Genomic DNA, 61,860 nt, shown 5'->3' with positions numbered 1-61,860 from the left:
ACTTGGTGCGAAGTATTCAAATTCTATTTCATCGCCTTACTGGCCGCCAGAGGCGGTGCTTAACACTGTCTTCCATCTTACGCGCGCAGGGTCGATGTATTAATAACCACAAAGTCACCCGTGACCTCGGATGACCATACGGGTATAAGTTCAGTGTCATCGAGATCAGTTCTTTTTCATCTTCTACCAATGCGCACCGAGCATCAGCTAAGGCTGAAGTTTAACTGAAGCTGCGTCGCGGGAGCCTTGTGACCAAATGGTGAGTTGCGATCAAAAGCCCTCAAGGCTGTGTAGGCTCTCTCCTCCTGGAGGAGAGGCGTTGTCGTTTCTCTGACGGCGGTCTGTCGAGGCGGACGGAGAACACTACGAGTCTTTCGGTCTTCACCAGGCGCCTTCACCCTTGTGACTTCAATCGGGTGAGATCGAATACAATTGTTGTCCTATGGCATATCCCACAGGAGCAGGCTCTCGTTCCTGCTAACTGTGTGCTGCAGGGCACGTCCGCTCGGTGCTGCTTCTGGCGACCGGCTCTCTGTAGCGGTGGGACCACGCGTGTGTGTTGACTTTGGTAGCATTGCCGCCGTGCATAGCTGGCAGGTGTGTCCACTCAGTCTGGCAGGGCCTCACATGCTTCAAATCCGACAGCTGCCTCCATGTTCCACAGGACCTCGGCCCAAGTAGCGGGCGCTCTCCACTCAGGCTGCTGGTGGGCGATTACAAGCGCTAACGCGAGGCGGCGTCCGCTCGTTGCTGACTGGATGACACACTGCTACGCGACCCCGGCTTCCAGTGAGCAGAAGGCGTCCCGCTCCAGAGCTCCGGGGGCGCTGAGAGCTATAAGTCGATACCTGATGCATACTGCGCCATGTGTACCTCCATGACCAGCGCGCCGCTGTTACAGCTAACAGGCGTCTCCTCGTGCCAGCAGCTGGTGCTGAGCAGACCAGGCGGTGAGTGTGTCCTCACTCACTAGAGCATGCTGGGTTCTGACCCGTGCTCATGGGATCAGCGTCTACAAGCAGCGTGAGCTCTCGCTCGAGCTTACTGGGAGGGACGCAGTGAAGTACAGTGGTCATACTAGTGGAGGGTCCTCGAAGAACCTGCCCTCTCACTCGACTGTTTCCCTGGGACCTGCTCCCCCGGAGCACAGGCTTTTCGCCCAGGCTACTTTCAAGTGGGATGCTTGTAATTACAGCTACTGTACTAGTCGAGCGTGTCCTCCTTCCTCTCCTCTGAGAGGCTGTTCCTCTAGACCGCTTTCTAAACTGTCTCCCACGGAACCCGTTTCCACAGTAACAGAGTGCTCTCGCTGAAGTTTACTGATAGGACACCAGTAATCACAGCTTCACTGTATTGAAGAGGTGTCCCTCGCTCTAAAACGGACTGTCTCTGTCTCCTGCTTTTCGACAGGACCTGGGCCTACAGACCTGGGCAGGTGCTGCACCACTGCGGCCTAGCTGCTACAGCTACCGTACTAGTGAGGGAGACAGCGTCGCGCTCTACCCTCGCTCGGACTGTCTCCGTCCTGCTCCTCAGCATCTGGGCCACAGTAGCTGAGTGCTACTGCCTGCGACCCCAGCAGCTACAGCTACTGTCACGAGTGAGGCAGCAGTTCGCTCTCCCCTCACTAGGCGGACTATCTCTGTCCTGCTCCAGGACCTGCGCTGCAGTAGCGGTCGTGGCTCGCTCTGGCGCTGCTGCTAGGACTAACAGACAGGTCAGGTCAGCTCCAGGCCAGCCGACCAGTTGCAAGCGCGACTAGGGCTGGGACGCAAGGCTCCCCGCGGTGCTGTCGGGCGAGGCTAGCTTATGAGTAGGTCTGCTGACCCGCAGAACTGGCTCAGATAATCGCCACTGCTAGTGCAGGGAGACTGAAGCATCAGATCACCAGCGGCTGATCCATTCCCAGGGAGGACATCCAGTGGTAGCCCAGGGGGCAGTCCGGCCCCATCGGGTTCCGTCATCCGCCAGGGGCACAGGAACTGCTGGATATACAGCAGCGGAACCCGCGCCGCTAGTGCATTCCTCAGGGGCATTCCCGGCCTGCCACCTTTCAGTCTCCTCTCAGAGACTATCTGAGGGGTTACCATCTCGACAGATCACGAACCCAGGCGTCCATGCAGGACATTATGGCCAAGGTGGCCTTCGTCCCATGCCATCCATTGAGCTAACTTCCATCCATCGGTTTTCCCCAAAGGGGACTCCGAGGCCGTTTGTTGACCGGTGCCCTCGAGCCCAGTGGTTCTGAGCCACCATTTTACCGTGCTTACTACACCCGGCAACTCCCCTCATATGTCATGCTTGACTACAGCCTCAGTGATGCTTCGCTGCAGGCATGTGCACTCGTCCAAGAGAACCTGGGCGCCTAATGCTCTCAGGGTTTAGACCAGCTGTTTGGCGGCGCAGGCACCTTGTCGGAGGCATGTGGGAACAACCTCCCTACTGTCCCAGTGAAATCAGGACCTGCTCTACAGGCGCAGCAGCGCCGCGGTGCAGCCCCGGTTAGACCAGGCAGCAGTTATCTGGTCTTAGCAGGACCGTGTCCACCCGCAGACTCGGGGCACTTAACGCCTTGACTTTCTCAGGCTGAGCACAGCAGACATCCTTCGTGTGGTCTCCAGGAGATCGGCTCATGTCTGTCGACTTAAGGAGAGCCTTTTGTCAGGTTCCTAAGATGCTTCGAGCCGGTTGCTCTGTTATGCTTTCCAAAGCCGTTATTCCCAGGCTTCTTCCATGGACTTCCGGAGTTTCTACAAGGGCATTACTGCCGCCCTGCAATCACCGGGCATGAAACTGCCATCCTGGTGCGATCTGGCTGTGCGCCATACCCATTTAGGGCCACACAGTGCATTACTTGCACTCTCTCACGCGCCGGTTGGGCCTTGATGAACAAACAACTGTCTGAGCCATTCTCAGAGCATAACCTTTATTGGTGTAGCTCTAGATGCAGCCACTAAGCGGGCCTGGCCGTCACTCAAGCAGGTAGGTACTCTCTGAGGGGGCAGGCAGTGGTCTTTTATCCCTTTTTTCCTTGCCTATGGGGCAAATGCTTGGGCTGCTGTCGCGGCGCCCTTCGCATAGAGGGCCTAACAGCCTTTGCCAGGGGGCCACAGGCACAGATGGGGTCACAGTGGTGCCCTCGGCTCTATCCGTGGGGTGAGAGCATACCCGTCAGAGGTATCCCCAGGAAGGGGTCCGCCCACCGGAGGTGCATACAGCAGACTCCGCCTCTCTCGAGGTGGGGCGCAGTCTGGCGGTACAGGACTTCCAGAGGACAGTCTATTGCGACACTTGGGTCTGGAGCCACAGGCCATGCACCTAGGCTCAAACAGTTCCTGTCATACTTGGGAGGGAATAGGTACTTGCTGGGCGAGACGCCTCAACCACGTGTTGGCTTGAACCTCCAGGGGCCTCTGGGGCGGCAGGCTGCTGAAGCTCCCGTGCCCTTCTGATTTTCTTACTCGGTAACCCTTCACCTGACCAATTGTCGGGCGGGGTGGCGACCAGGAGAACGGAACCAGGCGTTCCCCACATTTCCGCTGATCTTGCCAACTACTCGGGGTCTTCAACAGAACCGAATTTTGCTGAGTGGCCCCCTTGCGTCCAGCCAGGACTTGGTTCCCTGGCTGCACAGACTTCGCTGTGAGGCGCCACGGTGCCACCGCTGACATGCGGGGCCCCTAGCACAACTAGATGGTGGGACCTGCCATCCCGATCAGGCGCGCCCAACAAAGGGCAGGCGCGGGAAGCAAGCAGCTGAACAGAATCGGTCAAGGACTATTCTAGATGCCAGTGCCATCCGTCTACGAGGGCGTGGGCCGAAGCCACTTCCAGGCCGACCGGCGGCGGAGGGACCCAGCACGGTGCCCTCGTGCCTGGTACTCACGCCTCCGTCATCCCTTCTGGTTAAGGCATGTCTGCCTCTATCCTGAGGGCCTACACCAGCTGCCATTTCAGGGCAGCATGCTACGCCGACAATGATCACGGAACAGCCACAAGCTGGTGTCCCTTCTTCATAAGGAGGGCCTCAGTGACTATCCCTGAGGCCCGAGGGCTCCTCCAGGGGACTTGCCGGGGTACTGGACACCCTATGCTCGCCTCCTTGGCAGAGGCAGGCTGTGGTTGCTGTCAAGAAGAAAGACCTTTCATCCTTGCCATAACTGCGGCAGAGCAAGTAGGGCAAGCTACCGCCCTGTCGGTCAATGAGCCTTGTCTGAGGGGAACTCAGAGGCTCGGGTGTCTACTGCGGCCTAAAGCGGTGGCTTCCCCAAAGGTGCTGGCACGCTCGGGTCTCAACCAGCCTGTCCAGCCTGCAGCTTGACCACCATAACTAGTCAGTTAGGGTGGATCTAGAAAGGAGCTATGCCACTGCAGAACAGTGCCTGTTCCACTAGATAGTGGAGGCCATTGCCTGTGCATAGGTGGTGAGCGTCAGTGCTCTGCCATCAGAGCAGGGTGTTGTTCTACCAGCGGCGTTCCCATCACGCAGGCGACCCGAGGTATGCCCGTAGAATATAGGTGCATATGTGCAACAGCCTCAGGGGCATCGTTGCGGCACATTCACCAGAACGCTACAGAGTGAAACAGGAACACCCTCCATGCATTGCAGGTGGTCCAAATCCTCTGCTTGAGTCATATGGGAGTAGTTTCCTTGGGATTCCTCGTGACTCTGTTGATATAAGTCATCCAGTGCTAAGCACCGCCTCTGGCGGTCAGGAAGGATGAAATAGAGAAGTTACGATGTGTAACTATGGTTCTATGAATCCTGGATGACCGCCAGGATAAATCACTTTCGAATCTGCGTGAGTTCGCGAAGATTCCGTAGAACTGATCTCGGGATGACACGGAACTTATACCGGTGGGCGGGTCATCCGAGGTCAGGGTGACTTTGTTGTTATTAATACTTCGACCTGCTATGCATGAGGCGGAAGATATCCAGTGCTAAGCACCGCCTCTGGCGGTCATCCAGGATTCATAGAACCATAGTTACATACGTAACTTGCGTTTTATGAGATAGGATTTTAGAGTTTTCTTAAGCTGTAAGCCATAATCAGCAATATTAAAAGAATAAAAGGCTTGCAATATTTCAGTTGATTTATAATGAATCCAGAATGCATGACATTTTTGTTTTTTTAATTGCATTACAGAAAATAAAGAACTTTATCACAATATTCTAATTTTCTGAGACAGTCCTGTATATATAAATACATACATTTATTTATATATAAATATATATTTATATATATAAATGTATACATATCTAAATATATATTCATATATATATAAATATATATTTATATATAGATATAAATATATAGATTTATAAATATATAAATATAAATATATAATCATATATAAAGCCTCACCTGGCACCACAGGGTGGCTCTGCCAGCCTCGGCTACCTCTTGCACAGCGCGGCCTGGCTCCGCCTCCTCACCCAGAGGGATCAACACCCGGGACCCATGCTGCTTATGTCTGATGAAAGGGTGGGAGGAGGGGGGGATGTATAAATAGAGAGCCTCTCACATGGGAACACAGAGGATAGAAGACACGGCATCAAAGCATCGAAGTTATCTGTGATCAACTTAGAAGAGCGGCTCCAGTCTCTGGCTGTCACGCAGCGGTTCAGTGGTGTGTTGGAGTCCCGTGAAGCTGCTCCATGGACTCATGTCATGTCCACGGAGCGGCAGCCTCAGCTCCACGGCAGGTGGTCTTCACAGATGTTGGACCCAAACATATTGTTAAAAAGACAGAAGTGGGTTTCCGGGCCGGCGGTCACCTGAGGCGCAGCCGGGCCGCCGGCTGGCCCAGCTGCTGTGCGACGCGCTCCTTCACTTCCTGGAAGGGCAAGTCCACGGGGACGGACAGGGCCACGCTGAAGGTGTAGTGGACCTTCAGCACCACAGAGCCGGCCTCTGGACCCGGAGCCACACCGTCATGCTGAGGACAAGGAAACACCAGATGACAACTTCTAACCAACATGTGAATCTCGTCCAATCAGATCAGTCAGAGGGCTTTTACCTGCTCGTTGGAGTCATTGGCGTGGTTGGGGTCGTTGGCGTCGTTGGCGTCGTTGGGGTCGTTGGCGTGGTTGCCGTGGTTGCCGTCGTTGGCGTCGTTGGCGTCGTTGGGGTCGTTGGCGTGGTTGCCGTGGTTGCCGTGGTTGCCGTCGTTGGCGTGGTTCCTGCGAGGCTGTGAGGCGAGCAGCGGTGCGACGGTGGTGTCGATATAGGATGGAGGTGGAGTGTCTGAGGTAACACAGAACAGGTAGAGTGATGTCATGAGTCTCCTGATGACATCAGGGAAACATGGTCCATCGACTACGTTTAAGCTCCATAAGAACCATAAGGACTAGTAGGACCAGGAGGACCATAAGAACCACAAGGACCATTAGGACTAGTAGGACCAGGAGGACCAGGAGGACCATAAGAACCACAAGGACCATTAGGACTAGTAGGACCAGGAGGACCAGGAGGCCTGATCCATGTTTACCTCGAGGAGGAGCTGCCGAGCTGGGCTGGGCCTGTGGGCGAGAGGGGGGCTTGAGTCCAGGGGGGAGAGGGATCCCACTGGGGACTCTCTGTGGAACAAGACCAGTCAGGAGGGTCAGTGAGACCACATCTCTTTCTTCAAGAAGAACAACAAGCAAGTGAGTTATGCAAAGTCATCTTTAAACGTCATCTTTCACTCGTTAGATCTCAAACTGATCCCAGTTGAGGTTCCTTCATCCCGAGGAGTGTTTCTACAGGGACGTAGTGCAGTTCAGTACCTTCTCCTTTCTGCCTTTGGGCATCTTGACGTCAGCGGGGTCCAGCAGGGACATCGGCACGAGTCCTTTCTGGAAACAAAGACTTAAAGTCAGAAATTAAAACATGAAACCCACCAAGTGAAATGCTCCTGATTGGGTCTGATGAGTTGGAGCTGTTGTCTTTGCTTTGGTGGATCTGGAGATGATCTCTCAGGACATTCAAACCCCAACACATCTGCATGGTACTGATCCAGAAGGTTCCCCCTCTGCTGGTCTCATGGCTTCTCTCTCTCCTCACCTGTCCATCATGGATGACGGTTGCCAGGCCGTCCCTGTCCTCCTCTCCAAACAGAAACACCATGGCCCCTCCAGGAATGGTGAGTTGCCCGGGGCCCCTGGCCATGTACGGGATCCGCATGCGCATGCCGGGGTCCCTGGTCAGAGACATGTAAACATTACTACTGAAGGGTGTGGTTGGACGGCGGTGCATCCGAGTGGTGGTACTCACTGAGCTCCCTCCACCTTGGGCTCGTAGAAACCGGGTTTCTGTGGGGAGACAACGTGAGCGTGAGCGAAGAGAGCGACCGCCTACAAGGACATCCGCCACGCCGGCTGTGGTCCTGCTCACCTGCAGCCTCAGAGGTTCAAAGCCTCCGAAGTCATCATTGGGAATCACCGAGGAGATCACCTGCCACGAGACCAGGAGGACGTCACATCACTGCAGCATTGTGGGACATGTTATCCCCCACTGCTATCAGAGGGATGGAGCCACTGGTGGAGCTCTAGCATGGTACCGTGGTACAGCATTCATCACAGGGACACGCCCTCCTACCTTTGCTTTGCCCAGGAAGTCCCTCTGCTGCAGCTGGTCCACGTCCTGTTTCCTGGGACGGAACACGATGTCCTCGGGCACCAGCAGAGGAGCCAGGACCTCCTCCTCCTATTTTAAACAAAGGCACTTCTTGAGGTGTGGATGGACTGGTGTACACACAGTGAGGTATCATTCTAGAGTCAGAGGTGGTGGTCCAATGGTTAGAGAGATGGTTGACCCTCATTACCACCAACCCCAACTGCTCCAGGGGACCAGGGCGGACTGGAGGTGGATCTAATAAGTCTCTTAGAGGAGACCATATTACCCACTAGAGGCTTGTGGTACCATATTTTACTAGAGGCTTGGTACCATGTTGCACCCCACTAGAGAGAGCTTGTGGTACCATGTTACCCACTAGAGGGCTTGTGGTACCATGTTACCCCACTAGAGAGCTTGTAGTACCATATTCCCCACTAGAGGCATGATACATCATTGCCCCCTGGTACCATGTTGCCCCACTAGAGGCTTGGCGGTACATGTTGCCTGGGAGGCTTGTAGTGCCACATTGCCCCACTTTCACTAGAGAGGCTTGTGGTGCCATATTACCCCACTAGAGAGCTTGTGGTACCATGTTGCTGCCATGTTGCCCACTAGGAAGCTTGTGGTGCCATATTACTAGAGGCTTGTGGTGCCATGTTGCCACTGGGGCTTGTGGTACTTTGACTAGAGGCTTGTGGTTTCCATGTTTACCCACTGGGAGCTTGCAGTGCCATGTTGCCCCCCACTGGGAGCTTGTGGTGCCGCCCCACCTAGGCTTGTGGTACCTTGTTACCCCCACTAGAGCTTGCTGGTGCCATATTGCCCACTGGAGGCTTGTGTACCATGTTGCCCACTAGAGGCCGGTACCATATTTCACTGGGGTGGAGACATGTTACCCCACTAGAGCTTGTAGTACCATGTTACCCCACTAGAGGCTTGTGGTACCATATTGCCACTAGAGGCTTGTAGTACCATGTTGCCCACTAGGGCTTGTGGTACCATGTTGCCCACTAGAGCTTGTGGTACCATGTTACTAGAGGCTTGTGGTACCATGTTGCCCACTAGAGAGGTTGCCCACTAGAGGCTTGTAGTACCATGTTGCCCACTAGAGGCTTGTAGTGCCATGTTGCCCCCACTAGGCTTGTGGTACCATGTTACCCCACTAGAGCTTGTGGTACCATGTTACCCCACTAGAGGCTTGTGGTACCATGTTGCCCACTAGAGCTTGTGGTACCATGTTGCCCCACTAGAGGCTTGAAACATGAGTACCATGTTGCCCACTAGAGGCTTGTGGTTGCACCATGTTGCCCCACTGGGGAGGCTTGTGGTACCATGTATTACCCACTGGAGGCTTGCAATACCATGTTACCCCACTAAGAGAGGGCTTGTGGTACCATGATTGCCCCACTAGAGAGCTTGTCAGAACCATGTTACCTCCACTTTAGAGCTTGTGTTGTGTTGCCGCACTGGGGCTTGTAATTTCCGTTACCCACTGGGGCTTGTGGTACCACGTTGCCCACTAGAGGCTTGGCCAGTGCCCATATTGCACCACTAGAGGAGTACCATGTTGCCCCCACTAGAGGCTTGTGGTACCATGTTGCCCACTAGGGAGCTTGTGTGGTACCATGTTGTTGCCCCACTAGAGGGCTTGTGCCATGTTGCACTGAAGGCATCAGTACCATGTTTACCCCACTAGAAGCTTGTGCCATGCACTAGAGGCTTGTGGTGTTTACTTACTAGAACTTGTGGTACCATATTGTTGCCCACTAGAGGAAGCTTGTGGTACCATGTTGCCCCACTAGAGGCTTGGCAGTACCATGTTGCCCCACTAGAGGCTTGTAGTACCATGTTGCCCACTACAGAGGCTTGTGGTACCATGTTGCCCCACTACAGAGCTTGTGGTGCCATGTTGCCCCACTAGAGGCTTGTGGTACCATGTTTGCCCCACTAGAGGAGCTTGTGGTACTTATGTTACCTCCCACTATAGAGGCTTGTGGTGCCATATTGCAGAGGCTTGGCTGGTGCCATGTTGCACCACTGGGGAGCATGTAGTGCCATGTTGCCCCACTGGGGCTTGTGGTGCCATGTTACTGTTACCCCACTAGAGAGGCTTGTAGGTATATCGTTACCCCACTAGAGGCTTGTGGTACCATGTAGCTTGTGGTACTCGCTGGGGGCTTGTAGTGCCACGTTGCCCCCACTAGAGAGCTTGTGGTACCCATGTTACCCCACTGGGGCTTGTGGTACCATATTGCCCCACTAGAGAGCTTGTGGTACATGTTACCCCACTGAGGGCTTGTGGTACCAGGTACCCCCACTGGAGGCTTGTGAGTACCGTATTGCCCCACTGGGGCTAGTGCCATGTTGCCCCACTAGAGGCTTGTAGTACCATGTTGCCCACTAGAGGCTTGACCCCACTAAGAGGGCTTGTGTGGTACCATGTTGCCCACTGGGAAGCTTGTGGTACCATGTTACCCCACTGGAGAGCTTGTGGTACCATTGCCCCACTAGAGGCTTGTGGTACCATGTCCCACTAGAGGGAGACTTGTGGTACCATGTTGCCCCACTGTTGCCCCACTAGAGGGCTTGTGGTACCATGTTGCCCACTAGAGGCTTGTGGTACCATGTTACCCACTGCAGAGGCTTGTGAGTACCATGTTGCCCCACTGAAATGTTACCCCCACTAGAGCTTGTGAGCCTGCATTGCCCCACTGGGAAGCTTGTGGTACCATGTTGCCCCTTCTAGAGAATTTGGTAGTACCATGTTACTAGAGGCTTGTGGTACCGTGTTGCAGCACTAGAGTGTGGTACCATGTGCTTGTGGTACCATGTTACCCCACTAGTGAGCTTGTGGTACCACATGCCCCACTAGAGTGCTTGTGGTACCATGTTGCCCCACTATGAGGAGCTTGTAGTACCATGTTACCCACTGGAGGCTTGTTTTATATTGCCCCACTAGAGAAGCTTGTGGTACCATGTTGCCCCACTGGGTGGTGTGGTACCGTATGTTACCCCACTAGAGGCCTGTGGTACCATGTTGCCCCACTAGAGGCTTGTAGTGCCATGTTGCCCACTAGAAGGGCTTGTGGTACCGTATTTGCCCCACTGGAGTGCTTGGTACCATGTTGCCCCACTAGAGAGCTTGTGGTACCATGTTGCCACTAGAGGCTTGCACCCCCACTAGAGGGATCTGTGGCTAGAGGCTTGTGGTACCATGTTGCCCCACTAAGAGAGCTTGTAGTACCATATTACCCCACTAGAGAGCTTGTAGTACCATGTTGCCCACTAGAGCTTGTAGTACCGCTTGTAGTACCATGTGTTACTAGAGCTTGTAGTACCATGTTGCCCCCACTAGAGGCTTGTGGTACCATGTTGCCCCACTAGAGAGCTTGTAGTACCATGTTACCCCCCACTAGAGGGGCTTGCAGCAGTACCATTACCCACTAGGTGCTTGTGGTGCTTGTTACCCACTAGAGGCTTGTGGTACCATGTTGCCCACTAGAGGGCTTGTGGTACCATGTTACCCCACTAGAGAGCTTGTAGTACCATGTTGCCCCACTAGAGCTTGTGGTACCATGTTGCCCCACTAGAGGCTTGTGGTACCATGTTGCCCCACTAGAGGCTTGTGGTGCCATGTTGCCCACTAGAGGGCTTGTAGTACCATGTTGCCCACTGACTAGAGGTTGTGGTGCCATGTTACCCCACTGGTACCATGTTGCCCACTAGAGGATCTGACATGGTAACACAGACACTCTGGTGAGAAGGCAAGGCAGCCTCTACCACCTCAGGCAGCTGAAATTTAAATTTCCCAGAGGATCACTCTGGAGCTGTGAGGCGTCCTGACAGGAGCATCACAGCCTGGTTTGGCAACTGCTCTCAGGACAGGAAGGCTCTGCAGAAGTAGTGGTTCGGCTGGCGCGAACTACACTCCCACCCTGGGACTTGTACACCAGGAGGTGCAGAACCAGGCCGGCAGGATCATGAAGGATCCTCACCAACAACAGACTGTTTCAGCTGCTGCGGTCAGGCAGGCGCCTCCGTAGTCCTGCAAGAACAGAGACTGAGACGGGTTTCTTTCCTCGACCATCAGGATTGTGAACTCCAGCCTCACCAGGACCCCCATCCTCTTAGGCACACACACAATTTGCCTGCACATTCCTGCTGAGCATTGCCACTTTCATTTCACTGCACACCACTGTGTGTGTATGTGACAAATAAAACATCTTGAATCTTGAATCTTGAATCTAGAGCTTGTAGTGCCATATTGCCCACTAGAGCTTGTGGTACCATATTACTTACTAGAAGGAAGCTTGTAGTACCATGTTACTCCACTAGAGGCTTAGTACCATGTTACCCCACTAGAGCTTGTAGAACCATGTTGCCCACTAGAGGCTTGTAGTACCACATTGCCCCCCACTAGAGGCTTGTGGTACCATGTTACCCCACTAGAGGCTTGTGGTACCATGTTACCCACTGGGGCTTGTGAGTACCATGTTACACTAGAGAGAACTTGTGGTACCATGTTGCCCCACTGGGGCTTGTGGTACCAAGTTGCCCCACTAGAGGCTTGTGGTACCATGTTGCCCACTAGAGCCTGTGGTACCATGTTGCCCACTAGAGGCTTGTGGTGCCATAGCCCACTAGAGCTTGGTATGTTGCCCCACTAGAGGGCTTGTGGTACCATGTTGCCCCACTAGAGGCTTGTAGTGCCATGTTGCCCCACTAGAGGCTTGTGGTACCATGTTGCCCCACTAGAGGCTTGTAGCCACATTGCCCCACTGGAGGCTTGTGGTACCATGTTGCCCCACTAGAGGTGGTGCCATGTGCCACTGGGAGCTTGGCAGTACCATGTTGCCCCACTAGAGCTTGTGAGTACCATGTTGCCCACTGGGGCTTGTGGTGCCATGTTGCCCACTAAGAGGCTTGTGGTACCACGTTGTTGCCCACTGGGCATGGTACCACGTTACCTAGAGGCTTGTGGTACCTACGTTGCCCCACTAGAGGCTTGTGGTACCACGTTGCCACTAGAGACATGGTATGTTGCCCCCACTAGAGGCTTGTGGTACCCAGGGCTTGTGGTACCATGTTGCCCACTAGAGGCTTGTGGTACCACGTTACCCCCACTAGGAAGCTTGTGGTACCCGTTGCCCCATAGAGGCTTGGTACCACGTTGCCCCACTAGAGGCTTGTGGTACCGTTGCCCACTAGAGCTTGTAGTACCACGTGTGGTACCATGTTGCCCCACTAGAGGGCTTGTAGTACCATGTTACCCCACTAGAGCTTGTAGTGCCATATTGCCCACTAGAGGCTTGTAGTACCATGTTACCCCACTAGAGGCTTGGTGCCATGTTACCCCACTAGAGACAGTACCATGCTGCCCACTAGAGAGGCTTGTGGTACCATATTACCCACTAGAGGGGCTTGTGGTACCATGTTGCCCACTAGGAGGCTTGTAGCTTGTGGTACCATATTGCCCCACTAGAGGCAGCATGGTGCCATATTGCCCACTAGAGGGCTTGTGGTACCATGTTACCCCACTAGAACTGGTACCATTACCCACTAGAGGCTTAGTGCCATGTTGCACCCCACTAGAGGCTTGTGGTACCATATTACCCCACTAGAGGCTTGTGGTACCATGTTGCCCCACTAGAGGCTTGTGGTGCCATATTGCCCCACTAGAGGGCTTGTAGTACCATGTTGCCCCACTAGAGGGCTTGTGGTACCATATTTACCCCATTAGAGCTTGTAGTACCATGTTACCCCACTAGAGGCTTGTAGTACCATATTACCCCATTAGAGCTTGTGGTACCATATTGCCCTACCCCACTGAAGAGGCTTGTGGTACCATGTTACCCCACTAGAGCTTGGTGCCATATTACCCGAGCTTGTGGTACCATGTTGCCCCACTAGAGGCTTGTAGTGCCATATTACCCCACTAGAGGCTTGTAGTGCCATGTTGCCCCACTAGAGAGCTTGTGGTACCATATTACCCCATTAGAGGCTTGTAGTACCATGTTGCCCCACTAGAGGCTTGTGGTACCATGTTGCCCCACTAGAGGCTTGTGGTACCATGTTGCCCCACTAGAGGCTTGTTGTGCGATGTTGCCCACTAGAGGCTTGTGGTACCATGTTACCCCACTAGAGAGCTTGTAGTACCATGTTACCCCACTAGAGAGCTTGTAGTACCACATTGCCCCACTAGAGAGCTTGTAGTACCACATTGCCCCACTACATGAGGAGTTCAGGGTCCGTCACTCACCAGGACGCTGTCCAGAGCCACCTCTATGGTTCCCCCCCGGCCTCCTCCTCTCTCCTGGGAGGCCGACAGCAGGACCTCCCTGGCCTGCTCCCACTGGCCCATCCGACAGTACACCGCGGCCGCATTGTACAGCACCTGGGGGGGGCACCACCGTCATGTAGCACCTGTAGTAGACGCTGCTATAGGCTGAGAGGCTGCTGGGGGATGCTTAGGATACACTGGGCCTGTGCTGCTCTCTCCTGCTGGGGCTTAGGATACACTGAGCTCCTCTCCTCTCTCCTTGTGGGCCTTAGGATACACTGGGCTCCTCTCTCCTCTCTCCATGTTCTTGAGACGTTTAGGATACACTGGGCTCTCTCCTCTCTTGTAGTACACTGGGCTACAGGATACTCCTCTCTCTCTCCTTATGGCGCCTTAGGATACACACTGTGGATCCTCCTCCTCTCTCCTTATGGTTTAGGCGTCTTGGAGCTCCTCTCTCCTCTCCTTATCTGACGCTTATTGTACACTGAGCACCTCTCTCTCTCTCCATGTGGCACCTTAGGATGGGCAGCTCCTCTCTCCTCACTGGGGGATGCTTACACCTGAGCTCCTCCTCCTCTCTCCTTATGGACGCTTGGATACACTGCTCCCTCTCCTCTCTCTCTTATAGCGCTTAGGATACACTGAGCCCTCTCCTCTCTCCTTATTGACGTTTAGGATACACTGAGCTCCTCTCTCCCTCTCCTCTCTCCTTATGGGCCTTAGGATACACTGAGCTCCTCTCCTCTCTCCTTATGGACGCTTAGGATACACTGAGCTCCTCTCTCTCTCTCCCTTATGGACGCTTAGGATACACTGAGCTCCTCTCCTCTCTCCTTATGGGCTTAGGATACACTGAGCTCCTCTCTCCTCTCTCCTTATGGACGCTTAGGATACACTGAGCTCCTCTCTCCTCTCTCCTTATGGACGCTTAGGATACACTGGGCTCCTCTCTCCTCTCTCCTTATGGACGCTTAGGATACACTGAGCTCCTCTCTCCTCTCTCCTTATGGACGCTTAGGATACACTGAGCTCCTCTCTCCTCTCCTCTCTCCTTATGGACGTTTAGGATACACTGAGCTCCTCTCTCCTCTCTCCTTATGGACGCTTAGGATACACTGAGCTCCTCTCTCCTCTCCTCTCTCCTTATGGATGCTTAGGATACACTGAGCTCCTCTCTCCTCTCCTTATGGACGTTTAGGATACACTGAGCTCCTCTCTCCTCTCTCCTTATGGACGTTTAGGATACACTGAGCTCCTCGCTCCTCTCCTTATGGACGCTAAGGATACACTGAGCTCCTCTCTCCTCTCTCCTTATGGACGTTTAGGATACACTGAACACCTCTCTCTCCTCTCTCCTTATGGACGTTTAGGATACACTGAGCTCCTCTCTCCTCTCTCCTTATGGACGCTTAGGATACACTGAGCTCCTCTCCTCTCTCCTTATGGACGTTTAGGATACACTGAGCTCCTCTCCTCTCTCCTTATGGACGTTTAGGATACACTGAGCTTCTCTCTCCTTAAGGACGCTTAGGATACACTGAGCTCCTCTCCTCTCTCCTTATGGGCGCTTAGGATACACTGAGCTCCTCTCCTCTCTCTCCTTATGGACGCTTAGGATACACTGAGCCCTCTCTCCTCTCTCCTTATGGGCGCTTAGGAGACACTGAGCTCCTCTCCTCCTCTCTCCTTATGGACGTTTAGGATACACTGAGCTCCTCTCTCCTCTCTCTCCTTAAGGACGCTTAGGATACACTGAGCTCCTCTCTCCTCTCTCCTTATGGACGTTTAGGATACACTGAGCTCCTCTCTCCTCTCTCCTTATGGACGTTTAGGATACACTGAGCTCCTCTCTCCTCTCTCTCCTTATGGACGTTTAGGATACACTGAGCTCCTCTCTCCTCTCTCCTTAAGGACGCTTAGGATACACTGAGCTCCTCTCCTCTCTCCTTATGGACGTTTAGGATACACTGAGCTCCTCTCTCCTCTCTCCTTAAGGACGTTTAGGATACACTGAGCTCCTCTCCTCTCTCCTTATGGACGTTTAGGATACACTGAGCTCCTCTCTCCTCTCTCCTTATGGACGTTTAGGATACACTGAGCTCCTCTCTCCTCTCTCCTTATGGACGTTTAGGATACACTGAGCTCCTCTCTCCTCTCTCCTTATGGACGTTTAGGATACACTGAGCTCCTCTCTCCTCTCTCCTTATGGACGCTTAGGATTCACTGAGCTCCTCTCTCCTCTCTCCTTATGGATGCTGAGGATACACTGAGCTCCTCTCTCCTTAAGGACGTTTAGGATACACTGAGCTCCTCTCTCCTCTCTCCTTATGGACACTAGGATACACTGAGCTCCTCTCTCCTTATGGACGCTTAGGATACACTGAGCTCCTCTCTCTTCTCTCCTTATGGACGCTTAGGATACACTGAGCTCCTCTCCTCTCTCCTTATGGACGCTTAGGATACACTGAGCTCCTCTCTCCTTATGGATGCTTAGGATACACTGAGCTCCTCTCCTCTCTCCTTATGGACGTTTAGGATACACTGAGCTCCTCTCTCCTCTCTCCTTATGGACGTTTAGGATACACTGAGCTCCTCTCTCCTCTCTCCTTATGGATGTTTAGGATACACTGAGCTCCTCTCTCCTCTCTCCTTATGGACGTTTAGGATACACTGAGCTCCTCTCTCTTCTCCTCTCTGACGCTTAGGATACACTGAGCTCCTCTCTCCTCTCTCCTTATGGACGTTTAGGATACACTGAGCTCCTCTCTCCTCTCCTCTCGTTGTCTGTTTCCTGTGACGTGAGCCTTGAGACCTGGAGTAGTGCGTTAGCTGCGCGGCGGTGGCCTGGCTGCATGATCTCATCCTCTTCTTCAACAATGAGGCTTTGTGAGCTTCCAGGTGTCTGTGGCGTTGGAACTGAACAATGGAGGCGATGACGAAGCCCCGTTTGCTCCGGCTGCATTCCTCAGTGCCCACAGGCATTATGGGATGTCTGTGTGGGAGGCTGCATGTCATACCTGCCAGCTGTGGAGTTTGAACCTCAGGCCCAGCTGCCTGTAGTCGATGACCGTGTTGCCTCTCATGTGCTTCTGAGCCCAGATGCAGTCGGACAGAGCGTCCTCCAGCCTGGAGACAGAGACGGGGGAGAAGGGTAGCGCGTTGGTACGGTCAGACCTTTCCTTTGTCACACAGTAATTGGGTCTCCACTGGTTGCCTGGCAACCTCACGGTGATTCAAAGTCTCCAGGAAGTTTCTGTGCCGAGCAAAACAATACTCTGACTCATAAGCAGCCGTAAAACCCCCGACGGTCATCTCCTTGAATCACATCCTGGTGCCGGAGCTCTGGAGGAGCAACAAGACTTCCTGTTAGAACGGAGTGGCATCACACACCCTGTGAGCTCAGTGGAAGGTGCGGCACCGGGCAGGACGACGGCTCTTCTTCCCAACATTCCCTTGATTCACTCGTGTTCACGATACTTTCTTTGGCTTCTTGGAGCCTGTAAGTCGGTCTATCGGACCCAGTGCTGCCCCCTACCTGCCGACCTGCATCATCACCGCTGCTCTCTGGAAGAAGCCGACAGCGAGGCGTTGGTCCTTAGAGATGGTGAGGTCTAAAGCCTGGACACGTTGCACACAAGAGGCGACAGAGGTGATAATAATGTGATGTGCAGGAGACAGATGATACATCAAAGAGCTTCAGCACGTTGTTCTTATGAAGACAATTATTAAACATTAAAAACATCATAACACATCGGCCTGGATCAGACCCCAGGATGAGGGTCCCTTTAAAGGAGGGGCGTCACACTCCTCTTCACCGGGGGCCACATCAGCATCATGGCCGCCACTTAAAGGGCCGGTGTACCTGAAGCGCTGTATAAACTATACTCCCCAACATCGGGTTAAATAACTCTCTTTGCATTTGATTATTGTTCATTCAAGTGTAGAGATGTTGTACACAAGGACACTTCTCTAATGTTATAACACACATTCATTTAATTCGAAACCTTCAAAATAAAAGCACGGGACATCAAGGCGCGTCGTTATATGCGGCCCCTGACTTCTTGAAAGACCCATGATCGCCTTTATGTCCCGTGCTTTGCCCCCTGACGGGGGCCCTCCTCGGGCTCCACACTGACCTCCAGGGCCCGGTCCAGCTGACCCAGCACCAGGTGGGCCGAGGCGGCGTTGAACAGCGTGCGGGACGTGGGCTCGCTGATCTGCTGCAGCTTGGCCAGAGCGGCCGGCCAGGCCCGCGAGTCCACGGCCTGCACCGCCTCGTGCCACAGCTGCAGGAACTCAGTGTACAGCATCCTGCAGGGGGAGGGGCTTCAGACCACAAGAAAGAACATCAACAGGGACACTCAGAACAACGTCAACAGAACGTCAACAGAACAACGTCAACAGAACGTCAACAGAACAACGTCAACAGAACGTCAACAGAACAATGTCAACAGAACAATGTCAACAGAACAACGTCAACAGAACAACGTCAACAGAACAACGTCAACAGAACAATGTCAACAGAACAACGTCAACAGAACAACGTAAACAGAACAATGTCAACAGAACAACGTCAACAGAACAACGTCAACAGAACAATGTCAACAGGACAACGTCAACAGAACAACATCAACAGAACAACGTAAACAGAACAACGTCAACAGAACAACATCAACAGAACAACGTCAACAGAACAATGTCAACAGAACAATGTCAACAGGACAACGTCAACAGAACAATGTCAACAGAACAACGTAAACAGAACAACGTCAACAGAACAACGTCAACAGAACAATGTCAACAGAACAACGTAAACAGAACAACGTCAACAGAACAATGTCAACAGAACAACGTCAACAGAACAATGTCAACAGAACAACGTCAACAGAACAACGTCAACAGAACAATATCAACAGAACAACGTCAACAGAACGTCAACAGAACAACGTAAACAGAACAACGTCAACAGAACAATGTCAACAGAACAACGTCAACAGAACAATGTCAACAGAACAACGTCAACAGAACAATGTCAACAGAACAATATCAACAGAACAACGTCAACAGAACAATGTCAACAGAACAACGTAAACAGAACAACGTAAACAGAACAACGTCAACAGAACAATGTCAACAGAACAACGTCAACAGAACAACGTAAACAGAACAATGTCAACAGAACAATGTCAACAGAAGAACGTCAACAGAATAATGTCAACAGAACAACATAAATAGTCCTGTCTGTGTAAACAATGTCTCATGTGTCACATAGAGCATCTCTTTGTGTGTGTGTAGTGTGTGTGTGTGTAGTGTGTGTGTGTGTGTAGTGTGTGTGTGTGTGTGTGTGTGTGTGTAGTGTGTGTGTGTAGTGTGTGTGTGGCTCTGATGGAGATCTGCTCTGGGCTGCCAGCGTCTCGTCTCTTCTCGTCTCGTCGCTAACGGCTCGTCGCTAACGGCTCAACACGGACAGACGTCCCTCACACATCATGTATGGAGGAATGACTGTAACATGTGAAGTTGTCAATAAAGTTATTGAAATAAACCGCATGTTCCACTGCTTTAAGGTGAATAGTGCTTCGATATCCTGGTTGTTATGAGTGTGTAAAGTTTATTAGATATAATCCGGCGGACAGACGTTCTGTGGAGAAACACACAGCCTGTCGCCATCAGGACATCACACTAGAACACTAAAGGACGTGAAATCAGGCTGCTCACTTCACTGGATGCTTCCTTGTTCCTTCCTTCCTATCTGCTCCTGCTCCGTCTATCAGAGACAGCTGAGGCCTCAGGCGGCGTACCTCCTGCTCCTGATGTCCGTGTTCCTCCTGCTCCTCCTGCTCCTCCTGCTGCTCCTCCTGCTCCTGCTGCTGCTGCTCCTCTCTGTGCAGGTGGAGGTGAGCGTGAGGCGCCGGCCTCCTTCAGGCTCCACCCTGCTGCTACCAGGAAGTGCTCCATCCAGCCAGAGCTGTGGAATGCAGCTGCCTCCTCCCGATGACCTCACCGTGTCAGACCGGTTCTACACCTGTTGGACCTGGAGCTCATCTCACCTGACGCTGTGTGAGCGACTGGAAGGGAACTTCTACCTGACGACAGCTCAGCCAATAGGACGCTGCGGCTCGGCGACATGTTAACTGTCTTGAAATACATGTAGATATATAAATGAACACAGGAGGGAGAACTGGAGATCAAAGACCCCCCCACACACACACACATACACACACTCACACACACACACACATACACACACACACACACACACACACACACATACACACACACACACAACACACACACACACACACACATACACACACTCACACACACACTCACACACACACACAAACACACAACACACACACACACACACTGTGAAAATATAGAATATCTGACCACCTTTATTTGAGTCAGGGACTGTATTGCAGGAGTATCTTATGATCTTTGTAGAACACATTGAGGCTAACTCAGTGACAGCAGGAAGCTGCAGTGACATCACAGAACTGAGAGGTTCAGATGAGTGACCTTTGACCTCCTTTAACAAGGACGGTGGTAGAGAAGGAAGTGGAGCGTCCCATGGAGGTTCCTGTAGTCCCATAACACCATGAAGTCAACGTGAAGCGTGTTTTAATGTCTGTAAGGACTTCTGGGTCGACCTGCTGCTCAGCCACTGGGGCAGCAGGGCCGTCGGCTCCATCCCCGGCTCTGCCACGTGTCCATGGGCAAGTCCCCCTGAACCCCAGATGTGTCCTGCAGCTCTACGGGGAGTCCTGGTGTCCTTCAGTGGAGGACCAGGAGAACCAGGAGAACCAGGAGAGGAATGTGAGAGGTGGAAGAGAAGAAAAAACTCTGTTATTCATGAGAATATGTGTTACTGCACTGATACTAGTAGTAGCAGTCCTCGTTTATTATTATTATTTATATATATATATATATATATAAATATGAAGATGTCCCCGTTTTTTATTTATTTATTTATATATATAATGTATATATATACATTATATATATTATAATATATATACATTATATATACATTGGGGATGAATAAAGTATATATCTATCTATTATATTATATAATATATATATATATGAAGATGTCCTCTTTTTTATTTATTTTTATATATGTTATATTATATATACATTATATATATATTTATTTATGAAGATGTCCTCGTTTTTTATTTATTATTTATATATATTATATTATATATATACATATGTATATATATATATAAATATATGTATATATTTATAGAAGCAGTCGTCCTCTTCTCTTTCTGTAATATTTTAACTCTCAGAATCATAGACCGTCACAAAGAATCCTTGATGTTACGAGATGTTCGTGAACGCAGCACGAGTCATAACAGAAGTGTCATGTGACAGACACATGCCAAATGCGCATGCGCGGTGGTGAATCTGCTGAGAAGTCCCAGAGCAGCGCGTTAAACTTTGAATATGAGAACCTCCATTCCTCTCCTCGCGCTAATCACCCTGCTCGGTGCGCATGCGCTGCACGGCCTCCAGGTGACGTCGCGTGTAAGTATGTTTAATAACGTTTTATTTTACGAAAGAATTGAGTGTAACATGCAGGTTTATGAAGTCCTCGTCCACGTGGGTCCACAGCCAGGACCGCGTCACGGACTGGACCCGCAGCTCCGGGAGGAGGTCTTCACCCAGACCCTAGACCACTTCAACTTCCACAGCTTTGGGAACGGGACCTTCAACCAGCGGTACCTGATCTCAGGTAAACCTGGTCTACTAGGACCCAGAGGACCGAGACCTGATCTCAGGTAAACCTGGTCTACTAGGACCCAGAGGACTCAGACCTGATCTCAGGTAAACCTGGTCTACTAGGACCCAGAGGACTCAGACCTGATCTCAGGTAAACCTGGTCTACTAGGACCCAGAGGACCGAGACCTGATCTCAGGTAAACCTGGTCTACTAGGACCCAGAGGACCGAGACCTGATCTCAGGTAAACCTGGTCTACTAGGACCCAGAGGACTGAGACCTGATCTCAGGTAAACCTGGTCTACTTGGACCCAGAGGACTCAGACCTGATCTCAGGTAAACCTGGTCTACTAGGACCCAGAGGACCAAGACCTGATCTCAGGTAAACCTGGTCTACTAGGACCCAGAGGACTGAGACCTGATCTCAGGTAAACCTGGTCTACTAGGACCCAGAGGACCGAGACCTGATCTCAGGTAAACCTGGTCTACTAGGACCCAGAGGACTGAGACCTGATCTCAGGTAAACCTGGTCTACTTGGACCCAGAGGACTCAGACCTGATCTCAGGTAAACCTGGTCTACTAGGACCCAGAGGACCAAGACCTGATCTCAGGTAAACCTGGTCTACTAGGACCCAGAGGACTGAGACCTGATCTCAGGTAAACCTGGTCTACTAGGACCAGGAGGACTGTATGAGGGCCCCTCATGGTCTTGTGTTCCCCAGACCGGTTCTGGACCCGTGGTTCTGGTCCGGTCTTCTTCTACACGGGCAACGAGGGCGACGTCTGGAGCTTTGCCTCCAACTGCGGCTTCATCACCGAGCTGGCCGCCGAGATGGGAGCGCTGCTGGTCTACGGGGAGCACGTGAGAACAAACACACACACACACACACACACACACACATATATATGTAGAACACACACACACATATATATCTATTTCAATATATAGAGAGATAATTGTGTGTATATATATATATTTATGATAAATGATATATTTTTATATATAATGAATAAATATTTATAGTATTAATAGATATATATATATATCTATTTAAATAAATATATATTTATATAGATATATCCATTTAAATATATATATATAAATAATTGTGTATCTATATATATATATATATTTTAATGGTTTATTTAATAAGGGACAGTGCACATTGATAAGAACATTGCAGTAAATGTGCCAGAGTTAGCCAAGAGGCTATTTTCATCTGTAGTCCCATATATATATATATAGTGGGGCAAAAAAGTATTTAGTCAGCCACCAATTGTGTCTCCCACTTAAAAAGATGAGTTTCCTGTAATGTTCATCACAGGTAAACCTCGACTATGAGAGACAAAATGAGGGAAAAAAATCCAGAAAATCACATAGTCTGACGGAGGTCAAACGTTTCCTGTCAGTCTTCTCAATGCTGGCCCATTGCTCCATGCAGAGCTGCTCTAGAGATGTTTGGGGCTGTCGCTAGGCAACACGGACTGTCAGCGCCTCCACAGGTTGTCTCTGGGTTGAGATCTGGAGGCTGGCTCGGCCTCCAGGAGCTGCTTCTTCTGAAGCCCCTCCCCCGCTACCCACGGTTCCTCTCCAAGGCCGAGCTGATGGGAGGAGGTTCACTCAGAGCCTCAGGACACACGGCCCATGCATCCTGTCCTCTCCGGACCACTGGTCCTGGTCCCCTGCAGAACAACCGCCCAGAGCAGGATGTCCCCCACACTGGAGCTCTGGTGCTCTTTGGATGCAGCTCGGCATCCTTTCTCCTCCACCACCACCAGTTTAGTTACCAACAAGTTCTATGATGGTTTCATCTGACCATGAGACCCTCTCCCAGTCCTCTTCTGGAGCATCCACATGCTCTCTAGCAGACTTCAGACGGGCCTGGACCCTCAGGCTCCAACAGGGGGACCCTCTGGCTCAACAGGGGACCCTCTGGCTCCAACAGGGGACCCTCTGGCTCCAACAGGGGGACCCTCAGTCTCCAACAGGGGGACCCTCAGTCTCCAACAGGGGGACCCTCAGTCTCCAACAGGGGGACCCTCAGGCTCCAACAGGGGGACCCTCAGGCTCCAACAGGGGGACCCTCTGGCTCCAACAGGGGGACCCTCTGGCTCCAACAGGGGGACCCTCTGGCTCCAACAGGGGGACCCTCAGGCTCCAACAGGGGGACCCTCAGGCTCCAACAGGGGGACCCTCAGGCTCCAACAGGGGGACCCTCTGGCCCAACAGGGGGACCCTCAGGCTCCAACAGGGGGACCCTCAGGCTCCAACAGGGGGACCCTCAGGCTCCAACAGGGGGACCCTCTGGCTCCAACAGGGGGATCCTCTGGCTCCAACAGGGGGACCCTCTGGCTCCAACAGGGGGACCCTCAGTCTCCAACAGGGGGACCCTCAGTCTCCAACAGGGGGACCCTCAGGCTCAACAGGGGGACCCTCTGGCTCCAACAGGGGGACCCTCAGGCTCCAACAGGGGGACCCTCAGGCTCCAACAGGGGGACCCTCTGGCTCCAACAGGGGGACCCTCTGGCTCCAACAGGGTGACCCTCAGGCTCCAGCAGGGGGACCCTCAGGCTCCAACAGGGGGACCCTCAGGCTCCAACAGGGGGACCCTCTGGCCCAACAGGGGGATCCTCTGGCTCCAACAGGGGGACCCTCTGGCTCCAACAGGGGGACCCTCAGTCTCCAACAGGGGGACCCTCTGGCTCCAACAGGGGGACCCTCTGGCTCCAACAGGGTGACCCTCTGGCTCCAACAGGGGGACCCTCTGGCCCAACAGGGGGACCCTCTGGCTCCAACAGGGGACCCTCTGGCTCCAACAGGGGACCCTCTGGCCAACAGGGTGACCCTCTGGCTCCAACAGGGGGACCCTCTGGCTCCAACAGGGGGACCCTCTGGCTCCAACAGGGGGACCCTCTGGCTCCAACAGGGGGACCCTCTGGCTCCAACAGGGGGACCCTCTGGCTCCAACAGGGGGACCCTCTGGCTCCAACAGGGGGACCCTCTGGCTCCAACAGGGACCCTCTGGCTCCAACAGGGGACCCTCACTGTGGAGCAGGCGCTGGCCGACTACGCCGTGATGATCAGGGAGCTGAGGCTGGAGGCCCCCGGGAGCCCCGTGGTCGTGTTCGGAGGAAGGTACACGCCTCCTCCTCCTCCTGCTCCTCCTCCTCCTCCTGTAGCTATGGGGGGATGCTGTCGGCCTACATGCCTCCTCCTCCTGTAGCTATGGGGGGATGCTGTCAGCCTACACGCCTCCTCCTGCTCCTCCTGTAGCAGGGGATGCTGTCAGCCTACACGCCTCCTCCTGCTCCTCCTCCTCCTCCTGTAGCTATGGGGTGATGCTGTCAGCCTACATGCCTCCTCCTCCTGTAGCTATGGGGGGATGCTGTCAGCCTACACGCCTCCTCCTGCTCCTCCTCCTGTAGCTATGGGGGGATGCTGTCAGCCTACATGTCTCCTCCTCCTCCTCCTGTAGCTATGGGGGGATGCTGTCAGCCTACATGCCTCCTCCTCCTCCTCCTGTAGCTATGGGGGGATGCGCCTCTGGCCCCTCCTCCTGTAGCTATGGGGGATGCTGTCCCAACAGTACCCTCCTGCTCCTCCTCCTGTAGCTATGGGGATGCTGGCCACATCCTGCGCCTCCTCCTGCTCCTCCTCCTCCTCCTGTAGCTATGGGGTGATGCTGTCAGCCTACATGCCTCCTCCTCCTGTAGCTATGGGGGAACTTCAACTCTACATGCCTCCTCCTCCTCCTCCTCCTGTAGCTATGGCGGGATGCTGTCAGCCTCCATGTCTCCTCCTCCTCCTGTAGCTATGGGGGGATGCTGTCAGCCTCCATGTCTCCTCCTCCTCCTCCTGTAGCTATGGGGGGATGCTGTCAGCCTACATGCCTCCTCCTCCTCCTCCTCCTGTAGCTATGGGGGGATGCTGTCAGCCTACATGCCTCCTCCTCCTCCTCCTCCTGTAGCTATGGGGGGATGCTGTCAGCCTACATGTCTCCTCCTCCTCCTCCTCCTCCTGTAGCTATGGGGGGATGCTGTCAGCCTACATGCCTCCTGCTCCTCCTCCTCCTCCTGTAGCTATGGGGTGATGCTGTCAGCCTACATGTCTCCTCCTCCTCCTCCTCCTCCTGTAGCTATGGGGGGATGCTGTCAGCCTACATGTCTCCTCCTCCTCCTCCTCCTCCTGTAGCTATGGCGGGATGCTGGCGGCCTACATGAGGATGAAGTACCCCAACATGGTGGCAGGAGCTCTGGCGGCCAGCGCCCCCATGCTGTCCACCGCCGGGCTGGGAGACCCCGCGCAGTTCTTCAGAGACGTCACCGCTGTGAGTGAGTGAGTGAGAGAGAGAGAGAGAGAGTTTTGACCTTGTGTGTGTGTTGACCTTTGACCTTTTGTTTCTCCTTCATAAGGACTTTGAGGGCGTGTCCTCTGACTGCAGAGACGCTGTGAGAGGAGCCTTCCATCAGCTGGCTGAACTCGCCCAACAGCAAGGTACTGGTGATGTCATGATACACATGAGGTCCTGGTGATGTCATGATACACATGAGGTCCTGGTGATGTCATGATACACATGAGGTCCTGGTGATGTCATGATACACATGAGGTACTGGTGATGTCATGATACACATGAGGTCCTGGTGATGTCATGATACACATGATGTACTGGTGATGTCATGATACACATGAGGTACTGGTGATGTCATGATTCACATGAGGTACTGGTGATGTCATGATACACATGAGGTACTGGTGATGTAATGATACACATGAGGTACTGGTGATGTCATGATACACATGAGGTACTGGTGATGTCATGATACACATGAGGTCCTGGTGATGTCATGATACACATGAGGTCCTGGTGATGTCATGATACACATGAGGTCCTGGTGATGTCATGATACACATGAGGTACTGGTGATGTCATGATACACATGAGGTACTGGTGATGTCATGATACACATGAGGTCCTGGTGATGTCATGATACACATGAGGTACTGGTGATGTCATGATACACATGAGGTACTGGTGATGTCATGATACACATGAGGTACTGGTGATGTCATGATACACATGAGGTACTGGTGATGTCATGATACACATGAGGTACTGGTGATGTCATGATACACATGAGGTACTGGTGATGTCATGATACACATGAGGTACTGGTGATGTCATGATACACATGAGGTACTGGTGATGTCATGATACACATGAGGTACTGGTGATGTCATGATACACATGAGGTCCTGGTGATGTCATGATACACATGAGGTCCTGGTGATGTCATGATACACATGAGGTACTGGTGATGTCATGATACATGAGGTACTGGTGATGTCATGATGCACATGAGGTCCTGGTGATGTCATGATACACATGAGGTACTGGTGATGTCATGATGCACATGAGGTCCTGGTGATGTCATGATACACATGAGGTACTGGTGATGTCATGATACACATGAGCTACTGGTGATGTCATGATACACATGAGGTCCTGGTGATGTCATGATACACATGAGGTCCTGGTGATGTCATGATACACATGAGATAATGTATGATGTCATGATACACATGAGGTCCTGGTGATGTCATGATACACATGAGGTACTGGTGATGTCATGATACACATGAGGTACTGGTGATGTCATGATACACATGAGGTCCTGGTGATGTCATGATACACATGAGGTCCTGGTGATGTCATGATACACATGAGGTACTGGTGATGTCATGATGCACATGAGGTACTGGTGATGTCATGATGCACATGAGGTCCTGGTGATGTCATGATACACATGAGGTACTGGTGATGTCATGATACACATGAGGTACTGGTGATGTCATGATGCACATGAGGTACTGGTGATGTCATGATACACATGAGGTACTGGTGATGTCATGATACACATGAGGTACTGGTGATGTCATGATGCACATGAGGTACTGGTGATGTCATGATGCACATGAGGTACTGGTGATGTCATGATGCACATGAGGTCCTGGTGATGTCATGATACACATGAGGTACTGGTGATGTCATGATACACATGAGGTACTGGTGATGTCATGATACACATGAGCTACTGGTGATGTCATGATACACATGAGGTACTGGTGATGTCATGATACACATGAGGTACTGGTGATGTCATGATGCACATGAGGTACTGGTGATGTCATGATGCACATGAGGTACTGGTGATGTCATGATACACATGAGGTACTGGTGATATCATGATACACATGAGGTACTGGTGATGTCATGATACACATGAGGTACTGGTGATGTCATGATTCACATGAGGTACTGGTGATGTCATGATACACATGAGGTACTGGTGATGTCATGATACACATGAGGTACTGGTGATGTCATGATACACATGAGGTACTGGTGATGTCATGATACACATGAGGTACTGGTGATGTCATGATACACATGAGGTCCTGGTGATGTCATGATACACATGATGTACTGGTGATGTCATGATACACATGAGGTCCTGGTGATGTCATGATACACATGAGGTACTGGTGATGTCATGATACACATGAGGTCCTGGTGATGTCATGATTCACATGAGGTACTGGTGATGTCATGATACACATGAGGTCCTGGTGATGTCATGATACACATGAGGTCCTGGTGATGTCATGATACACATGAGATAATGTATGATGTCATAATACACATGAGGTACTGGATGATGTCATAATAATACTGGAGAAAAGAGGGACTCACTCATTTTTTTTATACTAAAGATTTTTTAAAATATGTATATACATTTTTATATATTTATTTATAATATATATATATCGATTCATCATATATATATAGTTATATATACTTATATATATACATATATATTAATATGTATTTTAAAATATATTTTGTTTTATATATTTTAATATTAATATATAGTTATATAAATATATATATATTAATATATAGTTATAAATATATGTATATGGGTGAAGTATGTAAGTGAATCAGGACTGCCATCACCACCCTTGCCCTCCAGACTACGCCCTCATCCAGTCGTCCTTCTCGCTGTGCCAGCCTCCGTCTTCCTCTCAGGACGTGCGGCAGCTCAACGGGCTGCTGAGGAACGCCTTCACCCTGATGGCCATGATGGACTACCCCTACAGCACGGCCTTCATGGGCGCCATGCCCGCCAACCCCGTCAAGGTCCTCTTCTATCTTTATCACTCATCACCAGGGGCGGACCGGGGGAATAAAGTGGCCCGGGAGTTCCTGTCCGACCGGCCCACTCGATCCACGGCGTTGCATCACACGTATCAGTGGCCTACTAGGAAATATATACCCACACCCAGAACATTATTTTGGACGATTACAAAGAAATTACATCATATATGTTGTTTTTAATAACATTTGGCTCCACCAATTTCAAAGTCGGTGACTTTCCAAATACATCAGAAGATTTTTAAATATTTTGAGGCACCTTCCTCCAGACATCTCTTCTTTTTCTCCCGGAGCTTTTCAGCTCCACCTTTAAAGGATTTACGTGTTGGTGCCATGCTGTCGCATCACACTCAAAAACGGCTTTGTCTGCGATCGCGTGGCGCCTGGTACCGGGCTGCAAGGAAAGAATGAAAATATTATATCAAGGCCGGAAATGTGTTTTATTTTGAAAAACGACCGGATACATCCGTCTGTTTGTCTGAGCTTCTTCCTCCTGACACATGTCAAGAGGCTACGTGAGAACTTTACCACAAACATGAAACTTAAACTTTACCACAAGCATGAAACTTAAATGTACTTTTCAACTCTGAGTTCTGGATTAAGTCAAAGTCAAAAGTCAAAGTCAGTTTTATTTGTCAATTTTCCATATGTGCAAACATACAGAAGATCGAAATTGCGTTTCTCTTCTGTCCAACATAAAGTGAATTGTGCAACATATAGACAACATAGAGTGCAAAAATAGTAAAAAACTTGTGAACATATAGACAACATAAAGTGCATAGACAACATAAAGTGCAAAAATAGTAAGAAACATGTAAACATATAGACAACATAAATTGTGCTAGCAGCATTCAGACATGTGAGTCTGAGAGAGGACGGAGTGGGAGAGAGTTCAGCTTCCTGACAGCCTGGTGGATGAAGCTGTTGGACAGCCTGGCGGTGTGAGCCGGAGGCTCGTATCTCCTCCCAGAGGGCAGGAGGCTGAAGAGACCGTGTGAGGGTGGCAGGGGTCACTCACAATCGAGGTCGCTGCGGGTGAGGCGGTGTTGTATATGTCCTGCAGGGATGGGAGGGGGTGAGGCACCCATGATCCTTCCAGCTGCCTTCACTATGCGCTGCAGGGCGTTCCTGCTGTGGTCTGTGCAGCTTCCGCCCCACACAGTGATGCAGTTGGTCAGGATGCTCTCCATGGTGCCGTAGAAGGTGCACATGATGGATGGGGGCTCCTGCTTTCCTCAGTTTCCGGAGGAAGTAGGCGCCTCTGTGCTTTCTTTGCCAGCGATGTAGTGTTGGCTGTCCACGAGAGGTCCTCACTGATTTCCACCCCCAGGAATTTGGTGCTGCTGACCTGCTCAATGTCCGCACCGTTGATGGTCAGTGGTGGGTGATGGGTGTGGCCTTTCCGGAAGTCAACAACGATCTCTTTGGTCTTGCTGTTGTTGAGCAGGAGGTTGTTGGCTCCGCACCACGTGGTCAGAAGGTTGACCTCCTCCTGTAGAGGGTCTCGTCATCCTTGGTGATGAGACCTATCAATGTTGTGTCGTCTGCAAACTTGACCATGTGATTGGTGCTGTAGCTGGTTTTGCAGTCGTGAGTCAGCAAGGTGAAGAGCAGGGGACTGAGCACACAGCCCTGAGGGGCCCCTGTGCTGAGTGTGATGCTGCTCGAGGTGTTGTTGCCAACACGTACTGCTTGTGGCCTCTCACTCAGGAAGTCCAGCAGCCAGTTACACAGCGAGGTGTTGAGCCCCAGCTGGTCAAGTTTGCAGATTAGTTGTTGTGGGATGATTGTGTTGAATGCTGAGCTAAAGTCTATGAACAGCATTCTTACATAGGAGTCTTTTTGTCCAGGTGGGTGAGGGCTGGGTGGAGAGCAGAGCAGATTGCATCCTCCGTGGACCGTTTGGCGGTATGCAAACTGGAAAGGGTCCAGAGTGGGGAGAATGGATTTGATATGCGACATGACTAGTCGTCAAAGCACTTCATGATTATGGGGGTCAGTGCCACTGGTCGATAGTCGTTGAAGCAGGACGGAGTGGATTTCTTTGGCACAGGTATGATGGTGGTTACCTTGAAGCATGATGGAACAACAGCTTGTCTCAGAGAAGTATTAAAGACATCCGTGAAGACGTCCTTAAGCTCCTCTGCGCAGTCCTTCAGCACACGACCAGGGATGTTGTCTGGACCTGTTGCCTTGTGGGTGTTGATGGACGAGAGTCCTCTTCACGCTGGCAGCAGACAGGCACAGAACCTGATCATGGGGAGGCGGGAGTCTTGTGTGGACGAGTGCTGTTCTGTGCTTCAAACCGGGCAAAGAAGCTGTTGAGGTTGTTTAGCAGAGAGATGTTGCTGTCGCAGTTCTGTGGCGTGGGTTTATAGTCTGTGATGGTCTGAATGCCCCGCCACAGGCTGCGTGTGTCTCTGCTGTCTTTAAAGTGCCAGGTTATCTTTTTTGCTTTCCTGATGCCGTGGGACAGGTTGGCTCTCGCTGTTTTCAGGTCCGTTTCGTCCCCAGCTCTGAAGACCCTATTTCTAGTCCTCAGCAGGCGATGGACTTCCCTGTTAGCCACGGCTTCTGGTTAGCCAGTGGTGATGGTCTTTACATGGGTCACATCATCAATGCACTTGCTAATGTAAGAAGTAACAGTGTCTGTGTACTCCCAATGTCTGTGTGGTCGTTGTATGTGGCTGCCTGTTTAAACATTCCCCAGTCTGTTGAGTCAAAGCAGTCTTGGAGCGAGGAGGCCCCTCTGGCCACACGTGCCTGCTTCAGAACCGGTCTGGAGGCTTTCCTCTGGGTCTGTATGCTGGCATTAGCATGACGGTGATGTGGTCAGAGAGACCTATGTGGGGAGGGGAGGCCTTATGCGCTCCTTTGTGGGTTGTGTAGACCAGATCCAAAATGTTGTCTCCTCTTGTAGGGAAATCAACATGCTGGTGTAGTTTGGGAAGGACAGTCTTAAGGTTTGCATGGTTGAAATCTCCAGCAAAGATGGTGAAGCCGTCTGGGTGAGCCGTCTGTTGTTCGCTGATGGCCTGATACAGTTCACAAAGTGCCGCATTTCTATCACTGTTGTTGGAGGTCGGGGGGATGTAAACAGCGACTAGCAGAATCGCCGTGAATTCCCTCGGCAGATAAAAAGGGCGGCATCTTATGATCATAAACTCCGCCTGTGGTGAGCAGTGTCTACATACCACGGCAGCGTCCGGCACCATGCGTCCCGGATGTAAACACATACCCGCCGCCGCGAGTTTTCCCTCCATCAGCGAGGCTCTGTCCATTCGGTAGCATGTTAGCTCCTCAGTCTCACAGCAGAGTCGGGGATGTTGTCGTTTAGCCATGTTTCCGTGAAGATAAGCACACAGCAGTTCCTCACGTCTCGCTGCTCCGTCTGCAGCAGTCTAATGTGGTCCATTTATTGTCCAAGGATCGCACATTAGCCATGATAATGGATGGTATGGCTGGACGAGTTGGCTAGCCGCTAGCCTAGCTCGGGTTCCTCCGCGCTTGCCCTCTTCTGCTTCCTCTCAGCGCTTGGCGCACTCCTTTCTGGGGAGGAGTGGCGGTCGAGTCAGTGTGGTCGGTGGTCGTAGGCGGTGAAGTAATCCGTGCTCATGAGTGTTTCCGCTTGTTCAGCGTCCAGAGTGCCGTGTAGTTTGGTCCTGCCGATGGTTAACAGAACCTGGCGACTATATTTGGGTTCCGACGTAGACAGACGAGGCGAAGACGAACAATTTTTGGACGAACTTAAAATCAAGGCAGAATATCCTGAAAGCTCTGAAACCTGACAGCAACATCCAGACCATGACGAGTGTGAACACAGGAGTGTTGCATGCTGGGTGTTGGAAACCATGAGTGTGAGTACACTTCATGAGCAGGAGTATAAAAGTCAGTCTGATTTATTGTCTTTAGGTATTAGAGGAATTTAACGTGTTGTGTAAAGCATAGAATTGAGCCGGGCGGCGCAAGTCAGAGGGAGGGTTGATGAGCAGGTGGGCCGGCCCAACGCTGTGGCCAGTCCGCCCTGCTCATCACCCGAGAGGCGCTGTGTGACCTGTGACCTGTGGACCTGTGTGACCTGTGACCTGTGTGACCTGTGTGACCTGTGTGACCTGTGACCTGTGTGACCTGTGTGACACGTGGGACCTGTGGGACTGTGTGACCTTTGACCTGTGGGCCTGTGTGGCCTGTGTGACCTTTGACCTGTGGACCTGTGTGGCCTGTGTGACCTTTGACCTGTGGGCCTGTGTGACCTGTGGGCCTGTGTGGCCTGTGGACCTGTGTGGCCTGTGTGGCCTGTGACCTGTGGGCCTGTTGCAGGTGGCCTGTGACGCCATGCTGAGTGGACCGGACCTGCTCTCCAGCCTCCGGAGCGCCGCAGGTGAAGGACCTCCTGCCGAGAGGCTGCGTCCGTCTCTTCGTCTCTTCGTCCTCCTCGGCGTGGCGGTCCTGACCTCTGACCTCCTTCCAGGCATCGTGTACAACTCCTCTGGGCTGCTGACCTGCTTCGACCTCTACGGCCTGTTCGTGGAGTGTGCCGACCCCACGGGATGCGGCCCGGGTCCGGACGGCGTGGCCTGGGACTACCAGGTGCCGTGGCGGCGTGAGCAGGTGGTGCCGTGTGCAGCTGTCTCACCTGTCTCACCTGTCTCCGCTCTGCAGGCGTGCACCGAGGTCGCTCTGTGCTACGAGAGCAACAACGTGACGGACATGTTCCCCCCCATGAGCTTCACCCCGGAGGACCGCCGCCGCTACTGCGCCCGGCGCTGGGGGGTGGTCCCCCGGCCCGCCTGGCTCGGGACCCAGTTCTGGGGCGACGGTGAGCCAATGAGAGGTCCCGGGGTCTCCGGTGGTCCAGAGGCTCCGCCCACAATGACTCTAACGCTCCCCTTGTGCTCAGAACTCTCCTCAGCCAGCAACATCATCTTCTCCAATGGAGACCTGGACCCATGGGCCAACGGAGGGGTGAGTCACCTGTCCATCACCTCACCTGTCATCACCTCACCTGTCCATCACCTCTCACCTGTCCATCACCTCTCACCTGTCCATCACCTCTCCTGTCCATCACCTCACCTGTCCATCACCTCTCCTGTCCATCACCTCACCTGTCCATCACCTCACCTGTCCATCACCTCACCTGTCCATCACCTCTCACCTGTCCATCACCTCACCTGTCCACCTCTCACCTGTCCATCACCTCTCACCTGTCCATCACCTCTCACCTGTCCGTCACCTCTCACCTGTCCATCACCTCTCACCTGTCCGTCACCTCACCTGTCCATCACCTCTCACCTGTCCGTCACCTCTCACCTGTCCATCACCTCACCTGTCCATCACCTCACCTGTCCATCACCTCTCACCTGTCCATCACCTCTCACCTGTCCATCACCTCTCACCTGTCCGTCACCTCACCTGTCCATCACCTCTCACCTGTCCGTCACCTCTCACCTGTCCTCTCACCTGTCCATCACCTCACCTGTCCATCACCTCCTGTCCATCACCTCTCCTGTCCATCACCTCACCTGTCCATCACCTCTCACCTGTCCATCACCTCACCTGTCCATCACCTCACCTGTCCATCACCTCTCACCTGTCCATCACCTCTCACCTGTCCATCACCTCTCACCTGTCCATCACCTCACCTGTCCATCACCTCACCTGTCCATCACCTCACCTGTCCATCACCTCACCTGTCCATCACCTCTCACCTGTCACCTCACCTGTCCATCACCTCTCACCTGTCCATCACCTCTCACCTGTCCGTCACCTCACCTGTCCATCACCTCTCACCTGTCCGTCACCTCACCTGTCCATCACCTCTCACCTGTCCATCACCTCTCACCTGTCCATCACCTCTCACCTGTCCATCACCTCTCACCTGTCCATCACCTCACCTGTCCATCACCTCACCTGTCCATCACCTCTCACCTGTCCATCACCTCTCACCTGTCCATCACCTCACCTGTCCATCACCTCTCACCTGTCCATCACCTCACCTGTCCATCACCTCACCTGTCCACCTCTCACCTGTCCATCACCTCACCTGTCCATCACCTCACCTGTCCATCACCTCACCTGTCCGTCACCTCACCTGTCCATCACCTCTCACCTGTCCGTCACCTCTCACCTGTCCGTCACCTCTCACCTGTCCGTCACCTCACCTGTCCGTCACCTCTCACCTGTCCGTCACCTCTCACCTGTCCACCTCTCACCTGTCCGTCACCTCACCTGTCCGTCACCTCTCACCTGTCCGTCACCTCTCACCTGTCCGTCACCTCACCTGTCCATCACCTCTCACCTGTCCGTCACCTCACCTGTCCGTCACCTCTCACCTGTCAAATCACATCCACCTCACCTGTCCATCACCTCTCACCTGTCCATCACCTCTCACCTGTCCATCACCTCACCTGTCCATCACCTCTCACCTGTCCGTCACCTCACCTGTCCATCACCTCTCACCTGTCCATCACCTCTCACCTGTCCATCACCTCACCTGTCCATCACCTCACCTGTCCGTCACCTCACCTGTCCATCACCTCTCACCTGTCCATCACCTCTCACCTGTCCATCACCTCTCACCTGTCCATCACCTCTCACCTGTCCATCACCTCACCTGTCCATCACCTCACCTGTCCATCACCTCACCTGTCCATCACCTCTCACCTGTCCATCACCTCACCTGTCCATCACCTCTCACCTGTCCGTCACCTCACCTGTCCGTCACCTCTCACCTGTCCGTCACCTCTCACCTGTCCGTCACCTCTCACCTGTCCGTCACCTCTCACCTGTCCGTCACCTCACCTGTCCGTCACCTCACCTGTCCGTCACCTCTCACGTCCATCACCTCTCACCTCTCCATCACCTCACCTGTCCGTCACCTCTCACCTGTCCATCACCTCTCACCTGTCCATCACCTCTCACCTGTCCGTCACCTCACCTGTCCGTCACCTCACCTGTCCGTCACCTCACCTGTCCGTCACCTCACCTGTCCGTCACCTCTCACCTGTCCATCACCTCTCACCTGTCCGTCACCTCTCACCTGTCCATCACCTCACCTGTCCGTCACCTCTCTGCAGGTGAGGAGGTCTCTGAGCTCCTCTCTGGTGGCCCTCAACATCTCTGGAGGAGCTCATCACCTGGACCTGAGGTGAGCTGCAGGTGGGCTGCAGCCTCTTAATGTGTCTGTGTTGTCTCTATTGTCTGTTGTCTCTATTGTCTGCAGAGGATCCAATGAAGCTGATCCAGAGTCAGTCATCAGAGCCCGGAGGACAGAAGCAGAGCTCATCGCCCAGTGGGTGAAGACGGAGAGGACCAGACTACAGGGGGCCCTGTAGGGGGTCTGGACCTGGACCAGACTACAGGGGGCCCTGTAGAGGGTCTGGACCTGGACCAGACTACAGGGGGCCCTGTAGGGGACCTGGACCAGACTACAGGGGGCCCTGTAGGGGGTCTGGACCTGGACCAGACTACAGGGGGCCCTGTAGAGGGTCTGGACCTGGACCAGACTACAGGGGGCCCTGTAGGGGACCTGGACCAGACTACAGGGGGCCCTGTAGGGGGTCTGGACCTGGACCAGACTACAGGGGGCCCTGTATGGGTCTGGACCTGGACCAGACTACAGGGGGCCCTGTATGGGTCTGGACCTGGACCAGACTACAGGGGACCCTGTAGGGGGTCTGGACCAGACTACAGGGGGCGCTGTAGGGGGTCTGGACCTGGACCAGACTACAGGGGGCCCTGTATGGGTCTGGACCTGGACCAGACTACAGGTGGTGCTGTAGAGGGTCTGGACCAGACTACAGGGGACCCTGTAGGGGGTCTGGACCAGACTACAGGGGGCCCTGTAGAGGACCTGGACACAGGAGGACTCCCTCGGTCCCGTCTGTCTCTGAGAAAGGATCCGACACATGTTTGTCTCTGGAACAGAAGCTCAATAATCGACACAGTTTTTCAGTTTAATAAAATCTCTTTAATGTTTACAATCTTTAAAATGAAGAGTTTCTTTCACACATTGAGTTCAGTCTTTATGGATCAAGGTGGTCTGTGGTCCTCACTGGAGCAGCAGGACGCGTTGTCCTCGTCTTCTTTGGCTCGGGACACGAGACATGCAGCTGGAGACGAGTGGCCAGACACAGGACGAGGTCTGGAGGTCGTGCCGTGGACCTGGTGGGTCTGTGGTTCTGGGCGATATAAACTACAAAGTACAGACGCTTCCTTCCTGTTGCAGGAAGATGGAGACGTGACGCCGTCTTTAGAAAACAAGTTCACAGTAAATAAGTCCGTTGCTTGGCAACAGGTGGAATGAGACCAGAGTCGGATGCTGCATTCGTGGTACGTGGAATAAACAGCGGCGGAGTGTATTTCTCCTGGAGGTCGTGAATGCCGCATGGGGCGGGGTGACCCGAGGGCAGCTGAGGCCCCGCGGGGTCCTGGCTTTATATCCCAGAGTCGTACAAACATCCTGCAGGAACCAGACAGGAACACAGTCAGCGGCCTCGGGGTGGGGGGGTCTGCTGGTCCTCTACAGACTGGAGGCCTGGAGAGGCTGAGGATCGGCCTCAGCCCTCGGCGGCGTGAGGTTAAGACATTTGGATAGAGGAGGACCGGTCCCTTAGCACCGAGCCCAGGAGGAGGAGGCGTTCTCCTGGGCGTTGCCTGGCAGCCCAGAGGCAGAAGTGGTCTTGGCGGTGGACCTGAGGTGGTCTTCACGTGGTTCACATGTCCGTGGGGGTGTGTGCAGAGGGCCAGATGGGCAGAGGGTGGGCCTCCGTGTTGAACACGTACCGGTCCAGGCTGATGAGGTCGGGGTCGTCGGAGAACAGCAGGTACAGGTACTTCAGGGTCTCCCCCAGGAAGAAGCTCTCCATCTTGTCTCGGGGGCTCGGGGAGGCGGGGTCCCGGACGTTGTTGATGGAGGTGTAGCCTCCAGAGGACACCTGGGGAGACACGGCATGCCGCTGAGGCCCAACCAGCACCACCTCAGATGTGCCGAGCTACAGTTGTTGGCATGCATTGCTGCCTTTGGGCCTCAGAGCCAGATGCATCCTGGGATCTTAGACACTCATCTTTGCTTTTAAACTTCCGATCCTGAATCCCAACCTTGAGTTCACAAGACATCCTGAACCACGTGGGGGTCGTCAGACCGCTGACCGGCTGGAGGACCTTCCTCGTACTGACCTTGGTGTACTTGTTGAAGCTCTGGAGAATCTCCCAGCCCCAGTCCTGGTACTTGTGGTCCTGGGTGAACCTGTAGAGGTAGAAGAGACTCTCCACCGTCTCTGGTCGGAGGAGGTTGTGTCTGTCTGCCAGCTACAACACAAAGGGACAGTCGTTGCTGACCTCCAGTGGGAGGGCGTGGTCTCAGACATCGAGGCCACGCCTCTCCTTACCTTCACTTCCATGTCTCGGGTGCTGCCCTGGTGCATGTTGAAGTGGACGATCTCTGGACTGAGGCCCGTCTCCATCTGGAGGTACATCTGGTAGCAGGTCTCCATCAGCTGCTGGGCCAGGTCCATGTGGTCAGCAGGAAGGCCGTGGTGGGCCCCGAGAGCCAGGGTGCCCGGCAGGAAACACACCAGATGGTCCTGGACAAACCCCCAAGGGGCTTCAAGGTTACCAGACAGACGTAAAGCTGCATTCTCTCATGTCCACCAGGGGGAGACTTCTTGTTTTATAGAAGTCTACGAGAAAATAACTAAGAAGTCCAGTCATTTACTCGATGTAGTAGCTTAGTGAAACACTTAGACTGATGGGAGGATTCTAACATACAGACCTGGACCAACGTGGTCCACAGGAAGGACCAAGAGATGAGATCATCAGAGCGGCAGCAGCACCGCGGCTACTGACCATTTTAGGGCTGAGCACAGAGTGGAGGTGGAGCACAGTGTGGAGGTGGAGCACAGAGTGGAGGTGGAGCACAGTGTGGAGGTGGAGCACAGAGTGGAGGTGGAGCACAGTGTGGAGGTGGAGCAGAGTGGAGGTGGAGCACAGAGTGGAGGTGGAGCACAGTGTGGAGGTGGAGCACAGAGTGGAGGTGGAGCACCCTGCCACGGGGCGTGTCCGTGGGGAGCAGGCTCACCTCTGAGGTGCTGCATCACAGCCGGGTAGGAGGCGAGTCCACAGAGGAGCAGCAGCAGGAGGACGAGGCTCCGCTGCAGCCGGGACAGCTGCTTCCATCTCTAGAGACACAGGAGGACGGAGAGGAGGCCGGAGAGGAGGCCGGAGAGGAGGCCGTCCACCAGCTGCTTCATGGGGCTCAAGGCGAGCAACACAAGGGTCGCACCCAAAGAGGAGCTAATAGAGGAGCTCAGAGGAGCTAATAGAGGAGCTCAGAGAGCTCATAGAGGAGCTAATAGAGGAGCTCAGAGGAGCTCATAGAGGAGCTCAGAGAGCTAATAGAGGAGCTCATAGAGGAGCTCAGAGGAGCTAATAGAGGAGCTCAGAGTGGAGCTCAGAGGAGCTAATAGAGGAGCTAATAGAGGAGCTCAGAGGAGCTCATAGAGCTCAGAGAGGAGCTAATAGAGCTCATAGAGGAGCTCATAGAGCTCATAGAGGAGCTCAGAGAGGAGCTCAGAGAGGAGCTAATAGAGGAGCTCATAGAGCTAATAGAGGAGCTCAGAGAGGAGCTCAGAGGAGCTAATAGAGGAGCTCAGAGAGCTCAGAGACTCACCCTCCAGCAGGACTGCCTCCTCCATCGCTTGCTGTTGTTGTAACTTCCCGCTCCAGCTAAGCTGATAGAGATGTGGTCCTGTTGGGGGGGAGGGGGCATGACCTGGAGGAGAGGATGGAGAGACAGAGAGAGAGAGGATGGAGAGACAGAGAGAGAGGAGAGAGAGACAGAGAGAGAGGATGGAGAGACAGAGAGAGAGAGGATGGAGAGACAGAGAGAGAGAGAGAGGAGAGAGGATGGAGAGACAGAGAGAGAGGAGAGAGACAGAGAGAGAGAGGATGGAGAGACAGAGAGAGAGAGAGAGAGAGAGAGAGAGAGGATGGAGAGACAGAGAGAGAGAGAGAGAGAGGAGAGAGGATGGAGAGACAGAGGAGAGAGAGAGACAGGAGAGAGGATGGAGAGAGGAGAGAGAGAGAGAGGATGGAGAGACAGAGAGAGAGAGAGAGAGAGGATGGAGAGACAGAGGAGAGAGAGGATGGAGAGACAGAGAGAGAGGAGAGGATGGAGAGACAGAGAGAGAGAGGATGGAGAGACAGAGGAGAGAGAGACAGAGAGAGAGACAGAGGAGAGAGGAGGGAGAGACAGAGAGAGAGAGGATGAGAGACAGAGAGAGAGGATGGAGACAGAGAGAGAGGAGAGAGGATGGAGAGACAGAGAGAGAGACAGAGAGAGAGGATGGAGAGACAGAGAGAGAGGAGAGAGAGACAGAGAGAGAGAGGATGGAGAGACAGAGAGAGAGAGAGAGAGGATGGAGAGACAGAGAGAGAGGAGAGAGGAGAGAGAGACAGAGAGAGAGAGAGAGGATGGAGAGACAGAGGAGAGAGGATGGAGAGAGAGAGAGGATGGAGAGAGAGAGAGAGAGAGAGGATGGAGAGACAGAGAGAGAGAGAGAGAGAGAGAGAGAGAGAGAGAGGAGAGAGGATGGAGAGACAGAGAGAGAGAGGAGAGAGGATGGAGAGACAGAGGAAAGAGAGAGAGAGGATGGAGAGAGAGAGAGAGGAGAGAGAGAGAGAGGATGGAGAGACAGAGAGAGAGAGAGAGGAGAGGATGGAGAGACAGAGAGAGAGGAGAGAGACAGAGAGAGAGGATGGAGAGACAGAGAGAGAGAGAGAGACAGAGAGAGAGGATGGAGAGACAGAGAGAGAGAGAGGAGAGAGGATGGAGAGACAGAGAGAGAGAGGAGAGAGGATGGAGAGACAGAGAGAGAGAGGATGGAGAGAGAGAGAGAGAGAGAGAGAGGATGGAGAGAGAGAGAGAGACAGAGAGAGAGAGGATGGAGAGACAGAGAGAGAGAGAGAGAGAGAGAGAGAGGAGAGAGGATGGTGAGACAGAGAGAGAGGAGAGAGACAGAGAGAGAGGATGGAGAGACAGAGAGAGAGAGAGAGAGGAGAGAGGTGAGGACAGAGAGGATGGAGAGGAGAGAGGAGACATGGGAGGAGGAGAGAGAGGATGGAGAGAGGTGAGAGGAGGAGAGAGGATGGAGAGACAGAGAGAGGAGGGGAGAGGAGAGAGAGAGGAGAGAGAGAGAGAGAGGAGAGGAGAGAGACAAGAGAGACGAGAGGAGAGGAGAGAGACGAGAGGAGAGAGAGAGAGGAGGAGAGGATGGAGAGAGAGAGAGAGGATGGAGAGACAGAGAGGATGGAGAGACAGAGGATGAGACAGAGGAGGAGGAGAGAGATGGAGAGAGAGGATGGACAGAGAGACACAGACAGAGAGGAGAGGATGGAGGAGAGGAGAGGAGGAACAGAGGAGAGAGGACAGAGGAGAGAGAGGGAGGATGGAGAGAGGGAGAGAGACAGGAGGAGAGAGGATGGAGAGAGAGGGTGAGAGGGTGAGAGAGGAGAGAGAGGATGGACAGAGAGACAGACAGAGGGATGGAGGAGAGAGGAGATGAGAGGACAGAGGAGGAGGAGGAGGAGAGAGAGATGGAGAGACAGAGGAGAGAGGAGGAGAGAGGAGAGAGGAGGTTGGAGAGAGAGGAGGAGAGAGGGAGGAGAGAGACAGGAGAGAGAGGAGGAGAGGAGACAGAGAGAGGAGAGAGGATGGAGAGAGGAGAGAGGAGAGAGAGGATGGAGGAGAGGACAGAGAGACAGACAGAGGAGGAGGAGAGAGGATGGAGAGAGAGGAGAGAAGACAGGAGAGGATGGAGAGAGGAGGAGAGAGAGAGAGGATGGAGAGACAGAGAGAGAGGATGGAGGAGGGATGGAGAGACAGAGGATGGAGAGAGATGGAGAGACAGAGAGGAGAGAGAGGATGGAGAGAGAGAGAGAGAGAGGGATGGAGGAGAGAGACAGAGGAGGAGAGGATGGAGGAGACAGAGGAGATGGAGAGGACAGAGAGAGAGAGAGGATGGAGAGAGGACAGAGAGAGAGGAGGACACAGGAGGAGAGAGAGGAGAGGAGGACAGGAGAGGTGACAGAGAGAGAGGATGGAGAGAGGAGAGGAGAGAGGAGAGAGAGGATGGAGAGGACAGAGGAGAGATGGAGGAGGAGGATGGAGACAGAGAGGACAGGAGAGGTGATGGAGGAGAGAGAGGATGGAGAGAGAGACAGGAGAGGATGGAGGAGAGGGATGGAGACAGAGAGGAGAGGAGAGGAGGAGAGAGGGAGGATGGAGAGAGAGAGGATGGAGAGGACAGGAGGGGAGAGAGAGGATGGAGAGAGGAGAGGGAGGAGAGACGGAGGAGAGAGGATGGAGAGAGAGACAGAGGAGAGGTGATGGAGGAGAGAGGATGGAGAGAGGTCACAGGAGAGGGATGGAGGAGAGGAGGATGGAGAGGTCACAGGAGAGGTGATGGAGGAGGAGAGAGGATGGAGAGAGGTCAGAGGAGAGGCAGAGGAGGAGAGGATGGAGAGGAGGTCACAGGAGAGGATGGAGGAGAGAGAGAGGATGGAGAGAGGTCACAGGAGAGGTGAGGAGAGAGAGGAGGAGAGAGGAGGTCAGAGGAGGAGGATGGGAGGAGAGGAGAGAGGATGGAGAGAGGTCACAGGAGAGGTGGATGGAGGAGAGAGGATGGAGAGAGGTCACAGGAGAGGTGATGGAGGAGAGACAGAGAGGAGAGAGGAGAGAGAGAGAGAGAGGATGGAGAGACAGAGAGAGAGAGGAGAGACAGGAGAGAGAGAGGGATGGATGACAGAGGAGAGAGAGAGGAGAGAGGATGGAGACAGAGAGAGAGAGAGAGACAGAGGATGGAGACAGAGGAGAGATGGAGAGACAGAGAGAGAGGAGAGACAGAGGAGAGAGGGATGGAGAGACAGACAGAGGATGGAGACAGAGAGAGAGAGGAGAGAGGATGGAGACAGAGACAGAGGAGGATGAGACACAGAGAGAGAGGAGGAGACAGAGGAGGAGAGAGAGGATGGAGACAGAGAGAGAGGAGAGAGGATGGAGAGACAGGAGAGGAGAGAGATGGAGAGACAGAGAGAGGATGGAGACAGAGAGAGAGAGAGAGAGAGGATGGAGAGACAGAGGAGAGGAGAGACAGAGAGGATGGAGAGACAGAGAGAGAGAGAGGATGGAGACAGAGAGAGAGGAGAGGATGGAGACAGAGAGAGGAGAGAGAGGATGGAGAGGATGAGAGAGAGAGGAGAGAGAGAGAGGATGGAGAGACAGAGAGAGGATGGAGAGAGACAGAGGAGAGACAGAGAGAGGATGGAGACAGAGGAGAGGATGGAGAGACAGAGAGGATGGAGAGACAGAGGAGAGAGAGAGAGAGAGAGAGGAGAGAGGATGGAGAGACAGAGAGAGAGAGGATGGAGAGACAGAGAGAGAGAGGATGGAGAGAGAGAGAGGATGGAGACAGAGGATGGAGAGAGAGATGAGAGAGAGGAGGGAGAGAGAGAGGATGGAGAGACAGAGACAGAGAGAGAGAGACAGGAGGACACAGAGAGAGAGAGAGGATGGAGAGAGAGAGAGGAGAGAGAGAGACAGAGAGAGAGGATGGAGAGAGAGAGAGAGAGGAGAGAGGATGGAGACAGGAGAGAGAGGATGGAGAGACAGAGAGGAGAGGATGGAGGACAAGGAGGAGAGAGCAGAGAGGAGGAGAGAGGACGGAGAGACAGAGAGAGGATACAGATATAAGATGGAGACAGACAGAGGAGAGAGGAGAGAGAGAGAGGAGAGAGAGACAGAGAGAGGACAGGAGACGGAGAGAGGAGACAGGATGGAGAGATAGAGAGAGATGGAGAGACAGAGAGACAGAGGAGAGGATGGAGAGACAGAGAGAGATGAGAGACAGAGAGGAGGAGAGACAGACAGAGGAAGAGAGAGGAGGATGGAGACAGGAGAGAGACAGAGAGGATGAGACAGAGAGAGAGAGGAGAGGAGAGAGGATGGAGAGACAGAGAATAGAGAGGATGGAGAGACAGAGAGAGGATAATGGACAGAGGAGAGATGAGGATGGAGGCAGAGAGGATGGAGAGAACAGAGAGAGGATGGAGAAACAGAGAGAGAGAGGAGAGAGAGATGGAGAGAGAGGAGGGATAGAGAGAGAGAGGAGGAGAGAGAGGATGGAGAGACAGAGAGAGACAGAGAGAGGAGAGAGGATGAGAGACAGAGAGAGAGGAGAGAGGAGACAGAGGAGAGGAGGATAGAGACAGAGGAGAGGAGAGAGAGGAGAGACAGGACAGAGAGGACATGTGACCAGATGAACAATAGATGTCATGTGACCAGATGAACAATAGATGTCATGTGACCAGATGAACAATAGATGTCATGTGACCAGATGAACAATAGATGTCATGTGACCAGATGAACAATAGATGTCATGTGACCAGATGAACAATAGATGTCATGTGACCAGATGAACAATAGATGTCATGTGACCAGATGAACAATAGATGTCATGTGACCAGATGAACAATAGATGTCATGTGACCAGATGAACAATAGATGTCATGTGACCAGATGAACAATAGATGTCATGTGACCAGATGAACAATAGATGTCATGTGACCAGATGAACAATAGATGTCATGTGACCAGATGAACAATAGATGTCATGTGACCAGGATGAACAATAGATGTCATGTGACCAGATGAACAATAGATGTCATGTGACCAGATGAACAATAGATGTCATGTGACCAGATGAACAATAGATGTCATGTGACCAGATGAACAATAGATGTCATGTGACCAGATGAACAATAGATGTCATGTGACCAGATGAACAATAGATGTCATGTGACCAGATGAACAATAGATGTCATGTGACGAGATGAACAATAGATGTCATGTGAGATGAACAATAGATGTCATGTGACCAGATGAACAATAGATGTCATGTGACTAGATGAACAATAGATGTCATGTGACCAGATGAACAATAGATGTCATGTGACCAGATGAACAATAGATGTCATGTGACCAGATGAACAATAGATGTCATGTGACCAGATGAACAATAGATGTCATGTGACCAGATGAACAATAGATGTCATGTGACCAGATGAACAATAGATGTCATGTGACCAGATGAACAATAGATGTCATGTGACCAGATGAACAATAGATGTCATGTGACCAGATGAACAATAGATGTCATGTGACGATGAACAATAGATGTCATGTGACCAGATGAACAATAGATGTCATGTGACTAGATGAACAATAGATGTCATGTGACCAGATGAACAATAGATGTCATGTGACCAGATGAACAATAGATGTCATGTGACCAGATGAACAATAGATGTCATGTGACCAGATGAACAATAGATGTCATGTGACCAGATGAACAATAGATGTCATGTGACCAGATGAACAATAGATGTCATGTGACCAGATGAACAATAGATGTCATGTGACCAGATGAACAATAGATGTCATGTGACCAGATGAACAATAGATGTCATGTGACCAGATGAACAATAGATGTCATGTGACCAGATGAACAATAGATGTCATGTGACCAGATGAACAATAGATGTCATGTGACCAGATGAACAATAGATGTCATGTGACCAGGAGAACAATAGATGTCATGTGACCAGATGAACAATAGATGTCATGTGACCAGATGAACAATAGATGTCATGTGACCAGATGAACAATAGATGTCATGTGACCAGATGAACAATAGATGTCATGTGACCAGATGAACAATAGATGTCATGTGACCAGGTGAACAATAGATGTCATGTGACCAGATGAACAATAGATGTCATGTGACCAGATGAACAATAGATGTCATGTGACCAGATGAACAATAGATGTCATGTGACCAGATGAACAATAGATGTCATGTGACCAGATGAACAATAGATGTCATGTGACCAGATGAACAATAGATGTCATGTGACCAGATGAACAATAGATGTCATGTGACCAGATGAACAATAGATGTCATGTGACCAGATGAACAATAGATGTCATGTGACCAGATGAACAATAGATGTCATGTGACCAGATGAACAATAGATGTCATGTGACCAGATGAACAATAGATGTCATGTGACCAGATGAACAATAGATGTCATGTGACCAGATGAACAATAGATGTCATGTGACCAGATGAACAATAGATGTCATGTGACCAGATGAACAATAGATGTCATGTGACCAGATGAACAATAGATGTCATGTGACCAGATGAACAATAGATGTCATGTGACCAGATGAACAATAGATGTCATGTGACCAGATGAACAATAGATGTCATGTGACCAGATGAACAATAGATGTCATGTGACCAGATGAACAATAGATGTCATGTGACCAGATGAACAATAGATGTCATGTGACCAGATGAACAATAGATGTCATGTGACCAGATGAACAATAGATGTCATGTGACCAGATGAACAATAGATGTCATGTGACCAGATGAACAATAGATGTCATGTGACCAGATGAACAATAGATGTCATGTGACCAGATGAACAATAGATGTCATGTGACCAGATGAACAATAGATGTCATGTGACCAGATGAACAATAGATGTCATGTGACCAGATGAACAATAGATGTCATGTGACCAGATGAACAATAGATGTCATGTGACCAGATGAACAATAGATGTCATGTGACCAGATGAACAATAGATGTCATGTGACCAGATGAACAATAGATGTCATGTGACCAGATGAACAATAGATGTCATGTGACCAGGATGAACAATAGATGTCATGTGACCAGATGAACAATAGATGTCATGTGACCAGATGAACAATAGATGTCATGTGACCAGATGAACAATAGATGTCATGTGACCAGATGAACAATAGATGTCATGTGACCAGATGAACAATAGATGTCATGTGACCAGATGAACAATAGATGTCATGTGACCAGATGAACAATAGATGTCATGTGACCAGATGAACAATAGATGTCATGTGACCAGATGAACAATAGATGTCATGTGACCAGATGAACAATAGATGTCATGTGACCAGATGAACAATAGATGTCATGTGACCAGATGAACAATAGATGTCATGTGACCAGATGAACAATAGATGTCATGTGACCAGATGAACAATAGATGTCATGTGACCAGATGAACAATAGATGTCATGTGACCAGATGAACAATAGATGTCATGTGACCAGATGAACAATAGATGTCATGTGACCAGATGAACAATAGATGTCATGTGACCAGATGAACAATAGATGTCATGTGACCAGATGAACAATAGATGTCATGTGACCAGATGAACAATAGATGTCATGTGACCAGATGAACAATAGATGTCATGTGACCAGATGAACAATAGATGTCATGTGACCAGATGAACAATAGATGTCATGTGACCAGATGAACAATAGATGTCATGTGACCAGATGAACAATAGATGTCATGTGACCAGATGAACAATAGATGTCATGTGACCAGATGAACAATAGATGTCATGTGACCAGATGAACAATAGATGTCATGTGACCAGATGAACAATAGATGTCATGTGACCAGATGAACAATAGATGTCATGTGACCAGATGAACAATAGATGTCATGTGACCAGATGAACAATAGATGTCATGTGACCAGATGAACAATAGATGTCATGTGACCAGATGAACAATAGATGTCATGTGACCAGATGAACAATAGATGTCATGTGACCAGATGAACAATAGATGTCATGTGACCAGATGAACAATAGATGTCATGTGACCAGATGAACAATAGATGTCATGTGACCAGATGAACAATAGATGTCATGTGACCAGATGAACAATAGATGTCATGTGACCAGATGAACAATAGATGTCATGTGACCAGATGAACAATAGATGTCATGTGACCAGATGAACAATAGATGTCATGTGACCAGATGAACAATAGATGTCATGTGACCAGATGAACAATAGATGTCATGTGACCAGATGAACAATAGATGTCATGTGACCAGATGAACAATAGATGTCATGTGACCAGATGAACAATAGATGTCATGTGACCAGATGAACAATAGATGTCATGTGACCAGATGAACAATAGATGTCATGTGACCAGATGAACAATAGATGTCATGTGACCAGATGAACAATAGATGTCATGTGACCAGATGAACAATAGATGTCATGTGACCAGATGAACAATAGATGTCATGTGACCAGATGAACAATAGATGTCATGTGACCAGATGAACAATAGATGTCATGTGACCAGATGAACAATAGATGTCATGTGACCAGATGAACAATAGATGTCATGTGACCAGATGAACAATAGATGTCATGTGACCAGATGAACAATAGATGTCATGTGACCAGATGAACAATAGATGTCATGTGACCAGATGAACAATAGATGTCATGTGACCAGATGAACAATAGATGTCATGTGACCAGATGAACAATAGATGTCATGTGACCAGATGAACAATAGATGTCATGTGACCAGATGAACAATAGATGTCATGTGACCAGATGAACAATAGATGTCATGTGACCAGATGAACAATAGATGTCATGTGACCAGATGAACAATAGATGTCTGTCATGACCAAGATGAATGACAGGATAGATGTCATGTGACCAGATACATGTAGATGTCATGTGACCAGATGAACAATAGATGTCATGTGACCAGATGAACAATAGATGTCATGTGACCAGATGACAATAGATGTCATGTGACTAGATGAACAATAGATGTCATGTGACCAGGTGAACAATAGATGTCATGTGACTAGATGAACAATAGACATCATGTGACCAGATGAACAATAGATGTCATGTGACCAGATGAACAATAGATGTCATGTGACCAGGTGAACAATAGATGTCATGTGACCAGATGAACATAGATGTCATGTGACCAGATGAACAATAGATGTCATGTGACCAGATGAACAATAGATGTCATGTGACCAGATGAACAATAGATGTCATGTGACTAGATGAACAATAGATGTCATGTGACAGATGAACAATAGATGTCATGTGACCAGATGAACAATAGATGTCATGTGACCAGGTGAACAATAGATGTCATGTGACCAGATGAACAATAGATGTCATTGACCAGATGAACAATAGATGTCATGTGACCAGATGAACAATAGATGTCATGTGACCAGATGAACAATAGATGTCATGTGACCAGATGAACAATAGATGTCATGTGACCAGATGAACAATAGATGTCATGTGACCAGATGAACAATAGATGTCATGTGACACAGGTGAACAATAGATGTCATGTGACCAGATGAACAATAGATGTCATGTGACCAGATGAACAATAGATGTCATGTGACCAGATGAACAATAGATGTCATGTGACCAGATGAACAATAGATGTCATGTGACCAGATGACAATAGATGTCATGTGACCAGGTGAACAATGTCATGTGACCAGATGAGACAATAGATGTCATGTGACCAGGTGAACAATAGATGTCATGTGACCAGATGAACAATAGATGTCATGTGACCAGATGAACAATAGATGTCATGTGACCAGATGAACTGCTGATGTCATGAGGTTGATGAACAATAGATGTCATGTGACAGGTCATCAATAGATGTGAACATGACCACATGAACAATAGATGTCATGCATGACCAGATGAACAATAGATGTCATGTGACCAGGATGAACAATAGATGTCATGTGACCAGATGAACAATAGATGTCATGTGACCAGATGAACAATAGATGTCATGTGACCAGGTGAACAATAGATGTCATGTGACCAGATGAACAATAGTGTCATGTGACTAGATGAACAATGCGATGTCATGCTCATGACCAATGAACAATAGGTGTCATGTGACATGAACAATAGATGTCATGTGACCAGATGAACAATAGATGTCATGTGACCAGATGAACAATAGGTCATGTCATGACCAGATGAACAATAGATGTCATGTGACCAGATGAACAATAGATGTCATGTGACCAGGTGAACAATAGATGTCATGTGACTAGATGAACATTAGATGTGTCATCCAGGTGACAATAGATGCCATGTGACCAGATGAACAACAGGTGTCATGTGACCAGATGAACAATAGATCATGTGACCTGAACAATAGATGCCATGCCAGATGAACAATAGATGTCATGTGACCAGGTGAACAGATGTCATGTGACCAGATGAACAATAGATGTCATCTCATGACCAGGTAGAATAGATGTCATCCAGTGACCAATGAACAGATGTCATGTGACCAGGTGAACAATAGATGTCATGTGACCAGATGAACAATAGATGTCATGTGACTAGATGAACAATAGATGTCATGTGACCAGATGAACAATAGATATCATGTGACCATATCATACATGACCAATGAACAAGATGTCATGTGACCAGATGAACAATAGATGTCATGTGACCAGATGAACAATTGATGTCATGTGACCAGGTGAACAATAGATGTCATGTGACGAATGATCATATATGTCTGTGACCAGATATATATATAGAATGTCATGTGACCAGATGAACATAGATGTCATGTGACCAGATGAACAATAGATGTTATGACATGATGAACACTAGATGTCATATGACCAGATGAACAATGATATATATGACCAGATGAACAATATATGTAAATGAACAATAGATGTCATGTGACCAGATGAACAAGATGTCATGTGACCAGATGAACAATAGATGTCATGTGACCAGATGAACAATAGATGTCATGTGACCAGATGAACAATAGATGTCATGTGACCAGATGAACAATGATATGTCATGTGACCAGGTGAACAATAGATGTCATGTGACGATAGAACAATAGTGTCATGTGACCAGATAGACAACAATAGGTGTCAAGATGTCCAGATGAACAATAGATGTGTCATGTGGATGAACAGGTTCATCCTCATGACCAATGAACAGGGTTCATCCACATGACCAATGAACAGGTTCATCCTCATGACCAATGAACAGGTTCATCCTCATGACCAATACAGGTTCATCCATGACCAATGAACAGGTTCATCCTCGACCAATGAACAGGTTCATCCACATGACCAATGAACAGGTTCATCCTCATGACCAATGAACAGGTTCATCCACATGACCAATGAACAGGTTCATCCTCATGACCAATGAACAGGTTCATCCACATGACCAATGAACAGGTTCATCCTCGACCAATGAACAGGTTCATCCTCGACCAATGAACAGGTTCATCCTCATGACCAATGAACAGGTTCATCCATGACCAATGAACAGGTTCATCCTCATGACCAATGAACAGGTTCATCCTCATGACCAATGAACAGGTTCATCCACATGACCAATGAACAGGTTCATCCTCATGACCAATGAACAGGTTCATCCACATGACCCGATGAACAGGTTCATCACATGACCGTGGCGGGGTTCATCCACATATGACCAATGAACAGGGTCATCCTCATGACCAATGAGTGGGATTCATCACATGACAATGAACAGGTTCATCCTCATGACCAATGAACGGTTCATCCCGCTGATAATGAACAGGTTGTCCACATGACCCGATGACAGGTTGTCCGCTGACAATGAACAGGTTCATCCACGCTGACCAATGAACAGGTTCACCCTCGCGACCAATGAACAGTTTCCATCCATGACGATGAACAGGTTCATCCACATGACCAATGACAGGTTCATCCACATGACCAATAAGACAGGTTCATCCTCTTGACCAATGAACAGTTCACCCTCATGACCAATGAACAGGTCCATCCACATGACCGATGAACAGGGTTCACCCTCGCGACCGATGAACAGGTTCATCCACATGACCGATGAACGAGTTCATCCACACATGACCAATGAACAGGTTCATCCACGCTGACCAATGAACAGGTTCATCACATGACCAATGAACAGTTCATCCACATGACCAATGTTTAGGTTCATCCACGGCCGATGAACAGAGTTCATCCTCATGACCAAGTTTCCACACTTTCAGCATCTGAGCTACTTATTATGTGACCGGTCAAGGCGATCGACCGTGAAGTGCTAGTGACTTTTTTTTGCTCCGCGATCCCGATCTTTGGCATGGCCGGTGTCGGAGCTCCGGGTGCAGGCGGGCGGGCAGAGGACTGTGTAGCGACACGTAGAGACATAAATGACATGCTGCTGCTGTAATGTGGCCAGAAGTAGCCGGGGGCGGGCCAATTTTTTAGGTCATCGATCTACCGCCTGGCGCCCAGCGATCGACGCGGGTGGCAGCGATCGACAGTCGTCGCGATCGGCGTATTGAGCACCCCTGCTCATGACCAATGAACAGGTTCATCCTCGCGACCAATGAACAGGGTTCATCCACATGACCAATAGACAGGTTCATCACGCGACCAGACAGGTTCATCCACATGACCAATGAACAGGTTCATCCTCATGAACAATGAACAGGTTCATCCTCATGACCAATGGTGAGTTCATCCTCATGACCAATGAACAGGTTCATCCTCATGACCAATGAACAGGTTCATCCATGACCAATGAACGAGGTTCATCCACTTGCTGACCAATTAACAGGTTCATCCCATGACCAATGAACAGTTCATCCACATGACCAATGAACAGGTTCATCACATGGTGACCAATGAACAAGGGTTCATCCCCGCGACCAATGAACAGGGTTCATCCCCGCGATAATGAACAGGTTCATCCACATGACCAATGAACAGAGTTTCATCATGGCCAATGAACGGGTTCATCCACATGACCAATAGACAGATTCATCCACATGACCAATGAACAGGTTCATCCTCATGACCAATGAACGGGGTTCATCCTCGCGGCAATGAACAGGGTTCATCCTCGCGACCAATGAACAGAGTTCATCCTCATGACCAATGAACAGGGTTCATCCATGCCCAATGAACGAGGTTCATCCATGACCAATGAACAGGTTCATCCACATCCCATTTAGGTTCATCCACATGACCGTGAACGAGGTTCATCCTCGCGAACAATGAACAAGGTTCATCCTCATGACCAATGAGCAGGTTCATCCTCATGACAATGAACAGGTTATCTGACCGTAGACAGGTTCATCCATGGTGACCAATGAACAGGGTTCATCCACATGACCAATTAACAGGTTGTCCACGACCAATGAACAGGTTCATCCACATGGTGACCAATGGTGGGGTTCATCCCCATGACCAATGGGCAGGGTTCATCCCCATGACCAATGGTGGGTTCATCCTCATGACCAATGAACAGGTTCATCCACGCGACCAATGAACAGGTTGTCCACATGGTGACCAATGAACAGGTTCATCCACATGACCAATGAACAGGTTCATCCTCATAGCGCCAATAGACAGGTTCAACCTCATGACCAATGAACAGGTTCATCCACACTGACCAATGAACGGGTTCATCCACATGACCAATGAACAGTTCATCCACGCAGGTGACCAATGAACAGGTTCCATCCACATGACCAATGAGCAGTTCATCCTCATAACCAATGAACAGGTTCATCACATGACCAATGAACAGGTTCATCCACATGATCAATGAACAGGTTCATCCTCATGACCAATGAACAGGTTCATCCTCATGACCAATGAACAGGTTCATCCTCATGACCAATGAACAGGTTCATCCATGACCAATGAACAGGTTCATCCTCGCGACCAATGAACAGGTTCATCCTCGCGACCAATGAACAGGTTCATCCTCATGACCAATGAACAGGTTCATCCACGACCAATGAACAGGTTCATCCTCATGACCAATGAACAGGTTCATCCTCCTGACCAATGAACAGGTTCATCCTCCTGACCAATGAACAGGTTCATCCACATGACCAATGAACAGGTTCATCCTCCTGACCAATGAACAGGTTCATCCACATGACCAATGAACAGGTTCATCCACATGACCAATGAACAGGTTCATCCTCATGACCAATGAACAGGTTCATCCTCATGACCAATGAACAGGTTCATCTCGACCAATGAACAGGTTCATCCACATGACCAATGAACAGGTTCATCCTCATGACCAATGAACAGGTTCATCCTCATGACCAATGAACAGGTTCATCCTCCTGACCAATGAACAGGTTCATCTACATGACCAATGAACAGGTTCATCCTCATGACCAATGAACAGGTTCATCCTCCTGACCAATGAACAGGTTCATCTACATGACCAATGAACAGGTTCATCCTCATGACCAATGAACAGGTTCATCTACATGACCAATGAACAGGTTCATCTACATGACCAATGAACAGGTTCATCCACATGACCAATGAACAGGTTCATCCACATGACCAATGAACAGGTTCATCCACATGACCAATGAACAGGTTCATCCTCATGACCAATGAACAGGTTCATCCTCATGACCAATGAACAGGTTCATCCACATGACCAATGAACAGGTTCATCCTCATGACCAATGAACAGGTTCATCCTCATGACCAATGAACAGGTTCATCCTCATGTCCAATGAACAGGACCAATGAACAGGTTCATCCTCATGACCAATGAACAGGTTCATCCTCATGACCAATGAACAGGGTCTATCTGTGTACATGGTAGATCAGACTCACCTGGCGGTCTACCTGTGTGGTTGGTGGGAGGAGCCTCCACATGCTCCCCTGTGGCCTGCTCAGGGTTGACCGCTGCCCCACGCCAGCTGGAAGTCACGCAGCATTAACACAGAACAATACCAACAGGTGACCACAGTGACGCCGTCTCACCTGACGTCTCCCCTCCCCTCCACCTGCGTGTGTGAAGCATTCCTCTGCTTCTGGAGACGGTTCTGGAGGACGGGCGCTCCTCTCTTCAGGGACAGCTTCCTCTGAGACAACGGGCGACATCATCAATCTATTAACACATTAAACCAACGTTTCATCGTCTCTCTAAAGGCCGACGGGTCGTCTGCCCGGTCACGAGGTTGTTGAGCTGTGAAGGAGGAGGAGCTGGGCCCTGATTCACAGAGTAATATACACCTGTGAGGATGGTTCTGGAGGTTCTGGAGGAGGAGCTGGGCCCCGGTTCACAGAGTAATATACACCTGTGAGGATGGTTCTGGAGGTGGAGCTGGGCCCTGGTTCACCGGCTCAGGCAACATGTCTGGACCGACGGGCATCAGGACGCTGGGACCGTCTTCTACTCCGTCTGAACCGCCTCAAGACAGACAAAGAGATCCAGGATCAGAGGAGCAGGAACACAGAGGAACAGGAGCACAGAGGAACAGGAACACGAGCAGAGGACCAGGAGCACAGAGTGGAGGTGGAGCACAGAGGAGCAGCAGTGTGGAGGTGGAGCACAGTGTGGAGGTGGAGCACAGAGTGGAGGTGGAGCACAGTGTGGAGGTGGAGCACAGAGTGGAGGTGGAGCACAGAGTGGAGGTGGAGCACAGTGTGGAGGTGGAGCACAGAGTGGAGGTGGAGCAGAGTGGAGGTGGAGCACAGAGTGGAGGTGGAGCACAGTGTGGAGGTGGAGCACAGAGTGGAGGTGGAGCACAGTGTGGAGGTGGAGCACAGAGTGGAGGTGGAGCACAGTGTGGAGGTGGAGCACAGAGTGGAGGTGGAGCACAGTGTGGAGGTGGAGCACAGAGTGGAGGTGGAGCACAGTGTGGAGGTGGAGCAGAGTGGAGGTGGAGCACAGAGTGGAGGTGGAGCACAGTGTGGAGGTGGAGCACAGAGTGGAGGTGGAGCAGTGTGGAGCAGGCTCACCTCTGAGGTGCTGCATCACAGCCGGGTAGGAGGCGAGTCCACAGAGGAGCAGCAGCAGGAGGACGAGGCTCCGCTGCAGCCGGGACAGCTGCTTCCATCTCTAGAGACACAGGAGGACGGAGAGGAGGCCGGAGAGGAGGCCGTCCACCAGCTGCTTCATGGGGCTCAAGGCGAGCAACACAAGGGTCGCACCCAAAGAGGAGCTCATAGAGGAGCTCAGAGAGCTAATAGAGGAGCTCAGAGAGCTCATAGAGGAGCTAATAGAGGAGCTCAGAGAGCTAATAGAGGAGCTCATAGAGGAGCTAATAGAGGAGCTCATAGAGGAGCTCAGAGGAGCTAATAGAGGAGCTCAGAGAGCTCATAGAGGAGCTAATAGAGGAGCTCAGAGGAGCTCATAGAGCTCAGAGAGGAGCTAATAGAGCTCATAGAGGAGCTAATAGAGGAGCTCATAGAGGAGCTCAGAGGAGCTAATAGAGGAGCTCAGAGAGCTAATAGAGGAGCTCATAGAGGAGCTCAGAGGAGCTAATAGAGGAGCTCAGAGAGCTCAGAGACTCACCCTCCAGCAGGACTGCCTCCTCTTGCTGTTGTTGTAACTTCCCGCTCCAGCTAAGCTGATAGAGATGTGGTCCTGTTGGGGGGGAGGGGGCATGACCTGGAGGAGAGGATGGAGAGAGAGAGAGAGGATGGAGAGACAGAGAGAGAGGAGAGAGAGACAGAGAGAGAGGATGGAGAGACAGAGAGAGAGAGGATGGAGAGACAGAGAGAGAGAGAGAGGAGAGAGGATGGAGAGACAGAGAGAGAGGATGGAGACAGAGAGAGAGAGGATGGAGAGACAGAGAGAGAGAGGAGAGAGAGGATGGAGAGACAGAGGAGAGAGAGACAGAGGAGAGAGAGGATGGAGAGACAGAGGAGAGAGACAGAGGAGAGAGATGATGGAGAGAGAGAGAGAGAGAGGATGGAGAGACAGAGAGAGAGAGAGAGAGAGGATGGAGAGACAGAGAGAGAGAGGATGGAGAGACAGAGAGAGAGGAGAGGATGGAGAGACAGAGGAGAGAGAGGATGGAGAGAGAGAGGAGAGAGAGACAGAGAGAGAGAGGGGAGACAGGAGAGAGAGCCCAGAGAGAGACAGAGGAGAGACAGAGGAGAGAGAGGATGGAGAGACAGAGGAGAGAGGATGGAGAGAGGATGGAGAGACAGAGAGGATGGAGACAGATAGATGATGGCGAGACAGAGAGAGAGGATGGAGAGACAGAGAGAGAGAGGATGGAGAGACAGAGAGAGAGGAGAGAGAGAGGATGGAGAGACAGAGAGAGAGAGAGGAGAGAGACAGAGAGAGAGAGAGAGGATGGAGAGACAGAGAGAGAGGATGGAGAGAGAGAGAGGATGGAGAGACAGAGAGAGAGAGAGGATGGAGAGACAGAGAGAGAGAGAGAGAGAGAGAGAGAGAGAGAGAGGAGAGAGGATGGAGAGACAGAGAGAGAGAGAGAGAGAGGATGGAGAGACAGAGGAGAGAGAGAGAGAGGATGGAGAGAGAGAGAGAGGAGAGAGAGAGAGAGGATGGAGAGACAGAGAGAGAGAGAGAGAGGAGAGAGGATGGTGAGACAGAGAGAGAGGAGAGAGAGAGAGAGAGAGGATGGAGAGACAGAGAGAGAGAGAGAGACAGAGAGAGAGGATGGAGAGACAGAGAGAGAGAGAGAGGAGAGAGGATGGAGAGACAGAGAGAGAGAGACAGAGAGAGAGGATGGAGAGACAGAGAGAGAGAGGATGGAGAGACAGAGGAAAGAGAGAGAGAGGATGGAGAGAGAGAGAGGAGAGAGAGAGGATGGAGAGACAGAGAGAGAGAGAGAGAGAGAGAGAGGAGAGAGGATGGTGAGACAGAGAGAGAGGAGAGAGACAGAGAGAGAGAGGATGGAGAGACAGAGAGAGAGAGAGAGAGGAGAGAGGTGAGGACAGAGAGGATGGAGAGGAGAGAGGAGACATGGGAGGAGGAGAGAGAGGATGGAGAGAGGTGAGAGGAGGAGAGAGGATGGAGAGACAGAGAGAGGAGGAGAGAGGAGAGGGAGAGGTGAGAGAGAGAGAGAGAGGAGAGGAGAGAGACAGAGAGAGGAGAGGAGAGGAGATGAGAGACAGAGGAGAGAGAGAGAGGAGGAGAGGATGGAGAGAGAGAGAGAGGATGGAGAGACAGAGAGGATGGAGAGACAGAGGATGAGACAGAGGAGGAGGAGAGAGATGGAGAGAGAGGATGGACAGAGAGACACAGACAGAGAGGAGAGGATGGAGGAGAGGAGAGGAGGAACAGAGGAGAGAGGACAGAGGAGAGAGAGGGAGGATGGAGAGAGGGAGAGAGACAGGAGGAGAGAGGATGGAGAGAGAGGGTGAGAGGGTGAGAGAGGAGAGAGAGGATGGACAGAGAGACAGACAGAGGGATGGAGGAGAGAGGAGATGAGAGGACAGAGGAGGAGGAGGAGGAGAGAGAGATGGAGAGACAGAGGAGAGAGGAGGAGAGAGGAGAGAGGAGGTTGGAGAGAGAGGAGGAGAGAGGGAGGAGAGAGACAGGAGAGAGAGGAGGAGAGGAGACAGAGAGAGGAGAGAGGATGGAGAGAGGAGAGAGGAGAGAGAGGATGGAGGAGAGGACAGAGAGACAGACAGAGGAGGAGGAGAGAGGATGGAGAGAGAGGAGAGAAGACAGGAGAGGATGGAGAGAGGAGGAGAGAGAGAGAGGATGGAGAGACAGAGAGAGAGGATGGAGGAGGGATGGAGAGACAGAGGATGGAGAGAGATGGAGAGACAGAGAGGAGAGAGAGGATGGAGAGAGAGAGAGAGAGAGGGATGGAGGAGAGAGACAGAGGAGGAGAGGATGGAGGAGACAGAGGAGATGGAGAGGACAGAGAGAGAGAGAGGATGGAGAGAGGACAGAGAGAGAGGAGGACACAGGAGGAGAGAGAGGAGAGGAGGACAGGAGAGGTGACAGAGAGAGAGGATGGAGAGAGGAGAGGAGAGAGGAGAGAGAGGATGGAGAGGACAGAGGAGAGATGGAGGAGGAGGATGGAGACAGAGAGGACAGGAGAGGTGATGGAGGAGAGAGAGGATGGAGAGAGAGACAGGAGAGGATGGAGGAGAGGGATGGAGACAGAGAGGAGAGGAGAGGAGGAGAGAGGGAGGATGGAGAGAGAGAGGATGGAGAGGACAGGAGGGGAGAGAGAGGATGGAGAGAGGAGAGGGAGGAGAGACGGAGGAGAGAGGATGGAGAGAGAGACAGAGGAGAGGTGATGGAGGAGAGAGGATGGAGAGAGGTCACAGGAGAGGGATGGAGGAGAGGAGGATGGAGAGGTCACAGGAGAGGTGATGGAGGAGGAGAGAGGATGGAGAGAGGTCAGAGGAGAGGCAGAGGAGGAGAGGATGGAGAGGAGGTCACAGGAGAGGATGGAGGAGAGAGAGAGGATGGAGAGAGGTCACAGGAGAGGTGAGGAGAGAGAGGAGGAGAGAGGAGGTCAGAGGAGGAGGATGGGAGGAGAGGAGAGAGGATGGAGAGAGGTCACAGGAGAGGTGGATGGAGGAGAGAGGATGGAGAGAGGTCACAGGAGAGGTGATGGAGGAGAGACAGAGAGGAGAGAGGAGAGAGAGAGAGAGAGGATGGAGAGACAGAGAGAGAGAGGAGAGACAGGAGAGAGAGAGGGATGGATGACAGAGGAGAGAGAGAGGAGAGAGGATGGAGACAGAGAGAGAGAGAGAGACAGAGGATGGAGACAGAGGAGAGATGGAGAGACAGAGAGAGAGGAGAGACAGAGGAGAGAGGGATGGAGAGACAGACAGAGGATGGAGACAGAGAGAGAGAGGAGAGAGGATGGAGACAGAGACAGAGGAGGATGAGACACAGAGAGAGAGGAGGAGACAGAGGAGGAGAGAGAGGATGGAGACAGAGAGAGAGGAGAGAGGATGGAGAGACAGGAGAGGAGAGAGATGGAGAGACAGAGAGAGGATGGAGACAGAGAGAGAGAGAGAGAGAGGATGGAGAGACAGAGGAGAGGAGAGACAGAGAGGATGGAGAGACAGAGAGAGAGAGAGGATGGAGACAGAGAGAGAGGAGAGGATGGAGACAGAGAGAGGAGAGAGAGGATGGAGAGGATGAGAGAGAGAGGAGAGAGAGAGAGGATGGAGAGACAGAGAGAGGATGGAGAGAGACAGAGGAGAGACAGAGAGAGGATGGAGACAGAGGAGAGGATGGAGAGACAGAGAGGATGGAGAGACAGAGGAGAGAGACAGAGAGAGAGAGGAGAGAGGATGGAGAGACAGAGAGAGAGAGAGAGATGGAGAGACAGAGAGAGATGGAGAGAGAGAGAGGATGGAGACAGAGGATGGAGAGAGAGATGAGAGAGAGGAGGGAGAGAGAGAGGATGGAGAGACAGAGACAGAGAGAGAGAGACAGGAGGACACAGAGAGAGAGAGAGGATGGAGACAGAGAGAGAGAGAGAGAGGAGGAGAGAAGAGAGAGAGGAGAGACAGAGAGAGAGGATGGAGAGAAGAGAGAGAGGATGGAGAGACAGAGAGAGAGAGAGGAGAGAGAGAGAGAGGAGAGAGAGAGAGAGACAGAGAGAGGATGGAGAGACAGAGAGAGAGAGGAGAGAGGATGGAGACGGAGAGAGAGAGAGAGGATGGAGAGACAGAGAGAGACAGAGAGAGAGAGAGGAGAGAAGAGAGAGAGAGAGAGGATGAGAGACAGGAGAGATGGAGACGAGAGAGAGAGAGAGAGAGGATGAGAGACAGAGAGAGAGGATGGAGAGACAGAGAGGAGAGAGGATGGAGAGAGAGGATGGAGAGACAGAGAGAGAGGAGAGAGAGACAGAGGAGAGAGAGGATGGAGAGAGCGAGAGCAGGAGAGAGGAGAGAGAGAGAGGATGGAGACAGAGAGGAGAGAGAGAAGAGAGAGAGATGGAGACGAGAGGAGGAGGACAGAGAGATGAGAGAGGAGAGAGAGAGGAGTGAGAGAGAGGATGGAGAGACAGAGAGAGAGAGGATGGAGGAAGACAGAGAGAGAGAGAGAGGATGGAGAGACAGAGAGAGAGAGGAGAGGATGAGAGAGAGAGAGATGGAGAGAGAGAGAGAGAGATTCAGGGGAGGATGGGGAGAGAGAGAGAGAGAGAGAGAGAGAGATTCAGGGGAGGATGGAGGGAGAGAGAGAGAGATGGAGAGACGAGAGAGAGAGGAGGAGAGGACGGGAGAGAGAGAGAGAGAGAGAGGATGGAGAGAAGAGAGAGAGGAGAGGAGGAGACAGAGAGGAGAGAGGAGGAGAGACAGGAGAGAAAAGGAGAGAGAGAGGAGAAGAGGAGGGGGAAGACAGAGAGGAGGAGGAAAAGAAAAGAGGGGAGAGAGGATGGAAAACAGAGGAGAGAGGAGGAGAAGAGAGAGAGAGAGAGAAAAGAGGATGGAGGAGACAGAGGAGAGAGAGGAGGGAGAGAGAGAGAGAGAGAGACAGAGAGAGAGGATGGAGACAGAGAGAAGAGGAGGAGAGAGAGGAGAGAGGAGGAGAGAAAAAGGAGAGAGAGGATGGAGAGAAGGGGAGAAAGAGGATGGAAAAGACAGGGGAGAGGGGATGGAAAAGGAGGAGAGACAGAGAGAGAGGGGAAAATGGAGAGAGGATGGGAGGACAGAGGAGAGAGAGGATGGAGACAGAGAGGGGAGGAGGGGAAATGGAGAGGGGGGAGGGATGGAGAGAGAGAGAGAGAGAGAGAGGAGAGAGGATGGAGAGACAGAGAGAGAGAGAGAGAGAGAGGATGGAGAGAGAGAGAGAGGATGGAGAGACAGAGGAGAGAGGATGGAGAGAGGATGGAGAGACAGAGGAGAGAGAGGATGGAGAGAGGATGGAGAGACAGAGGAGAGAGGATGGAGAGACAGAGAGAGAGGAGAGAGAGACAGAGAGAGAGAGAGGAGAGACAGAGGAGAGAGAGGATGGAGAGACAGAGAGAGAGGAGAGAGGATGGAGAGAGGAGAGAGGATGGAGAGACAGAGAGAGAGAGAGGAGAGAGGATGGAGAGACAGAGAGAGAGAGGAGAGAGAGAGAGAGAGAGAGAGAGGATGGAGAGACAGAGAGAGAGGAGAGAGAGACAGAGAGAGAGAGGATGGAGAGACAGAGAGAGAGGAGAGAGAGACAGAGGAGAGAGAGGATGGAGAGACAGAGAGAGAGGGAGGAGAAAAAGGAGGAGGGGAGGAGGGAGGAGGAGAGAAGAGGAGAGGGAAGGAGAGAGGATGA

General features: G+C 51.4%; 3 protein-coding genes across 3 annotated transcripts; 1 reads left to right on the top strand and 2 right to left on the bottom strand.

The window, feature by feature from the left end:
- Nucleotides 1–2,502: 2,502 nt before the first annotated feature.
- noxa1 (NADPH oxidase activator 1) lies at nucleotides 2,503–19,767 on the bottom strand. The gene is made up of 16 exons (XM_056418372.1): nucleotides 19,597–19,767; nucleotides 18,018–18,207; nucleotides 17,417–17,499; nucleotides 16,899–17,007; nucleotides 13,858–13,992; nucleotides 7,581–7,688; nucleotides 7,377–7,436; nucleotides 7,257–7,294; nucleotides 7,047–7,182; nucleotides 6,770–6,838; nucleotides 6,493–6,580; nucleotides 6,022–6,248; nucleotides 5,780–5,940; nucleotides 5,367–5,475; nucleotides 3,363–3,476; nucleotides 2,503–2,586 (listed from the first exon to the last, which is right to left on the bottom strand). Exons 2-16 carry the CDS (start codon nucleotides 18,189–18,191, stop codon nucleotides 2,503–2,505), a joined length of 1,695 nt encoding a protein of 564 aa, XP_056274347.1. The 5' UTR covers nucleotides 18,192–18,207; nucleotides 19,597–19,767.
- Nucleotides 19,768–21,294: 1,527 nt separating this feature from the next.
- On the top strand, nucleotides 21,295–36,805 carry dpp7 (dipeptidyl-peptidase 7). The gene is made up of 13 exons (XM_056419302.1): nucleotides 21,295–21,414; nucleotides 21,502–21,622; nucleotides 22,332–22,471; nucleotides 24,603–24,745; nucleotides 25,802–25,937; nucleotides 26,023–26,104; nucleotides 28,642–28,808; nucleotides 33,144–33,204; nucleotides 33,295–33,413; nucleotides 33,486–33,642; nucleotides 33,724–33,788; nucleotides 35,900–35,970; nucleotides 36,046–36,805. The coding sequence occupies exons 1-13, from the start codon at nucleotides 21,334–21,336 to the stop codon at nucleotides 36,155–36,157; spliced, it is 1,455 nt and encodes a 484-aa protein (XP_056275277.1). The 5' UTR covers nucleotides 21,295–21,333; the 3' UTR covers nucleotides 36,158–36,805.
- Nucleotides 36,806–36,902: 97 nt separating this feature from the next.
- Nucleotides 36,903–56,262, bottom strand: man1b1b (mannosidase, alpha, class 1B, member 1b). The gene is made up of 9 exons (XM_056418371.1): nucleotides 56,170–56,262; nucleotides 55,614–55,713; nucleotides 54,950–55,062; nucleotides 54,633–54,733; nucleotides 54,448–54,568; nucleotides 38,902–39,001; nucleotides 38,213–38,463; nucleotides 38,001–38,132; nucleotides 36,903–37,759 (listed from the first exon to the last, which is right to left on the bottom strand). Exons 1-9 carry the CDS (start codon nucleotides 56,260–56,262, stop codon nucleotides 37,538–37,540), a joined length of 1,233 nt encoding a protein of 410 aa, XP_056274346.1. The 3' UTR covers nucleotides 36,903–37,537.
- Between the last annotated feature and the right edge of the window lie 5,598 nt (nucleotides 56,263–61,860).

Source organism: Pseudoliparis swirei, chromosome 7, assembly GCF_029220125.1.
Source record: "Pseudoliparis swirei isolate HS2019 ecotype Mariana Trench chromosome 7, NWPU_hadal_v1, whole genome shotgun sequence".
NCBI classification, from domain to species: Eukaryota; Metazoa; Chordata; class Actinopteri; order Perciformes; family Liparidae; genus Pseudoliparis; species Pseudoliparis swirei.
The sequence above is the reverse complement of the archived record's forward strand: the minus strand, read 5'-3'. Positions and strand labels throughout refer to the sequence as shown.

Excerpts from the sequence above, each read along its gene's own strand:
- noxa1 (XM_056418372.1), bottom strand. The coding sequence starts at position 18,191 with ATGCTGTACACTGAGTTCCTGCAGCTGTGGCACGAGGCGGTGCAGGCC. Across the intron at positions 6,839-7,046 it reads CCGTCATCCATGATGGACAG|AAAGGACTCGTGCCGATGTC; the intron begins GTGAGGAGAGAG and ends CTTTGTTTCCAG. Across the intron at positions 2,587-3,362 it reads TGAGGCGTCTCGCCCAGCAA|CCTGAGAAAGTCAAGGCGTT; the intron begins GTACCTATTCCC and ends TGCTGTGCTCAG.
- dpp7 (XM_056419302.1), top strand. The coding sequence starts at position 21,334 with ATGAGAACCTCCATTCCTCTCCTCGCGCTAATCACCCTGCTCGGTGCG. Across the intron at positions 24,746-25,801 it reads GTGGTCGTGTTCGGAGGAAG|CTATGGCGGGATGCTGGCGG; the intron begins GTACACGCCTCC and ends CTCCTCCTGTAG. Across the intron at positions 33,643-33,723 it reads GACCCAGTTCTGGGGCGACG|AACTCTCCTCAGCCAGCAAC; the intron begins GTGAGCCAATGA and ends CCTTGTGCTCAG.
- man1b1b (XM_056418371.1), bottom strand. The coding sequence starts at position 56,262 with ATGCCCCCTCCCCCCCAACAGGACCACATCTCTATCAGCTTAGCTGGA. Across the intron at positions 54,569-54,632 it reads GAGGGGAGGGGAGACGTCAG|CTGGCGTGGGGCAGCGGTCA; the intron begins GTGAGACGGCGT and ends CGTGACTTCCAG. Across the intron at positions 39,002-54,447 it reads CATGTACACAGATAGACCCT|AGATGGAAGCAGCTGTCCCG; the intron begins GTTCATTGGTCA and ends CTGTGTCTCTAG.